Source organism: Neodiprion lecontei, chromosome 6, assembly GCF_021901455.1.
Source record: "Neodiprion lecontei isolate iyNeoLeco1 chromosome 6, iyNeoLeco1.1, whole genome shotgun sequence".
NCBI classification, from domain to species: domain Eukaryota; kingdom Metazoa; phylum Arthropoda; class Insecta; order Hymenoptera; family Diprionidae; genus Neodiprion; species Neodiprion lecontei.
In genome coordinates, this window is record NC_060265.1 from 15,216,487 (window position 1) to 15,288,575 (window position 72,089).

At 45.7% G+C, this 72,089-nt stretch overlaps 3 protein-coding genes across 3 annotated transcripts; 1 reads left to right on the forward strand and 2 right to left on the reverse strand.

The window, feature by feature from the left end:
* Nucleotides 1-20,881: 20,881 nt before the first annotated feature.
* LOC124295152 (uncharacterized protein K02A2.6-like) lies at nt 20,882-24,865 on the reverse strand. Its single transcript, XM_046744038.1, has one exon. It carries the CDS (start codon nt 24,863-24,865, stop codon nt 20,882-20,884), a length of 3,984 nt encoding a protein of 1,327 aa, XP_046599994.1.
* A 682-nt stretch (nt 24,866-25,547) lies between these two features.
* LOC107218635 lies at nt 25,548-26,048 on the reverse strand. The gene has a single exon (XM_015656562.2). The coding sequence runs from the start codon at nt 26,046-26,048 to the stop codon at nt 25,548-25,550; it is 501 nt and encodes a 166-aa protein (XP_015512048.2).
* Nucleotides 26,049-61,574: 35,526 nt separating this feature from the next.
* Nucleotides 61,575-66,851, forward strand: LOC124295153. The gene has a single exon (XM_046744039.1). The coding sequence runs from the start codon at nt 61,575-61,577 to the stop codon at nt 66,849-66,851; it is 5,277 nt and encodes a 1,758-aa protein (XP_046599995.1).
* Nucleotides 66,852-72,089: the final 5,238 nt, after the last annotated feature.

Consider the following 72,089-nt stretch of genomic DNA (forward strand, 5'->3'; position numbering starts at 1 on the left):
CTGGCGCTGCCGATCCACGCTCACACGAAGCCCGGATCCCGGCCGCCCGGCCTGAAGGGTACATTGCTGTTGGTAATTGCGATCGCCGCGCTCGCCATATCATCCTGTAGCCACTCTTTGGGGGCTCCAGCGCGGTTAAACTCATAGAGCAGAAGGATGTCCACACGCTTCTCCCTGGCCGTCTGGAGCATTACGTCCTGGGCGACCCGGCACTTGTTTACATCGAGTTGGAGAAAGTTAATCATCTCCTTGCTCGGTTTAGTTCCCTCAAAAAGGCCGCGCACTGGCGCAAGTCCAGGACGTGGCCGGCTGAGGCCGGACCACCAGCCGTCGCGCAGACGCTGCATCTCGGGTCTTTCGTGCAGGCTTTGAAGAGGTGACCGTCCTGTCTGTACCCCCTGCAGCTCGTCGACCTGTCGACCGGGTCCCTGCATTTGACGATGTAGTGGCTAAAGCCATGACACCAGAAGCACTAGACGACCTGTGTGCGCTCTCGGACTCGGTAATTGACCCATCCCACCTTGAGTCTTCTCTCCTGCGTACTCTTCTTTGCGTCCTCGGCGGGCAGGCGAACGATAGCCATCTGGGTGCCACGGAACGCTGGTCGGAGGGCCACAGCGTAGTCAGGGTAGGAGGTGAAGGTTACCAGGGTATTACTGATCTCCGCCTTGTCTGTGGCCTCGTCGAAGTCGCAAACCTCGATAGTAGTCTGTGGAAGCAGTGTGCGCACCGCCGCTGTGTTTGCGAGAGTTGAGGCGAGTGCCTCGTGGAGCTCCGATACACCGCCGATCCCCTACTCCAGCTCTAGGAGAAGGTCGCCACCCCTGGTGCGCCCCGCCGATGCGATCTTGGCCCCGACCTTACCCAGGTCGATCCTGCTCCGGACCTTCTCGAGCATGGCGGCATAGCTGGTTGTGCCGCCAGCCCCCTTCACGATAACGGCGTCGGCCGGCATGGGCCTGCGATGGCGTCGCTGTCGCGTTATCTTCGCTTGCTCTGTCTCTCTTGCCCCCGCAGTAGCAGGTTTGCCCTTGGTAGGCCTCCAGCGGCGCGTGATCTGCCAGGCGTTTTGCTCCGTGGCCGGAGTCTGCAGCGGCGGCAGCGCGCCAGCAGCCGGCGTACGCGGCATCGATTGTCCGGCTTTGGCGGCGAAGACGGCGTCTGAGTGGCCATGTTGTTCGCCTTCATGCCCTAGTCTGTCTTCCGGAGCCGCTTTCCATTTTCGCCTCGCAGGGCAAGGTCGGTTCCCTCTTTGAGGAGCCCATTATCGCCGGCTGCTCCTCCGCCTGGGCTGCTTTGATGATGCTTAACATGTCCGCCGCAGGCTCCGTCTGCGTTCCCGCGGTGTGGGCACTCGGTTTCCCTCCTCGCATTTGCACTGACACGTCTGCTGACTCCGCCGAGTCCGCCAGGGCGGCCACGTCACGTTTCACTTGTCTCGCGAGTATCACGGCCTCCACAACCGCTTCCTTAATGAACATGTGCACGTTCTTCGTGCTCCTGGCGAACTGGCTCATGCGGTCAATTAGGTCCTTGAGCTTCCTCGTCGCCTTTGACCGCTTCTGCCTATTGTCGGGCGTTTGTTTATCCATCAGGCGGCCATCGTTTCCTTTGCTGGCCTCACAGAGGCCGGGAGCCGGAGCCTGCGGCTTAGGGGCCCGGGCATACGAAGGGCCCTCCGCGGAATCGATGATCCCCGGAGTGCATATTGACTCTCCCGCCTTCCTGGTCTCCGTAGCTCGCAGCTGCGAGGGCGAAGATCTCGCCAGGCTCTCTTGCCTCTTGAAGAGGTCACCTTCCTCTCACTGCTAAATCTGTTCCAACGTTCAGTCCACCTCCGTCGGATGCCACCTGGGCTTTTTGCCCAAGTCGGTATCCTTGTCTTGTTTGAGGGCTGCGCCCCCGGCGTTGGGCCCCGGTCTGGGGACAGAGTGTCGCTGCCGGTTGCGGCGGGTCGAGTTCATTCGACTCCGTTTACGGACCGATGTCCATCCTCCTTCTCCTTGGTGTTAAATACGTTCTCGATGGTTTTAAATATATGATCCATGCAATTGATTAGTCTGTCCCTTATCGTGCGTAAGGGAGTGGGCCTCATAAGGCCGGGAAGGACATGCCCACAGCGGGGGACATTCTCGCGGATGATCCCTCCTGACCCCGTCTACTCACGGGCCAGTACCTGCGCTTAGTCGTCCCGGAAGGCTCGGACGGACGACGCTCGCTCGTTGCACCGCCACGTCCGACCGTGACGGCCAATGCGCACTACCCGACCAGGTCCCGAAGGGGGGGGGGGGGGGGGGGGGGGGGGGGCGAACCCGTGGTCCCCGTTGCCCATCGGCAGAACTAGCCACATCAGTCCACTTGCCGCCCCGGTGAGAAGTCCGGAGCGGGGTGGGCACTCCCAGTGCACCAGAGATCCAGGTGGTCGTTATGCAAAGACAGCAGTTTCCCGCCCTCTACCATTGCGTGTGGTCCGCGAGGGCTATTTTGTTTCGCCCCAGTCCAATGCAAGCAGGGAGGACCTCCTCTATCTGCCATCTGAGGACGCGCTCGGTAGGAATACGAACCTCCCCCGAAACCAGCCTGAGCCAACCTAACTCAACCCAAATGAACCTAACTCAACCAATGTAAACAACAAGATGACGGGAGCAAGATGGCTGACATGATATCGGAACAGGTTGCTAACCTGACTTAACCCAGCCCAGTCTAATGCATGTGAACAACAATATGGCGGACAGGATTGCAAAGCAGGATGACGATGAAGGATGACGGGGCGGTATTGCAAAATGACTGGAGGAATGTATCGTTTCAAAAATAATATTTTTGCTATACATCGAATATACTTTTTGTACTGATTGACCGGATGGCGACAACACAATTAGATAGGCTGGGAATGTTGATGATAATAATGACCCCCAAACTTTCGCGAGAATAGTTTACCAGCAGGTTAGTTTCCATTCCAAGAAAATGCTTCAAAAATAAATATTCATTGCCATGATTAGGGGAAATACGGGTAGAATAACTGCATGATATTTGAAGTACACATTTTCAATTACTAATGGCTACAGATTATTATTATTTACATTATACCATTTTTTTTACAGTACCATTAATCGGATTATATTCAACAATGCGATCATGCAAGATCATACAGTATGCTGAACTGTTTGGTGGAAATTCAATGCTCAATTCAAATTCCGATCGAATGTCCACAGATCCAGTTCTCAATATTTCGTTCTGCTTGGAGCAATCGATGACGATAAGGGGAGCTTGGTTTATGAATTCACGCTTTAATAGCAAAGACTCAGCTTCTCTGTTGTCGTAGGTCGTTTGAAACCGACCATACATATCATAAAGACTGGCGTATTGATTATTGGATATATCAAGATTCAAATTTCCTTATGGATAACACTGTGAGTTAAGGAAGAGTTTTACATTTCTGATCCGACGATGATCAAATTCGCTGGCATTTTTCCGCGGTTCGTTCCTCCTTGGAGTTTGAAATCCTAGAACGACATAAATCGGCCTTTCAAGCTGTGTCGATGTCTTGACTGCCCACACATGTCGCGTTGTTGACAGAAGCATCGGATACACGTACGTTTCCCAGGAACGAAAACTCATGGATATGACCGGATCCTTGGCGATGTAGTTGAGTAGCTGGATTTTCAGTTCATCAGACAGGTCGATGTAGGGTAACAACCACTTGATTTTATACAGGGTGCTTTTGAAATTTTCCGTGGGCGACGCCTGAATCACGGCATTCAAATCAGTGTTGGAACTTGTGAGAATTAACTCATGTTGGCCATTGACAACAACTCGACAATAATCCTCGGCGAAGCTTAGAAAATAATTTAACAGTGAAACAATATCGAAATTTCCAGCAGCATCAGTTGGTTCGTTATCCCCACTCAATCAACCGGTATTCTTCAAACTATATTGCTGGCATGGACTCAATCAATCTCCACACCGATCATCTCATAACGAACTTCCTCAAACAAATGGCAAACGGCCATATTGATCGATTTCGTAACCGTCACCGCAGCCACGCCATCATCCTTCGTAATTTTTCCATGAATGTGTAGAGAGCTTTTACTGGGCAGTAAACACAAGTTAAGAAGTTGAAAAACAATGTGGATCTCATCGTTTTTCTGAAAGGAAGATGATGCAAACAGCTGATGAGCATGAATCTCAGAGTGCGCGATGGAATCGTCGAATGTTATAGCTTTTTGTGTTCTTATCGCTTCCTACATGATAATATACACAGAATGCAGCGAATGCGAATTCTTATTTTACCAATTTTCCACGTAATCGAAGTTCTAAACTCCGAAAAAACCGTGTGTTTAGAGGTGTCAGCTTCGTAAGAGGTCTCGGTCTCGTTGCAGGTGGTTGGCAACTGACGACGTTTGGCCATGATGTCTTGCATTTATAGCTGCCACCAGAATTTCTTGTCTCAAACACAATCCCCATTATTTCAAAGATTTTACATGTAAGCGCACGCTTATGGTTTCACCGCGAAAATGAATTAATTCCCCGTCTTGATCAACTATTTTCAGCTGCAAGTTATGTATCGACTGTACAGTGATTGGGAGGTAAATGACATTGGTGAGCACTTCGATGATATTGTTACAAAGGATGAAATCATCCGTTCTGCCTCTTTTTAATGATCTAGTAGTCATCATAGATAAAAGACGTTTATAAACCTCTTATGCCTTTAAAAAGAATAAGGTTGCTGCGTCAACCAACATTATTGTAAAAACAGTCTTGTTTCAAACTTTCAACTCGAAACACGTTCCCAGCAATTAAAGCTTTTTCTCAGCATTTATTATTATCTTTGATCGCCTTTATCGCCTCATTAATAAAACTTACGAATCCTCAATTTATTTTCGTAATGTCTAAGAACGTTACACTGGTGTCAGAAGTGGGATACAGAGTTTTTATTGAATCAGTTCAGTGCGTGAAATAAACTATGAGCAACAGTCGTTTGACACGCTCTCGGCGACAGGAGAGTTGTGGAGATGATTCTGCTAATACAGAAAATCCGCGAGTCTCTGAAGCAATATCTGCGCATTCAGTGGACCCTCTTTCAGTACCTTCGGCGGTTTCTCAGATTGATCCGCTGAAAATCATGACCCAACAACAAGAAGCCGCTGAGCGTCACCAACAACAACTTCTCCAGCTGCTTCTAGATCAATAAGAGCAGTGAAAGCAAGAACTCGCCAATTAACAAGAACAGCGAGAAAGAGAACTTGCTTCTCAATTGCAACAGCAGAGATTGGATCGAGAGGCTCAAGCACGTTTGGAGGCCAGTCTGCATGAGTTGTTCCGGACGACTGTTGCGGCTCTTCAGGCTGTATATGAGACGAGAGGCTCTGGAGAACCGGCCGTTACTCCACGAGGTTCCGGAGCTGCTACTCCATTTCCTTCTCCTATTCCCTCTCCTGCTGTTTGAGAGGTCCACTATCCAGGACAATCCCAAGATGTTCACGACTCAAGGTCTGTTCCTTTTATTAGGCAAGTAAACGAATCCCCAACCCGTAGAACAAGAATGGATAACGAGGTTGGCTTTTCCGAGCCTCTCTCTCATGTTCAGCCTCGATATTCTCATTTTAGTCAATTGAATAATTCAAGATTACCAGGGGTTACTTCTCAAATTTACGAGAAACCTAATTGCTCTTTGAAACCGCCTATATTCAATGGAAAAATTCCATGGGTCGAGTACGAGAGACAATTTAATACAATTGCAAGGCATAATCAGTGGGACTCCGCCATGAAGGCCCACAGTCTTGCCTCTTGTTTGCGAAATCCCGCGTTAAACGTTTTGACAGCATTATCAGTGGAAGAAATTTCAGACTATGACAAACTTAGCTCTGCGATAAAATTGAGATATGGTAATGACCATTTAACAAAACTTCATACAGCATAATCACAAACGAGGTGACAAGGACGTAACGAGGACTTCGCGTTTCTTAGTCAAGACATAGAACGACTATCTTGAGTAGCGTTACCAGACCATGAACCGTCTAGAAATTTATTAGCAACACAGGCTTTTCTTAATGCTGTTACTGACCTGGAAATTAGAATGGACGTTGGGACATCGGGTTTCACTTCCCTGCGAGAGGCAACGGCCAAAGCTCTCGAGGTGGAGACTATGCGTAAACAATGTTTTGGGTCAAACAAACTTCGCCAAATTGAGGTGTCCAAAGACACCTCAGGAGGACGAGAACTTGAGCGCTCGGGAAAGGCAAAGCGTCAGAAATTGAGAAAAAGAAATAATAATGATAATTATAAACATGAAAATCGTGGTTCTTTTCACAATCAGAGCAACAGACGCGAACTTGAAAGCGCGCTTACAACAGATGAAGCTGTAATATCTTGCTTATTTTGTTAAAGGGTTGGCTATGATGCCAACCATTGCTTTTTGCTTGAAAAGATGGGTAGAGAAACGATACAGAACTCGGATTCGGATTCCTATAGTTGGCGAATACGGGAGATAGAGGTTGGGGAAGAAAATCCTCAATCCTCGGTCTAGCTCTTCGTCTGAGGCTGGTTCAAAGAACTAGTTTCAGATGATTTCATATCAAAATCATCATCGGAGTCAACCTCTTTCTAATAATATGGTTATGTTAGACAGGCATCTTCAGACAACTTCGTTACTTGTGAAGTTAATGGAAAAATCGATATTTAGTAGCAATTGTTATATAAGAAGCTCGTCGAAGTTTGGAAATTTTCGCGAATTTGAAGCTCATTTATTGATGAAAAATTTCTCTTTTCTCATTTGCTCATCTGAGTTCAGAGTAGATTTAATTGTTTATCTGCTAGTTTCCCCAGAAACTTGTTTCGCCCGGGTCTGTTTCCGTTCTCGTGAGGAAGAATCGAGCATTTCTTTAGAGTTACTCAGAACTGTTTATGAGGTTCACGAACATTGATTGATTAAACAAACATTTTCTTCATTGCCGGCTCCTCTTTTAGTTATCAATGCTGAATCCGCAGCCGACCAAGTTTATTCTAATTTCTGTTTCGCAATGTTACTCGGACAAGGTTACTTTTTGTGCCTTTGAATTTAATACTGAAAGAATTTTCTTTGAAGGTTTTTGGAGGAAAAATGTTTTTCCATGAATTTTGTTTCTTTCTAGAAACTTTTCCTCTTGAATCGAGTTTTGTGTTGGCTAGGCTTTAGTTTCTTTAATGATGTGAATAGGGCCACGATTATTTTTCGAGGTCGATAAGCGATTGCTTGATTTTCACATTTCATCAACCCCAAGTGTCAGTTTTTGTGAGCACTTTTTCAGGTTATTTGACACAGCCTTTTCCTTCCGACCTTTTCCGATTCCTGAGAATGACTGGTGACCTTCGTTTTAAAGAACCACATGGAAATGATTCAGATAAGATCGTTTCTTTTCTATCTCAAATGAATATTTAATTCAACTTATTCGTGCATTTTCCCAAATTCGCTTAGCGAATTTGGATTGATCTGCCATCACTTACATATGTCCCCCCAAGCTCTAGGGTGTGCTGTTTCTGGAAGAAGTCTTGGATCCAGTCACCCATTCTGTTTCCTGTTTTCTGATGCTTATTCTCAGAAGAAATCAGCCTTTTCCGTCTGGTTTGCCTTGCCTAGTCCCAGAGTTTTCCTAATCACGGTTTCCCGCCTCGTCACACTCGTCTGTGATTCGCCGGTCTATCTGCCCTGAAGAGGATTGGATTTCTTTTTCGGCGTCGATCCAGATGATATTGATTTCTGCAAATTCATGAAGATACATAACACTGAACAACACTTACCTTTATAAAACAAGGCACATACAATTTTGAAATTCAATTTAATGCTTAATTATCTGCTCAAGGACTTCTGTGGTTTACCTTGAGACTATGGGCAAATGCCAGATGGTAAAAAAAGGGAGTCTTCAAAATTTTTACAGCCACAGCTCCAACTCACCTTCGAGCACTGACTGCTAGATCACTTTTACAATTGTTTTATCTTTCCCGAGTCGGGACGACTCTTTTTCTCGGGGGGGAGTAGTGTTACAAAGGGTGAAATCACCCGTTTTGCCCCCTTCCAATGATCTAGTAGTCATCATAGATAAAAGACGTTTATAAACCTCTTCTGTCTTTAAAAAGAATAAGGTTGCTGCGTCAACCAACATTATTGTAAAAAACAGCCTTGTTTCAGACTTTAAACTACAGACACGTTCCCAGTAATTAAAGTTCTTTCTCAGCATTTCATCAACGCCTTCGATTTTGTCTCATTAATCAAACTCACGAATCCTTATTTTATTTCCGTAACGTCTACGAATGTTACAATATTATATCCTGATGGACCGGTTGGAAAAAGTTCATGAATCGTATAAATTATACTATCGTTCATGTATGCTCCTGTGGTTATATTGTGCTCGACGCGCAGAGACTTGACTTTCAGTACAGCCACCGGTAATTCAGATTCATGAATGATGTTACTTGGTAGCTGTATTGCTTTAAATCCCAATAACTGTACAATGCAATCCCTCGGTCCAAAGTCCACCGTTTGATTACATGTAACCTCAGTGCTCAATTCGTTGTTGTTAGTTCGCAGACTGAGGGCGATGTCTTAGGGCAGCGCCTTAGATAGAAAAGTTTCAATGTCTTTAATTTCATAGCTTCCTGTGGGTATTGTGACGACTTCCCGAACAGCATTTGACCGTGTTATGTGAAATTTATTGCAGCCCTCTCCAATATTTGGCATCGAATTGAATGTGAGCAATTCAACGAGTCCGAGAACATAGTTTTTCGTTGATGACAACTCGATAGAGGGGAAATATTGTTCCTTCAACACGGATGATACACACGACATGGTTAACATAAACGAATCAGGCATGACTAACGCTTTGCTCACGCCTAGTCACCCTGTTTATAGTCGCCCACTGAGGAATTTGAAGCATAAGTGACAGGAAATCACAGTATTATATTTCTGATATCTCTTATAATTATATTTTACGCTACCAACACCGAGATATTTCTTTAGATCTTAGGGCGGTTGTAAATCGTCAAAACTATCGAAATACATGACCTGATCGCCATTTTTCTTATATGCAACCCAATGTGTTCCTGGGCCAGTCTTATCATCAATAATAATAATTGCAGATTCATGCTTTTTCGGCCCCAATTTCGGTCGATCATTTCGCATAGAAACGCCGCGAAAATGTAAAATTTTCATGTCTTTGGCGTATTTGCGTAAATCAACATCACTGAGAGCTCAGTGTGGTAGCATTATTAGTTGTTTGTTGGTCATAACGACAGCCTCATACTTTCTTGGTAGGGTTTCAGATATAATCCTTCACCCAAAGCAATCGCCTCCATTGTAGCGTTATACCATTTGACCTCATACAACTGACGTATGTTTACATTGACATCATTATCGGCTTTAGCTACGCCTGCAGCATCGCCAGCTAGAGCCCCTGTGGCACTAAGACAAGCCACAATTGGAATAAGGAAAGGGACGTTACCTCCGATCTTATCAAGTCGCGGTATAATGCGAAGTACGCGTATTTTGTTTCGAGCAAGCTTTACCGTTGAACGAGCACCAGACAGCGCTGCGGCGACAGCCTTATGACCAGGCTGCATTGATTCTTTCGCAGCCTTGATGATGGATTTGAAGTCACTTGCCCTCTTTCTCCGTTTAGTCCTCAAACTCGTCAAACGGCGCTTGCCATCTGTTTGCACTTTTCCATTCGTAGTTTTGCCGCCAATGTCCGATCGCTTTCCCATTCAACCCATATCAAGTTTAGATTTGATCTTCGTTGTGTTGGTGACCCCCCAGGCTACGGCTTTATTACTCATACTAGCGTCTTTAGCTGAGACACAACTTCACGCCTTCTCAGCGAGCACTTTATCAGCTTGATTTCTCACAGCAATGTTATTCAGATGCTCAAAGTTCTGTGTTCTGTGTTCACTGCTCAAAGTGCAGTGGTTCGTTTCCGTATCAATAAAGTCGTCAACTTTTTGTCTGGGGGTGTTGTCTCTTGCACAACTATAGAACAATGCCCACTCCAAGAATCAATTAGAAGTAGACTCTTCGGTCCCACTTTTGGGATGAACACTTCTTCTAACCACACCTTGAAATGCTTTGTAATAAATCATTGTGATTAGGACCGTTTGAATACATGCAGCGCAAAACAAGAATTATTGTACCTGAAGTAAGTTTTCCTGATTTAGAAGCTGTGATGAAAAAATTTGGCGGTCTGAATGAATGTTGTTCAACTATAGGTCCGAACGTTCCGGATGGTTGTTTGAAAAAAATGAATAAAGGAGATAATAATTTTCCGTCCGCTGAAATTGTAGGCTGTATAGTATAACTGTGCGTTGTTGAAGTTACTGATTGTACTGTGCCCGACACTTGTTTAGTTCCTCCGTCCGTTAACGTTCGTCCAGAATGAATCTCTATTTGAAAACGACTCTGATCAGAATTATACATATTTTGTAACCCATATTCGAAAATATAAGCTTCAACTCTTTTCAAAAATTCTTCAGCACTTTTGTGTAAATATTCACTATTTTCCACTGATTTTCGCGTGACGACAGTAGTGTATATACGCCGGTTCTAAATCAAAGATGGCGGCGCTCTCCCCTAGCTCCCCCCTAGCCCCCCCCCTAGCTCCCCCCTAGCTCCCTTCTAGCCCCCCCCGCCACAGCGTCGTCGGTACCCCCCCCCGTAGCCCACCCCCGCCCAATCCGCGGCGCCCCCCTGCCCGCCCCCCTGCCAATCCGCGGCGTTACCCCCCCCCCCTGAATCCACTGTGCTATACCCCCCCCCCCCCCCCGTTGATCATTTTCGCGGTTTGACGCAAGATGGCTATTTTCATAGGATTTGACACACACATACACACACACACACACCCAAAATAATTCTTGTCGAGACTTGTTTTCCGCCAAACGTCATAAACGTAAGTATTCGGGGCCAGGGCTCTGGGCCCCGATTTTTTATACCTGCACCGCCCACTCCCTGCTTTTTGTTGACGGATTTCCATGACATGCTTGGGAAACTATACATTGCTACTCTACTCACAGCATTTGCGCGGATTTTTATGCTTCGGTGGGCATCCATCGTAGGCGGCGGTGGGTTCGCGGGGAGGAGGAGGGGGAGAGGATGAAAACCTGTTCCTGCAAAAAGCTGCGGAAGCGGGTCACTTCAAACGAGCAATAAAACCCAAAAATTTGGGGGATGAGAGATGGGTAAAGGCTGGGCCCAGTAGTCTCTGACGCCATTTTTCCGTCCGATATGCGCAGAACGCAGTGCGCACCGTTCCCAAATTCTTGCGATTCATCGGCCTATATATAAGCTCAACGCATCCGATGCAGACTCATCAGTCTTACACGATACGTGCAAGTCAAAAGCCTGTAATTTTCATTTCTCTGACATACAATTGTTACCTATAACCATTAAAGTCATGACTGTCGAAGCGTATATGGGACTTGCAGAGCAAATGGAGGGGACGTACAATTTGCTGAGAGAGCAACCACCCGGAGAAGATAATGACGCTGTCATCAATCATTAGGCTGATATTGGAATTGCAAATATCCAAGTTCTGCGCGATATTTCTATGCAGCGAGGAAAAACCGTTGGTGCGAAAATACAGATCCAATATACGATCGCACTCCTGCAATCTTGGGTGACGAAGATCAAGCAGTTGCAGCAGCGCACAGTGGTGACGGGTGGAAATATCGGTACTCCTGCGGGTGTTCAGTGGGACGACGTGGATAGCGCTTTTGCCAGCCAAATCAGAACGGGGGTTGTCACAAATCTCCGTCATGAAAATTTGGACGCCTTTCTGGACGATGTGCAGCGCGTCGTCACCGAGAAGTTGAAGCTGATACTGCGGAGGAGCGAAATGTGAAGGTTGACCTCATATTATCGTGTAAATTCGAAAATGTCAAGCACGAAGAGATCTCCACCGATGATAGGAGTTTCAACACCTCCAACGTGGCGATTTTTCTCCTATCGGGCGATATAATTGGTTGGTTTACACGTGCACGGGGTGATCTGCTATCAAAGGTGGAAGATTTCGAGCAACGTGATTCCGGCTGGAGTATGATTGAGATCCTCAACTTCGCTGTAGATATCAATCGCTACCAGCTTCTCGCCGCGGGGGCTTCAACATTCATCGAGCTGCCCCAAGACATTCAACGGAAGAGAGCGGTGGTGAACGTGAGGAACAAGAACGAAAGATGCCTTCTCTGGTCCGTCATAGCAGCCCTCCACCCGGTCAAGATCAACACCGATGGGACTCACAACTATCGTCGCTATATTTCCAAGTTGGACTGTACAGGTATCAAATTGCCTGCTACTCTACATGATGTGAAGAAGCTTGAGAGATTGAATAATTTGCGCATCAATGTATATGGTATAGAATCTCAAACTTCTTCGCATTATGCAAAATCAAATAAAAGCGTCATCGTGCCAATTTGTTTGAGTAAAAATTTGCATAGCGTGAACATTGACACGATCCATCTTCTAATGGTTGAGAGTAATCCGGAAGACGATATGACTGGTGAGTTTGCACCAAGATTCCACTTCGCTTGGATTAAAGATCTTTCCCAATTGGTGAGCAAACAATTGTCCGTTCATGAACACAAAACATTTTCATGTGACAGATGTTTGTGCCACTGTAGCGTGAAACATGCCTACGACAATCATCGACAAGATTATATTATGCTAAATGAAGTACGCATGGAATTTCCCAAGTGTGAAGATTTAGTATCTTCCAATTTTCAAAACAAAGGCACCGTTCCATTTGTCGTATACGCCGATCTCGAATGTATATTAATCCCAGAACCTGTAGATGAATTTAAAACTCGTAAGACTTGTTAAATTCAAGAGAATGTCCCGCACAGTGAAGCGTACTATGTACATTGCGCGTACGATGAGACATTATCAGAGTTCCACGGTAAACTCGGTGTCGATTGCATAGATTGGTTTGTGAAACAGCTTGAGAATTTATCAATTCAAGTAGAGTCACGCATCAAAAACATAATCCCGATGAAGTCTCTTACCCAAGTGCAACGCGATAATCTCATGCGTGCAAAGAATTGTTATGTTTGTGAAAAACCGTTCACCCCTGAGGAGAAAAAGTGTTACGATCACTGTCACTTCAAGGGTAAATATCGTGGTCCTGCTCATAATGGGTGTAATTTGAAGTTCAGAGAGTCGCACACAATTCCAACAGTTTTCCACAATTTGTCCGGTTACGATTTTCACTTTTTAATAAAATCCCTCGCTTTAACTTTCCCCGGTAGAATTACACTGCTACCCATGAGTGAGGAGAAATATATATCCTTCACGAAACGCGTCGGTGGAACAATGATGCACTTGAGATTCATCGATTCGTTTCGATTTATGGCTAGCAGCATCGATGAACTTTCCAAATATTTGAATGATGCAGACAAGCCCATAACACGTAAATTTTATAATAATCCGACTCAGTTCAGTTTGATGACCCGCAAAGGCGTTTTTCCCTATGAATACGTCGATTGTTGGGGGAAACTCGATGAACCGCGATTACCTGCAGAGAATTATTTCTACCCGCACCTCTGCGATGCACATATTTCAGACACCGATTACGAGCACGCGAAAACTGTTTGGAGGGAATTCCATTTAGAGTCATTGGGCGGCTATTCAGATTTATATTTAAAGACCGATGTTCTTTTGCTTGCCGATATTTTCGAAAATTTCCGCGCTAGCTGCTTCAAAACATGCGATTCAGATCCGTTGCACTACTACACTGCACCGGGACTTGCTTTTGACGCGATGCTCAAGCATACTAATGTGAATTTGGAACTTTTAGACAACCCTGGAATAGTGTTATTTATTAAAAAAGCCATTCGAGGCGGCGTAGCACAATGTTGTAATCGCTCGGGCCAATAATAGATTCACGGGAAAAGATCTTGATCCAAACAAAGCGGAATCGTATCTCACGTATTTTGATGTGAATAACCTGTACGGTGTAGCTATGAGCGTGCATTCACCAATTGGTTCGTTCGAGTGGGAGTATCAGCACATTGATATAACGGACCATCCGGACGATTCGCCGATCGGTTACTTTCTGAAGGTAGATTTGGACTACCCTGTAGAACTCCACGAGGATCACAAAGACTCACCTCTTTGTCCCGAACATTTTACTCCGCCAGGTAGTAAAAATGCCAAACTCGCGACCACCCTTCACCCCAAAACAAAGTATGTATTGCACTACAGAAATTTAAAACAGTGTTTGAGTTTATGATTAAAAGTATCAAAAGTGCACAGAATCTTGAAGTTTGCACAATCTCAATGGCTCGAGCCTTACATCACGCTCAATACAGACATGCGTAAGCGGTCCAGGAATGAATTTGAAAAAAACTTTCACAAACTCATGAATAACGCTGTGTTCGGCAAGACTATGGAGAATGTGCGAAATCTTAAAGATGTCAAATTGGTCACAAAATGAAAGGGAAGAGGTGGTGCGAGAACGCTTATTGCCCGAGCAAACTTTCACAGCTGCACCATATTTGGCACTGATATGGTTATCATTGAAATGAATTGTAACAAAGTTCACTTTGCCAAACCTATTGTCGGCGCATCATTTCTGGATCTGTCAAAAATCTTTCTCTACGATATCCACAATAATTATATTGGAACCAACTTTCGAATAAACAAGCTAGATTGATGTATACCGACACAGAGAGCCTCATTTATCAATTCAATGTGCCTAATATCTACGATATCATCAAACGTGATGTAGATACAATGTTTGTTACCTCTGATTATCCGCCCGACAATGTGTATGGTATTCCTCTTGGAAACAAAAAACAACTAGGGCTAATGAAGGATGAAAATAATGGTAAAATTATGACAGAGTTTGTGGGACTGCGAGCAAAGCTGTACACGTTTACTACGATGGGTGAAGATGGGGAGAAATATGACAGTGGCGTGAAAGTAAGTAAGCGCGCCAAGGGTGTAAAAAATTCATCGATAAATAGCAACACGTTTGATGATTATAAGCGCTGTCTGACGGCTTACCAAGAGTTGACTCTTCGACAGTGTTTATTACGCAGCAAAGAACACGAAGTAAGCACGATCGTGAAAAAAAAATTTGCTCCTAGTTGGCAGGATGACAAGCGGCAATTGATGCCTGGACAGACCGACACCGTACCTTGGGGGTTTGTCCCAGCCCCCCCAATAGCTATATGATGAAACTGTAGACGTAGAATTGATGGAAATATTTGATGTTTGACGCCTTGGACGACCCAACATCGGGCGGAAACGTTTCACGATCAATACTATATTTAATGGATTTAAAAATTCGAATTCATATACTTGACAATTATTTATTTATTATCATTAATATATCGAGCAATTATTCATATTTATTCGTTTACCACGAGAAAAGTTTTCGGAAAGTGACAAAAAGTTTTCAGAAAATGAAAAAAGTTTTCTGAAAACGTAAAAAAGTTTTCAGAAAATGAGAAAAAGTTTTCCAAAAAATAAAATGTGTAATAATCGTATTGCAAAATTGCATATTGTCATTATTATCATTATCATTATTTTTTTTTTTTTTTTTTTTTCTTTTCCGAGGAGTTGCGGAATCCAAGTTACGGATTCGCGCCAGTCATACGGGCTAGCGCGGATGTGGGACTCCAGGGTGGCCTACCCACTAAACCGCCACCTCCTGTGCAACGCTCCCAGCCAGGAACTATGGTGATATTACTTCTAGCTGGGAGCTCTGTCGGTGTGTTTTGTCAGTCTGTCCGTCCGTCCGTCCCGTGCAGGCAGTCCGTCAGTTACGTTACGTCAGGCAGCCGTCCGCGTTCTTACGTCGTAGAATTGTCTCTGTGTAGGTGGCAACAAGTTGCCGCCTTTCTGTACTATGAAGCATCACCCCGATAATGTTGTCGAGAGTGATGCCTCCCACGACCGTCTCCAGTCTCTGTCGCAGTTCTGTCCAGCGGTCACATTCGAAGAACATGTGTTCCGCGTCGTCTCGTTCGTGTCCGCAGTACGTACAGTTGGGCGTCCGTACTCGGTTTAGGTTGTGTAAGTATCGTCTGAAGTAGCCATGGCCCGTCAGAAGCTGGGTGACGTAAAAATTCACGTCCCCAAACCCCCTCTGGATCCGCGGTCTCAGGTCCTTAATGAGTCGTCTCGTCCAGTTTCCCGTTGTTTCTTCCGTCCACCGTTCCTGCCACGTCTGTATCGTCGCGTCTCTTTCCGTCGTTGCCGCGTCCCGTCGGGTCACGTCCGCGTCTCTTCCATAGACTCTCTTGCGCTCGAACGCGAGAAGGTCTATGGGAATCACGCCTGCCACCACCAGAACGGCCTGTGCTGAGACCGTCCGATAGGAACAAGCGATCCTCAACGCGCTTCGTCTCTGTACCGTCGTCATTGCGTGACAGTATTTCTTAGTCTTCAGGGAGTCTGCCCAGATCTCCGCACCGTAGAGGAGAATCGAGTTCACCGTCGACATCAAAAGTCTCCGTTTCCCTGGTCTCGGTCCGTTCGTGTTTGCCATCGGGCGGCTTAGGGATGCTATCCTTTCAGCCGCCTTCTGAGCCGTTCGTCGTATGTGAGGCCAGAAGGTCATCTTCGTATCCAGGGTCACCCCCAGGTACTTGACTTCCCCTCTGGTCTCGATCTCGTCCGTCCCGACCGTCATGCGTAATGTCGTCGGTATTCGTCTCCTGGTGAGAAGCACCAGTTCTGTCTTTTCCGTCGCGAGTTGCAGTCCGTGGTCAGTCATCCACCGTCCGACTCGTCTCATCGTCTGGTTCAGTGCGTATTGTGCCAGATCTGGAGTTCGCTCGACTGTCACTGCCGCCACGTCGTCAGCGCAAGCGACCAGGCGAACGCCGAGCGGGAGCTCCAGTCTGAGCAGGCCGTCGTACATCCCGTTCCAAAAGTCGGGTCCTAGTATGGAACCTTGAGCGACCCCCGCGGTAATCTGTCGCGTCACTTGGCCTTCGGTCGTTTCGTACGTCAGTCGTCTGTTCCAAAGGTAGTCTTCAACAACTCGGAGCAAATAAGGCGGGACCCCGAAGTCGCCTCTCAGCGACCCTAGGATATCCACCCACCTGGCCGAGTTGAAGGCGTTCTTAACGTCAAGTGTCACCAGCAGCGCGACGGGTCGCACAGCGTGGCAATGTCTGTCTGTCGACCGGAAGGAGTCAACCACCTCTTGGATCGCTCCAATCGTTGATCGACCCCTCCGGAAGCCGAACTGCTGGTCAGAGAGGCCTCCGCCGTCCCGTATCGCGTCCGTAAGTCGTGGTCGCAGAAGCTGTTCGTACAGTTTCCCTGTCGTGTCCAGTAAGCTCAGCGGCCGGTAGGCCGACGGCGTGCTGGGGTCACCCTTACCCTTTGGGATAAGGACCAACCTCGCCACCTTCCATTGGTCGCTGAATGTCCCTGTCGTAAGGCACGTATTGTAGAGGTCGAGAAGTATCTCCGGCCTCAGGCTCGCCATCAGCCGAAGAACCTCCGCTGCTACCCCGTCCGGTCCTGGGGCCTTACCCCTCTGCATCGCTTTGGTCGCTCCGACGAGCTCCTCGGCGGTGAAGACGGGGGGCGCCGCCGTCTCGTCGTCGTTCGTCGCGTCCGTACGCGTCGGGTGCGTCGGGAACAGTCCGTCGACGATCCATCGTGCGGTTTCAGCATCCTTGAGTTCTGGCGGGATCCGGGCCCCCAGCCTACCGGTCACAATCTTGTAACCGGCACCCCAGGGGTCGCAGTCCACCTCCTCGCAGAGCTTCTTCCAGCATCGCGTCTTGCTGTCTCTGATGGCGTACGTCAGTCGTTTCCGTTCAGTCTTGTACTCGGCCTGAAGGGTTTCCCTTTCGGGTCTCCCTCCAGCCCTCGTAACCCGTCGTCGTTTGGCCAGGCAACTCTTCCGCAGCTCGGCTATCTCGTCCGTCCACCAGTATTGTGGTGGTCTGTTACGTCCGTACCGTCGTTTTGGCATTGTGCTGTCGCACAGCCGCGTCGTCAGTTTGGCCGTCTCGTTCGCTAGTCTTTCCGCCCTTTGCCGGCCAGTCAGCTCTGGGGGGACGTCGGTAGTTGGGGCCGGCGCTGCCGCCAGCTCCGCCGAGAACTTAAGTATGTCGAGTTTGTCTACGTTCCACCGCGGGGGATGCCGGGTCCTCGTTCGTGTCGTCCTTGTCTCACCTGCCACTTCGAAGGCAATGTACTGATGATCGCTGGCCGTGTAGCCCTCGAGCACCCGCCACCGCCCTATCCGTGGCAGAGTTCTGTCCGTCGTCATCGTTACGTCCGGGATGGAGTTTCCAAATCCCGGCCGTCTGTACGTTGGTACGTCTCCCGTGTTCGCCACTACTAGGTCCAGCCTTGCGGCCATCTCCAGCAGCAGCCGTCCGCGTCTGTTCGTTGCCTTCATGCCCCACTCGACCGCCCTCGCGTTGAGGTCCCCCGCGACCACGAGGTCCCCGGGCAGGTCCCTGAGTCCGTCCTCGAGGAGCGCAACCTTCGCCCGGAACTCCGCCGCAGCGCAGTTTGGGGTCAGGTAGGCGCTGACGTAAGTGACAGCGCCCACCCTAGCCCAGACGTAGTCGTCCCCGACGCCACGAGCGGTTATCCGGGCTCGAGCAGCGCCCCTCACCCAGATAGCCGCTGTCTTGGTCTCGTTCGTAATCCAATCCTGTGTTTGTCGCACCCTGTACGGTTCGCACAGGATCAGAATGTCGGCGTCGTGTTCGTCTGCTATCTGTGGTAGTAGCATGTCTGCTGTCCTACTACGGTTCAGGTTGCCCTGAATTATCCTGTCCGTCTTCCAACCTGCTTCTTGCACTCCTCCAGCACAACCCGGTACACCGCGCACCTCCCGGAGCCCGCGAGATGCGCCGCATCGCCGTGTCCCGCCTCGGCGCACAGTGGGCAGGCTGGTCTGTTCTTACAGTCCGTGGCGTAATGTCCTGTCTCGCCACATTTCCTGCAGCACTTCGTCCGGTCTGTATTTTTACATTTTGCCTTAGTGTGCCCGTATCCCAGGCACTTGTGGTATTTCGTCACCGTCAGTCGTGGTCGGACGCGGCAAGCTACCCATCCAATCCCGATCCGTCCCCGGCCGAGCAGCGCTCTGGCTTCCTGCGACTTCAGGTCGCATACGGCCATAAACTGCTCCGCCCGGTTCGGGCCGAAGATGTGGACCCCAAAGTCCGCGTCTCGTCCCGTCTCTCGTCGCAGTGCCTGTATCACGTCGTGTCTGGTCGTGAAACAGTCAAGATCCATGATCTCCAGTTGAACCCTGGAGGTCCCGGTCCTGACGTTGCCTGCGTCGCCGACCGCGTCCTGCAGGACGCGTCGGAAGTCGTCTCGTCCGTTGGCGTCTGTCTTTATCTTCAGGAGACACAGACCATTCTTCGTCTTCCTGAGAGTCGTCACTTTAACGTGACTCTTCGCAGGGTCGACCGTGGTCCCCATCTTCCTGACGATGTCGGAGTACGTCGTGTCGTTCCCGGGTTTGACGAGCACCGCCGTCCCCCAGTGTTTGGGAGCCGCTCTGCGCCCCTCAGCCCCGGCCGTCGTGTCCGTTGTTGCGTTCGTCTCGTCCGTCCGCGTCTTCCGTTTCTTTTTTTCCTTGTTTTTCCTTGTGACTGTCTGCCAGTCAGCGACCGGTTCCACAACCGTTGCCCTCTTCTGAGAGGATTCCGGAGTGGTTCCAGTCGCCTCCCGTTTCCGTTTCGTCCGCGGAGTGTTTTGTGTCCGTTGGTCAGTCTCAACGTCCGTCTCCGTCGTCTCGTTGTCCGTCTTGTGGTCTTTCGGGGCTGCTTTAGCGCGCCTGTTAAGCGCAACGTCGGCAGCCTCGAGAATGGTCTTTATGCCCAGTTTGACGGACATACTCATGTTTTTTTGGATGGCCGCTGCCTCGGCCATCCTTGTCGCCGTACTGTGGATCAGTGACAATAGGTCCGTCAGGTCCATATCGTCCGTGATTCGTGTCTTCGTGCCGATCCCGGATACAGCGGAAGCGCAACTCGCTCCGCTGCCCGTGCTCGACACGCTGTCCGTCCTGTCTCGTCGTTGGTGTCCCAGTATCGTCCTGTCCGCTGTTCCAGTTTTCGTGTCCGCTGTCTTTGTTGCCGTCTTTGTCACCTGGTCCTTGCACAATTTGCGGCCCTCAGAATCCGTGCCGCTGCCATGGGCCACCGGGGCTTTCACCCGATCGGAACCCAGGGTGGATTTCCCCTGTGCTGGGGCTACCACCTGAGGTATGTCGTTGTTTACCTTGTGCATCTCCATAAAAGTTCCTAAGTGCTACGGGTCTCTCGGGGGCGCGACTCCCCGTACCGCGCCGTAACATAGCACGGCCCCTGAGGTCGCCTCGGGGGCCTTCCGTCGGACTTGTGCCGACTTCCGTCCCCTCCGACTTACTAGAAAACCCCGGGGTCGTCACTTCCCGAGCGGACCAGGTTTTTACGCCCAATCCGCCTCCTGAGGCCGCCTCGGGGGCCATCCGTTGGGCCTGTGCCAATTTCAGTCCCCCTTGACTTACTCGATGTACGCGGGGTCGTCACGTCCCGAACGAGGGATTTAACCCCCCCGCCACCTGCGGATATTATCATTATTATTATTATTCCTATTATTACTATTGTTATTATTATTATTATTATTATTATTATTATTATTATTATTATTATTATTGTAATGTCTTGTAATGGGGCTCTCAAATAAATAACACTCGGGATCAGGCTTAACACTATAGAATAATTTTATTAGGAAACAAGTAAATAAGGTGATTGCGTGTGTCACGCTCAGCGCTCGCTGACCAACTGCCTCGCGCTGTACCGTGACTACATACATTCTTACTTAGTATTTGTACATCGAGTAACGTCGTAAACACTACAATTCCTCCCTTTTGAAATACTGTTACACTTAGTTTTTCAATCGGTTTGAACGACGTAATACAATATCAGATTTGTTCGTTGTTACCTTTGGCACTGACTTATTTATATCATCAATCTCGGGCGTGTATCGGATAATTTGATCGACATGTCGTTTCCATGTTTTGTTGGGTGCGGTTTCTACTAGAAACGTTACCGGTGACAATTTCTTTGTTATTGTACCTGGTACCCGCGCTTTGCTTCCAACGCTAAAATCTTCAACCATCACCGTGTCACCTATCTGGAATTCAACAATTCGACTGCTTTTTCCTCCCGCTATCTGTGCAGATTGCTGTTTCTCTACGCTATCCAATACACTCGGTCGTAACAAATCAAATCTAGTTTCAATTTCCCGTTTGTACATCATAAACGATGGTGATCTGCCAGTTGTACAGTGTTCTATTGATCGATAGTCGAATAAGAAAAGATTAACTGCGTAGTCGAGAGGTTTACCGGTTTGAACAATTTTATCGACTTTGTCCTTAAACGTGCCTACAAAGTTCTCAGCTGCACCATTTGTTGCTGGATGGTACGGTGCTGTAAAACTCTGTCTAATACCATTTATTTTACAAAACTCTTGAAATTCTTTACTTGTAAATTGAGTACCGTTATCGGTAACTACGTGTCTTGGTAAACCAAATCGTGACAACACTTTTTTTACCTCCTCGAGTACTCGCGGTACTGTGGTACTTTTATTCATATCAATGACCTCTGGCCATTTCGAGTACGCATCAACAATTATCATAAACATATGTCTGCGGAATGGGCCGAGGAAATCGATATGAATCCTACTCCAACAATTATCTGGGTACGGCCATGGCGTTAACGGAACACTCGGTGGTTTCTTTCTTTCTTGCACGCACACTCTGCATGCTGCCAATACATTCTGGATATCGTTATCGATATTCGGCCACCACACGTGACTTCTCGCTAGCATTTTCATCTTTACCACACCGAAATGTGAGGCGTGTAATTCACTTAACACACTGTTTTTCATTGATTCTGGCGCTATTATGCGATACCCCCATAACAAGCATTCTTTTTCGACATACAGCTCGTCTCGTTTCGCATAGTATTTCTGTTCCCTTTCACTCAATTCACTCACACTTGGCCATGTACCGTTTACATATCGAACTATTTTATTTAATACTTTATCTTTTTTTGTCTCTTTGGCAATTTCTACTGCGCTTAATGTTTGTAACGACTCTGATATATAGCTTATTGATGATAATTCGTCATCGAACACTGGAGTCGCATCATTGATTGGAAGTCGTGAAAGTGCATCACAGTTACCATTTTGCTGTGATTTAATATATTCAATATTGTAATTGAATCGTGATAAGAAGTATGCCCATCTTTGCAGCCTACTTGCAATAGTTAAAGGGATCTCTTGCTTTGGACCAAAAATAAAAACTAAAGGCTTATGATCTGTTCTCAACGTAATCTCTTTGCCGAATACATAATTATAAAATTTCTTAAAGCCGAATACTATTGCACTCGCTTCCTTATCAATTATCACACGGCTCGCTTCTTTCTCCGGAATTATTTTAGACGCGAACGCTATCGGTCGCTCGGTACCGTCTTTGTATTTATGTGACAGGATCGCTCCTAACCCGTATGTGGATGCGTCGCAGGACAAGATCAAATCGGTGTTAGGATCGTAGTGTGCTAACACTCGTGGCGATACCAACTCCCCCTTGACCCACTCAAACGCTTTGTCACATTGTTTTGTCCAATTAAAATTATCTGCTTTCGTACACTCATAAAGACATTTTAGTTTTTCTGCTCTCTGTGGCAGAAATCTCGCGTAGTAAGTGATCAACCCAAGAAATGAGTCTAATTGTTTTTTGTTTACCGGCGTTGGTGCTTCTATCATTGCTTTGACTTTAGTTTTTGATTTGTGAAGCCCATTCTGGTCTATAACAAAACCCAAAATGTCCAGCTTTTCTTTGAAAAAATCACATTTGCTAATATTTACTTTGAAACCATAGTCTTCGAGTCTTTTAAATACAGCGTTCAGCGCTTCTAAATGCTCTTTATCGTCTTTGCCAGTACAAAATATGTTATCAATGTACGGAATTACCCCGTCAATTCCCGCTAAGCATTGCTCAATCTTCCTTTGAAAATCACCCGGGCCCGACGCAATACCTTCCGGCATTTTAGTATACCTGTAGAGGCCTTTGTGCGTTATTATTGTCAAGTAATCTCGACTGCTCTCCTCTACCGGGATCTGCATGTAAGCATGCTGGAGATCAATCTGCGAGAAAGTTTTACCGCTTCTTAGCGCTAAAAAAATCTCATCGATTAATGGAATTGGGTGTCTATCTTTAACTAAATTTGGGTTTAACGTCAACTTAAAATTTCCGCAAATTCTTACTGTGCCGTCTGTCTTTATTACCGGTACAATGGGTGTAGCCCACTCGCTGACGTCCACCTTCTCTAGATGGCCTAATGTTACCAGTCTATCAATCTCGTTTTCGACTTTACTCGCTAATGCAAATGGCAAGTGTCTAGCTTTCAATGTGACTGGCTGAGTATTTTCTTTTAACGTTAATTTTAACATTCCTTTATTATATAAACCTGGACCTTTACCAAACAATTTTGGAAACTTCGTTGGGAACCCCATCGTTTCATTTACTCCATAAATTTTGTTACACATATCTGCTCTCTTATTCAGTTTTAGCGGCCATAATCCAAAAACTTTTAGCCATTGCCTGCCAATTAACATTGGACCATCTCCTTTCATTACTCTCATTCCCAGTGAGGCTTTCTCATTGCCTATCTTTACCTGCAAATTATCCAGTGTTCCCACATGCTCTAAAGGTACCTTACCGTATGCGTTTAATGGACTACTAATCAACTTTACCTCGCAATTTGGAAAATATCTGTCTTTATCTCTCTTAGATATGATCGTTGCATACGAACCTGAGTCCATTTCCATTTTTAGAATCCTATTATTAATTAATACATCTAGATACATTGGTTCGGCTGTTATATTATCGCTACTGCAATTTGCGTTGCTGCTGGTCATCCTCGATGATTTTCTCTCGCGGCCATCATCCATCATGAAGAAATCGTTCTTGTCCCCTTGTTGATCCTCAGACTCCTGCTCAAGGTGTTGTACCGCCTTTTGTGCTGTACACACCGTCTCCAGGTGCCCTTTCCTTTTACACGAGTTGCACGTGCTGAACCGGTGATAACAATCACGAGCCCAGTGGTTGTTTCTTCCGCAGCAGAAACATGCTGACGAGCGCCTAGTATTTGCGCTCGCGTTTTCACTCGTCGAGCGGTTACCCCTATTCATCGGAGCTCTGTTCAGGTAACGCTGGTTGCCGCCCCTTCTACCTAGATCTGCACCTCTTCCTCTTGTGTGAAATTGTCTCTTGTACTCTGGCTTTGGAGCCGAGCTTATTTTGTTTACTATTGTCTTTGATGGTTCTCCAGCTGTTTGGTCTGTCGATGACGCATACTTCTCGGCTGTTTCCAGCGCTGTTGCCAGTTTGTAGGCTGAGTCGTATGTTAATTTATCCTCGCGAAATAATAACGTTTTTGTAGTGTGATCTTTCAGTCCGCACACTAACTGATCGCGTAATGCTATTTTCGCGTCACCGAAGTTACAATTAATCGATAAACTTTTTAATCTTGCCGCAAACTCCGACACTGACTCTGTTTGCGATTGTCTCGCTTGATAAAAAGTACATCTTTCCATAGTCTCTGACGGCTTCGGGTTAAGATGATTATTTATTAATTTCACTAATTCTTCAAATGTTTTGGTGCTGAGTTTTTCGGGCGCGCATAGATCACGAACAAGTTTATAGGTATCGGGACTAATTTTCGTTAGCAACACTGCCGCTTGTTTTTCTGCCCTGACGTCGTTAGCTACGAAATATAATTCGAGCCTTTCTGTGTACATCTCCCAATCGTCCTTACCCAGGTGAAATTCTAGGCGTGAAATATTACAGTTGGTTTCTGCCATTGTGTGGAATTTTATTGTTTCCTTATTATCTTCTTGTACGCTGCCCTGCGGTTCGGTCTTATCGACTTGTTTACTTTCTTTCTCTTCGTTCACCTTTCGTATCTGGCACCGTAAAATTTTTCGTAGTACGTCGATATTTGCCGCTTCGTCGAATTTTAATCCCAATTGCGTTAAAATTGCAATTAGTTTAGGTTTATTTAACTCTTGAATCCACGACGTTTTAGAGTAATCAATATCAATTCCACTAGTGCCCGACATTAATTTTGTCGTCCACTTCACAATTTTCCCGGTTTCCTTTGTATAGTGCTTTTACGCTTACGTGGCTATCGAATACAGCGTGTAACGCAAAAATGGCCACTAAATTTGCACTATTAAGCCAACCCTGCACTATAGTTCGAATGAACCTCGTCGCCAGTTGTAATGTTTTGTAATGGGGCTCTCAAATAAATAACACTCGGGATCAGGCTTAACACTATAGAATAATTTTATTAGGAAACAAGTAAATAAGGTGATTGCGTGTGTCACGCTCAGCGCTCGCTGACCAACTGCCTCGCGCTGTACCGTGACTACATACATTCTTACTTAGTATTTGTACATCGAGTAACGTCGTAAACACTACAATTATTATTATTATTATCATTATTATCTTTCTTTTTTTTCCCGAGGAGTTGCGGAATCCAAGTTACGGATTCGCGCCAGTCATACAGGCTAGCGCGGATGTGGGGCTCCAGGGTGGCCTACCCACTAAACCGCCACCTCCTGTACAACGCTCCCAGCCAGGGACTATGGTCCCTCGCTCGAACGCAAGAAGGTCTATGGGAATCACGCCTGCCACCACCAGAACGGCCTGTGCTGAGACCGTCTGGTAGAAACAAGCGATCCTCAACGCGCTTCGTCTCTGCACCGTCGTCATTGCGTGACAGTACTTTTCAGTCTTCACGGAGTACGCCCAGATCTCCGCACCGTAGAGGAGGATCGAATTCACCGTCGACATCGAAAGTCTTCGTTTCCCTGGTCTCGGTCCGTTCGTGTTTGCCATCAGGCGGCTTAGGGTTGCTATCCGTTCAGCCGCCTTCTTAGCCGTTAGTCTTATGCGAGGCCAGAAGGTCATCTTCGTATCCAGGGTCACCCATAGGTACTTGACTTCCCCTCTGTTCTCGATCTCGTCCGTCCCGACCGTCATGCGTAATGTGGTCGGTATTCGTCTACTGGTGAAAAGCACCAGTTCCGTCTTTTCCGTCGCAAGTTGCAGTCCGAGGTCGGTCATTCACTGTCCGACTCGTCTCATTGTCTGGTTCAGTGCGTATTGTGCCAGATCTGGAGTTCGCTCGACTATCACTGCCGCCACGTCGTCAGCGTAAGCGACCAGGCGAAGGCCGAGTGGGAGCTCCAGTCTGAGCAGACTGTCATACATCCCGTTCCAGAAGTCAGGTCCCAGTATGGAACCTTGAGCGACCCTGGCGGTGATCTGTCGCGTCACTTTGCCTTCAGTCGTTTCGTATGTCAGCCGTCTGTTCCAAAAGTAGTCTTCAACAACCCGCAGCAAGTAAGGCGAGACCCCGAAGTCGCCGCTCAGCAACCTTAGGATATCCACTCACCTGGCCGAATTGAAGGCGTTCTTAACGTCAAGTGTCACTAGCAGCGCGACGGGTCGCGCAGCGTGGCAATGTCTGTCTGTCGACCGAAAGGAGTCAACCACTTCTTGGATGGCCCCAATCGTTGATCGACCCCTCCGGAAGCCGAACTGCTGGTCCGAGAGGCCTCCGCCGTCCTGTGTCGCGTCCTTAAGTCGTGGTCGCAAATTTGTTTGTACAGTTTCCCTGTCGTGTCCAGTAAGGTCAGCGGCCCGTAGGCCAACGGCGTGCTGGGGTCACCCTTACCCTTTGGGACAAGGACCAACTTCGCCACCTTCCACCGGTCGCTGAATGTCCCCGTCGTGAGGCACGTTTTGTGAAGGTCGAGAAGTATCTCCGGCATCAGGCTTGCCATCAGCCGGAGAATCTCTGCCGGTACCCCGTCCGGTCCTGGCGCCTTACCTCTCTTCATTGCTTTGGTCACGTCCGTAATCCAATCCTTCGTTTGTCGCACCCTGTACGGCTCGCACAGAATCAGAATGTAGGCGTCTTGTTCGTCTGCCATCTGTGGTAGTAGCATGTCTGCTGTCTTACTGCGGTTCAGGTTACCCTGAACTATCCTGTTCGTCTTCCGGCCTAATTCTTGCACTCCTCCAGCGCCCCCCAGCACACTGCGCACCTCCCGGAGCCCGCGAGATGCGCTGCATCGCCGTGGCCCGCCTCGGCGCACAGTGGGCAGGCCGGTCTGTTCTTACAGTCCGTGGCATAATGTCCCGTCTCGCCACATTTTCTGCAGCACTTCGTCCGGTCTGTATTTTTACATTTTGCCTTCGTGTGCCCGTTTCGCAGACACTTGTGGCATTTCGTCACCGTAAGTCGTGGTCGGACGCGGCACCCCATCCATCCAATCCCGATCCGTCTCCGGCCGAGCAGCGCTCTGGCTTCCCGCGACTCTACGTCGCATACGGCCATAAACTGCTCCGCCCGGTTCGGACCGGAGATATGGACCCCAAAGTTCGCGTCTTGTCCCGTTTTCCGTCGCAGTGCCCGTATCACGTCGTTTCTGGTCGTGACACAGTCAAGATCCATGGTCTCCAGTTGCACCCTGGAGGTCCCGGTCCCGACGTTGCCTGCGTCGCCGACTGCGTCCTGCAGGACGCGTCGGAAGTCGTTTCATTCGTTGGCGTCTGTCTTTATCTTCAGGAGACACAGACCATTCTTCGTCTTCCTGAGAGTCGTCACTTCAACGTGACTCTTCGCAGGGTCGACCATGGTCCGTATCTTCCTCACGATGTCGGAGTGCGTCATGTCGTTCCCGGGTTCGACGAGCACCGCCGTTCCCCAATGTTTGGGAGCCGCTCTGCGTCCCTCAGCCCCGGCCGTCGTGTCCGTTGTCGCGTTCGTCCTGTCCGTCCGCGTCTTCCGTTGCTTTCTTTCCTTTCTCGTCCTTTTTACTGTCTGCCAGTCAGCGACCGGTTCCGCAACCGTTGCCCTTTTCTGAAAGGATTTCGGAGTGGTTCCAGTCGCCTTCCGTTTCCGTTTCGTCCGCCGAGTGTTTTGTGTCCGTTGGTCAGTCTCAACGTCCGTCTCCGTCGTCTCGTTGTCCGTCTTGTGGTCCTCCGTGGCTGCTTCAGCGCGCCTATCAAGCGTAACGTCGGCAGCCTAGAGGATGGTCTTTATGCCCAATTTAACGGACATATTCATGTTTTTTTGGATGGCTGCTGCCTCGGCCATCCTTGTCGCTGTACTGTGAATCAGTATCAATACGTCCGTCAGGTCCATATCGTCCGTGATTCGTGTCTTCGTGCCAATCATGGATACAGCGGAAGCGCAACTCGCTCCGCTGCCCGTGCTCGACACGCTGTCCGTCCTGTCTCGTCGTTGGTGTCCCAGTGTCATTCTGCCGCTGTTCCAGCTTTCGTGTCCGCTGTCTTTGTTGCCGTCTTTGTTACCTGGTCATCGCACAATTTGCGGCCCTCAGAATCCATGCCGCTCTCATCGGCCACCGGGGCTTTCACCCGATCGGAACCCAGGGTGGATTTCCCCTGTGCTGGGGCTACCACCTGAGGTATAACGTTGTCACCCTTGTGCATCTTCATAAACGTTCCTACGTGCTACGGGTCTCTCGGGGACGCGACTCTCCGTACCGCGCCGAAACACAGCACGGCCCCTGAGGTCGCCTTGGGGGCCTTCCGTCGGGCTTGTGCCGACGTCCGTCCCCTCCCACTTACTAGAAATCCCCAGGGTCGTCACTTCTCGAGCAAATCAGGTTTTTACGCCCAATTCGCCTCCTGAGGCCGCGTCGGGGGCCATTCGTTGGGCCTGTGCCAACTTCAGTCCCCTTTGACTTACTCGATGTACGCGGGGTCGTCACGTCCCGAACGAGGGATTGAACCCCCCCTTTACCTGCGTTACCTATCATTATAATCCACCACCACCACCACCACCGCCACCGCCACCGCCATCGCCACCACGACGACGACGACGACGACGACGATAATAATAACGATGATAATCTATGATTTTTCGAATTCATACTGCTCACCTTATTTCTAGGTGAACTTCTTTCCATTTCCGAAAATTTTTCTTCGTTTTCTGGATACTTTTTTCCATTTCCTAAAAGCTTTTTTTTCAGGAAACCTTTTTTACGTGTTAGTTAAATACGAAAGATGGATTCGAATAACTTTTTTTTGTTTTCTGAGGATTATTTTCATTTTCTGGAAACTTTTGTTACATGTTAATCAAACGGAAAAAAATTTTGGATTTCAAAAGTTCGGGCGGATTAGGCAAAGCAGTTTATGGCCGTATGCGGCCTAGAGTCGCAGGAAGCCAGAGCGCTGCTCGGCCGGGGACGGATCGAGATTGGATGGGTAGTTCGCCGCGTCCGACCACGACTGACGGTGACGAAATGTCACAAGTGTCTGCGATACGGGCACGCGAAGGCAAAATGTAAAAATACAGACCGGACGAAGTGCTGCAGGAAATGTGGCGAGACACGACATTACGCCACGGACTGTAAGAACAAACCGGCCTGCCCACTGTGCGCCTGGGCGAAACACGGCGATGCGGCGCATCTCGCGGGCTCCGGGAGGTGCGCGGTATACCGGGTTGCGCTGGAGGAGTGCAAGAAGCAGGCCGGAAGACGGACAGGATAGTTCAGGGCAACCTGAACCGTAGTAGGACAGCAGACATGCTACTACCACAGATAGCAGACATACACGACGCCGACATTCTGATCCTGTGCGAGCCGTACAGGGTGCGACAAGCGCAGGATTGGATTACGAACGAGACCAAGACAGCGGCCATCTGGGTAAGGGGCGCTGCCCGAGCCCGAATAACCGCTCGTGGCGTCGGGGACGACTACGTCTGGGCTAGGGTGGGCGCTGTCACTTACGTCAGCGTCTACCTGACCCCAATCTGCGCTGCGGCGGAGTTCCAAGCGAAGGTTGCGCTCCTTGAGGACGGACTCGGGGACCTGCCCGGGGACCTCGTGGTCGCGAGGGACCTCAACGCGAGGGCGGTCAAGTGGGGCATGACGGCAACAAACAGACGCGGACGGCTGCTGCTCGAGATGGCCGCAAGGCTGGACCTAAGAGTGGCAAACACAGGAGACGTACCAACGTACAGACGGCCGGGATTTGGAGACTCCATCCCGGACGTAACGATGACGACGGACAGAACTCTGCCACGAATAGGGCGGTGGCAGGTGCTTGAGGGCTACACGGCCAGCGATCATCAGTAGATCGCCTTCGAAGTGGCAGGAGAGACAAGGACGACACGGACGAGGACCCGGCACCCCCCGCGGTGGAACGTAGACAAACTCGACGGACTGAAGTTCTCGGCGGAGCTGGCGGCAGCGCCGGCCCCAATTACCGACGTACCCCCAGAGCTGACTGGCCGGCAAAGGGCGGGCAGACTAGCGGACAAGACGGCCAAACTGACGACGCGGCCGTGCGACAGCACAATGCCAAAATGACGGTACGGACGTAACAGACCACCACAATACTGGTGGACGGACGAGATAGCCGAGCTGCGGAAGAGTTGGCTGGCGAAACGACGACGGGTTACGAGGGCTGGAGGGAGACCCGAGAGGGAAACCCTTCAGGCCGAGTACAAGACTGAACGGAAACGACTGACGTACGCCATCAGAGACAGCAAGACGCGATGCTGGAAGAAGCTCTGCAAGGAGGTGGACCGCGACCCCTGGGGTGCCGGTTACAAGATTGTGACCGGTAGGCTGGGGGCCCGGATCCCGCCAGAACTCAAGGATGCTGAAACCGCACGACGGATCGTCGACGGACTGTTTCCGACGCACCCGACGCGTACGGACGCGACGAACGACGACGAGACGGCAGCGCCCCCCGTCTTCACCGCCAAGGAGCTCGTCGGAGCGACCAAAGCAATTAAGAGGGGTGAGGCGCCAGGACCGGACGGGGTACCGGCGGAGGTTCTTCGGCTGATGGAGAGCCTGAGGCCGGAGATACTTCTCGACCTTCACAACACGTGCCTCACGACAGGGACATTCAGCGACCGGTGGAAGGTGGCGAAGTTGGTCCTTATCCCAAAGGGTAAGGGTGACCTCAGCACGCCGTCGGCCTACCGGCCGCTGAGCTTACTGGACACGACAGGGAAACTTCACGAACAGCTTCTGCGACCACGACTTACGGACGCGATACAGGACGGTGGAGTCCTCTCTGACCAGCAGTTCGGCTTCCGGAGGGGTCGATCAACGATTGGAGCGATCCAAGAGGGGGTTGACTCCTTCCGGTCGACAGACAGACATTGCCACGCTGTGCGACCCGTCGCGCTGCTGCTGACACTAGACGTTAAGAACGCCTTCAACTCGGCCAGGTGGGTGGATATCCTAGGGTCGCTGAGAGGCGGCTTCAGGGTCCCGCCTTACTTGCTTCGAGTTGTTAAAGACTACCTTCGGAACAGACGACTGACGTACGAAACGACCGAAGGCCAAGTGACGTGACAGATCACCGCCAGGGTCGCTCAAGGTTCCATACTGGGACCAGACTTCTAAAACGGGATGTATAACAGTCTGCTCAGACTGGAGCTCCCACTCGGCGTTCGCCTGGTCGCTTACGCTGACGACGTGGCGGCAGTGATGGTCGAGCGAACTCCAGATCTGGCACAATACGCACTGAACCGGACAATAAGACGAGTCGGACGGTGAATGACCGACCTCGGACCGCAACTCGCGACGGAAAAGACACAACTGGTGCTCCTCACCAGTAGACGAATACCGACCACATTTCGCATGACGGTCGGGACGGACGAGATCGAGACCAGAGGGAAAGTCAAGTACCTATGGGTGACCCTGGATACGAAGATGACCTTCCGGCCTCACATAAGACGAACGGCTAAGGAGGCGGCTGAAAGGATAGCATCCCTAAGCCGCCTGATGGCAAACACGAACGGACCGAGACCAGGGAAACAAAGACTTTCGATGTCGACGGTGAACTCGATCCTCCTCTACGGTGCGGAGATCTGGGCGTACTGCGTGTAGACTGAGAAGCACTGTCACGCAATGACGACGGTGCAGATACGGAGCGCGTTGAGGATCGCTTGTTCCTATCAGACGGTCTCAGCACAGGCCGTTCTGGTGGTGGAAGGCGTGATTCCCATAGACCTTCTTGCGTTCGAGCGCAAGAGAGTCTACGGAAGAGACGCGGACGTGACCCGACGGGACGCGGCAACGACGGAAAGAGACGCGACGATACAGACGTGGCAGGAACGGTGGACGGAAGAAACAACGGGAAACTGGACGAGACGACTCATTAAGGACCTGAGACCGTGGATCCAGAGGGGGTTCGGGGATGTGAATTTTCACGTCACCCAGCTTCTGACGGGCCATGGCTACTTCAGACGATACTTACACAACCTAAACCGAGTACGGACGCCCAACTGTACGTACTGCGGACACGAACGAGACGACGCGGAACACACGTTCTTCGAATGTGACCGCTGGACAGAACTGCGACAGAGACTGGAGACGGTCGTGGAAGGCATCACTCCCGACAACATTGTTGGGGTGATGCTCCATAGTACAGAAAGGTGGCAACTTGTTGCCACCTACACAGAGACAATTCTACGACGTAAGAACGCGGACGGCTGCCTGACGTAACGTAACTGACGGACTGCCTGCACGGGACGGACGGACGGACAGACTGACAAAACACACCGACAGAGCTCCCAGCTAGAAGTAATATCACCATAGTTCCTGGCTGGGAGCGTTGCACAGGAGGTGGCGGTTTAGTGGGTAGGCCACCCTGGAGTCCCACATCCGCGCTAGCCTGTATGACTGGCGCGAATCCGTAACTTGGATTCCGCAACTCCTCGGAAAAAAAAAAAATAAATAAATAAATAATAATAATAATAATCATAACAATAACAATATAATAATAATAATAATAATAATAGGAATAATAATAATAATGATAATAATAATAATGACAATATGCAATTTTGCCATACGATTATTACACATTTTATTTTTTGGAAAACTTTTTCTCATTTTCTGAAAACTTTTTTCCGTTTTCAGAAAACTTTTCTCATTTTCTGAAAACTTTTTGTCACATTCCGAAAACTTTCCTCGTGGTAAACGAATAAATATGAATAATTGTTCGATATATTAATGATAATAAATAAATAATTGTCAAGTATATGAATTCGAATTTTTAAATCCATTAAATATAGTATTGATCGTGAAACGTTTCCGCCCGATGGTGGGTCGTCCGAGGCGTCAAACATCAAATATTTCCATCAATTCTACGTCTACAGTTTCATCATATAGCTATTGGGGGGGCTGGGACAAACCCCCAAGGTACGGTGTCGGTCTGTCCAGGCATCAATTGCCGCTTGTCATCCTGCCAACTCAGAGCCAATTTTTTTTTCACGATCGTGCTTACTTCGTGTTTTTTGCTGCGTAATGAACACTGTCGAAGAGTCAACTCTTGGTAAGCCATCAGACAGCGCTTATGATCATCAAACGTGTTGCTATTTATTGATGAATTTTTTACACCCTTGGCGCGCTTACTCACTTTTACGCCACTGACATATTTCTCCCCATCCTCACCCATCGTAGTAAACGTGTACAGCTTTGCTCGCAGTCCCACAAACTCTGTCATAATTTTACCATTATTTTCATCCTTCATTAGCCCTAGTTGTTTTTTGTTTTCAAGAGGAATACCATACACATTGTCGGGCGGATAATCAGAGGTATCAAACATTGTATCTACATCACGTTTGATGATATCGTAGATATTAGGCACATTGAATTGATAAATAAGGCTCTCTGTGTCGGTATACATCAATTTAGCTTGTTTATTCGAAAAGTTGGTTTTAATATAATTATTGTGGATATCGTAGAGAAAGATTTTTGACAGATCCAGAATTGATGCGCCGACAATAGGTTTGGCAAAGTGAACTTTGTTACAATTCATTTCAATGATAACCATATCAGTGCCAAATATGGTGCAGCTGTAAAAGTTTGCTCGGGCAATAAGCGTTCTCGCACCACCTCTTCCCTCCCATTTTGTGACCAATTTGACATCTTCAAGATTTCGCACATTCTCCATAGTCTTGCCGAACACAGCGTTATTCATGAGTTTGTGAAAGTTTTTCTCAAATTCATTCCTGGACCGCTTACGCATGTCTGTATTGAGCGTGATGTAAGGCTCGAGCCATTGAGATTGTGCAAACTTCAAGATTCTGTGCACATTTGTTACTTTTAATCCTAAACACAAACATTGTTTCAAATTTCTGTAGTGCAATACATCCTTTGTTTTGGGGTGAAGGGTGGTCGCGAGTTTGGCATTTTTACTACCTGGCGGAGTAAAATGTTGTAAAAATGTAAAAACCACTGTGCGCTGCTGCAACTGCTTGATCTTCGTCACCTAAGATTGCAGGAGTGCGATCGTATATTGGATCCGTATTTTCGCACCAACGGTTGTTCCTCGCTGCATAGAAATATCGCGCAGAACTTGGATATTTGCAATTTCAATATCAGCCTAATGATTGATGACAGCGTCATTGTCTTCTCCGGGTGGTTGCTCTCTCAGCAAATTGTACGTCCCCCCCATTTGCTCTGCAAGTCCCATATACGCTTCGACAGTCATGACTTTAATGGTTATAGGTAACAATTGTATGTCAGAGAAATGAAAATTACAGGCTTTTGACTTGCACGTATCGTGTAAGACTGATGAGTCTGCATCGGATGCGTTGAGCTTATATATAGGCCGATGAATCGCAAGAATTTGGGAACGGTGCGCACTGCGTTCTGCGCACATCGGACGGAAAAATGGCGTCAGAGACTACTGGGCTCAGCCTTTACCCATCCCCCATCCCCAAAATTTTTGGGTTTTATTGCTCGTTTGAAGTGACCCGCTTCCGCAGCTTTTTGCAGGAACAGGTTTTCATCCTCTTCCCCTCCTCCTCCCCGCGAACCCACCGCCGCCTACGATAGATGCCCACCGAAGTATAAAAATCTGCGCAAATGCTGTGAGTAGAGTAGCAATGTATAGTTTCCCAAGCATGTCATGGAAATCCGTCAACAAAAAGCAGGGAGTGGGCGGTGCAGGTATAAAAAATCGGGGCCCAGAGCCCTGGCCCCGAATACTTACGTTTATGACGTTTGGCGGAAAACAAGTCTCGACAGGAATTATTGTGTGTGTGTGTGTGTGTGTGTGTATGTGTGTGTCAAATCCTATGAAAATAGCCATCTTGCGTCAAACCGCGAAAATGATCAACGGGCGGGGGGGGGGGGGGGGTATAGCGCTGTGGATTCAGGGGGGGGGGAAGCGCCGCGGATTGGGCGGGGGGGCTAGGGGGGCAGCTAGGGGAAACTGGGGAAGGTACCGACGACGTTGAGGTGGGGGGGCTAGAACGGAGCTGAGGGGGGGGCTAGAAGGGAGCTAAGGGGGGGCTAGGGGGGAGCGCCGCCATCTTTGATTCAGAAACGGCGTATATACACTACTGTCGTCACGCGAAAATCAGTGGAAAATAGTGAATATTTACACAAAAGTGCTGAAGAATTTTTGAAAAGAGTTGAAGCTTATATTTTTGAATATGGATTACAAAATATGTATAATTCTGATCAGAGTCGTTTTCAAATAGAGATTCATTCTGGACGAACGTTAATGGAAGGAGGAACTAAACAAGTGTCGGGCACAGTACAATCAGTAACTTCAACAACGCAGAGTTATACTATACAGCCTACAATTTCAGCGGACCGAAAATTATTATCTCCTTTATTTATTGTTTTCAAACAACCATCCGCAACGTTCGGACCTATATTTGAACAACCTTTAATCAGACCGCCAAATTTTTTCATCACAGCTTCTGTTTCGGATCGGAACTATCAATTCAACTTATATTCAATTTAAACAGCGAAACATTTGGCTCGGTAGAAACACCGTCATTTCGGCGGTTATTCTTTTCGGCTTCCCCCTCTTAGTCCAGTATGACCGGCTCCTTAACGACTCGGCAATACTAGAACAGTCCTTACGAGAAAACCAAACAAGGCTGTCACGCACTTCGGTTTTTTTTTTCAAACGGTTATTAGCGGCTTTCCTCAGGATACATCCTCGTAATAATTCACGGTTTTTTTATACATGATTAATTTGTTCGGGTACTTCCGTTCTGTGTTTTCTTCTTGTACTAATCTATTCTCTGTGCGGAAAAAGAGGGAAACGATCAGGGAAATCTCAATCATCGGTTCGGTACTCGTGCCATTTTCTCTCCCGATTGTGAGAAACACCCGACAGACCAAGTCCCTTCGAAAAGAAACCTACGTTTGCTCATACTCCTCATGGCTATTCGCAACATTCGGTCCTTCGAGCCGGATTTTTTGTGTGAGAAAACGTGAGAAAACTTGGAGAATTGTGGTGTGCCTCGTGGCGAGAATTCGGGCTTCTCTCGGGTAATATAACGGACAGTGAGAATCGACAGAAAAAGGTGCGTCCTCGAACATTGAACATTATTTATCGGGTTTAGACTCTCGGTCTTTGTGTCGCTCGGAGACGACACTTGATAAGATCAACCGTGTTTACGAAGAGTGCGCGCACGCTGAACGAGCTATACAAACTCGCCGGCACACGTGCTGTCAGCATTCCTCAAGCGAATCGGACTCTCTCTCTCTTACTCTTGAGGATCACGGTCGATAACGCGGTCAGTCTCTCCATCGGTCGGTATCCAGGGAGTCGGTCGGTAAGTCGCAAGAGCCATTATCATCGGAACGGGTTCAAACCTTTTCACCTTCGAGTCAGTGAGTGCCGCGAACGATCAAAACAAAACGTTGTTGTGACAGATGAATTTTGCGATCGGTTTCGAGTGAGTTTACTGTACCACGAGTTACCTTTCTCTCTCGTATTCGTTCAATCCATACTCGGCAAGGGATCGGACATTCCTCGAGCTTCGAATTTCGAATTTTTCGAAGAAACGCGGATTTCCACGCGTTTGAACGGACAATCCTCTCGCGAGTGCACTGACTATCGGTTTTTCGTACAATCGGAAGTGTAGAGTTCGGTCTCTCATTCCAATCCTTGGTTCGGTTTAATTTTGGTTGAAATTCGGTTTAATTTAATCGGAAAATGGCGGACGGTACGAAACCCAAGGCGGGCGGAGAGTCCTCGGGGGCGGACTGTGAGGACGATCCCGCAGCCCTTACTCCGGCCATAACACTGAGTGAATGCCCGACTGCCCATCCGGAGGGGACGGAAAAAACAGTCCCGCCGACTATGGACAAGGACAAACTCAGGGTTCCTTCGGTTAAGAAAACGGTAGAGCGCTTGGGCTCCCCTCCTCGGTCGGCTTTCCCGAAGGAAGATCCACGGTCGATATCGAGTATGTTGCAGTTTCGGGTCATCACGCAAAACGGACGGGTTCAAGCGATGGAACGTGTGCTCAACGACGCGAAAGCATATTCCGAGCAACCAATCGACTCGATTACTCTCAGCAACGTTGAGACGAGCCTCAGCCTTATCGAGGATCAGTGGAAATCCTTTCGTGTTACCCACGAAAAGATAACGGAGAACTGTACGCTGGAATTTCTCTCTTCGCCTTACGTCGTGTACGACACCTACGACTCGGCGTCGGACATCTGCTCAAATACGAAGAAACTCCTTTCGGAATTGAAGGCCAGGGTGAACCGGAACTCGGTACCTGATAACCTCACATCTCAAGGCTCCCTTCCTCGAATTCCTCTTCCAACCTTCTCCGGAAAATATTCGGAATGGAAATCATATTCTGATCTTTTCCTCAGTTTGGTTGGCAACCGCGAGGACATCAGCAAGGTAGAGAATCTTGTCCGTCTCAAGAGCGCGCTCAAGGATGAGGCTGCGAGTCTTCTGTCCAACGTATCGGTGGCTGAGGACAATTACGCTCCAGCCTGGCGGACATTGATCGAGCGGTATGAGAATCGCAGACTTCTGGCGAGTTCTCATCTAAATAAACTACTCGGGCTCACATCTCTGCCTCGGCAATCGGCTCAAGGACTCCTTGCGCTCGTATCGATGACCAAGGAAGTGCTCGATGCGCTCAAGGCGCTAGGACTCCCAGTTGAGCACTGGGATTGTATCGTCGTCCACGTACTCACGCGAATTCTCGACTCTAATACAAGAGAAGCGTGGAAAGTACGACTCGGATCAAGGCTCGAGGTTGCTTCACTTACGGAATTTCTCATAGATGAACTTGGAACTTGTTTTTGTTTGAAGGGTGTGGCCACGGTGAAGGAAGTAGAATCATCTGCATATCCAACAATTTTGTATTATATGAAAACGTAATTTATTTACAAAACTATTTACAGGTATATTTACTGTATGATTCAAAGAAACAAGAAAAAATTTCTTTATTCATTTTTTCAATGCAAAATGGCTAATAATCACTACTTGTTTTTTGTTTATCTTTTTCCCAGCCCTTACCCCTCAAATATATGTGCCATAGAATTAATTCAAGTAGAGATATGACTTGTTTACATATGACACACATCGAATTTTCGAGTAGTCGATAGTCTGCTTGAAATGAAAAATATTCACGTTTCTTGAAAACAAATGATAAAACAGTAAAATGATAAAAGAGCGATGCCAGAATGAATGCAAGCCTCAAACAATGTTATTCAATGATTCATGCCTAAATACTAGACATAATCCGCAATATTGGGAAAAAAGTTGATAAGAATTCAATTTTTGGGAAAAATTCGAAAGCACGTATTCTGTATTCTTGCATGCTCTTCACAGTGCTGTTGGATTCATTGAGCTCTGATGAACATCTTGTTTCTAATGTAAAAAATGAACTTTGTATATACAAGTAAACCCCTAAAATTGTAGAGTTCTTGAGAATATTCGAAGTGTGTTTTTCATCACTTTTGACAAGGTATTTATTACTGTCATTATTAGTTATCGAAATCCCCTCCTTGCATGAAAACAGAAAAATCATCTTGGGAGGTGGTCAACTTTGGAGGGGTGTTTCACCCCTTTCAAATGAGTTTGGGCCGATAAAAAAAACACGTATGTCATCGATTTTGACCCTCTATAACATACCAGAGTTTCATCAAAATCGGAGGGGGACACCTGAAAACGTTTTCTTGTTAGCTTCAACCACAATACGATATATATTATGAGAAATAATATAAACAAAATAATATGAATAATGTGAATCACATCAAATTACAATATGGTACGATGTAGCTTATTTGATCAACATCATAGACATAAAATATGAAAAACCATTGGTTAGTCAACTTTTTTCTGAAATATCTATCTTGATTATGAGAATTTATAAATGATTTCCGAAACATGACACCTTTCAAGCTTATTTAAAAAATAAACTCACACAGGTGTCACATTATAATCAATGTTTCACCTGAAGACGTAATTACATAGCAAATGACTATACTGCTATGTAAGTGTGATACGATATGTATTGGAGATGTTATTTCTCAAGATCTTGATCGATTTATCCTTAACCAAAGTATGATATGTAATACGTATATTATAAGAGATAATAGGAGTCAAAAAATATGGATAAAGTGAATTACATAAAATTATAACAGGGTAATACCTTGCTTGGTCAACATTATAGAGTCAAATATCAAACACCAATCCTTAGTTAATGTTTTCTTGAAATATTTGTCTCAATTAAGGAATCTTTTTTGAGATTGTATATACTTCTTCCCTATCACAAAGTTAGCATCAACTTGAGATACTTTTTTCATATAGCTATAACAATAATATTGCATCATAGTATCAACTATAATTACGAATAATTATCTGACAAGTATCGTTTCTGCTTATCAAAGCTAATAAAAATTGAGAAATAATAAGGGGGATCGCATGGACCGATATCAGGACGGTGGTAACTTCAGATTCAGTAGCATCTTGTGATACACGATTCTTTCTCACAACCACTGGAATAATTAAAAAAATGAAAAAATCGAAGGAATTACCAAGTAGTGCAAACAAGGTATTTGCAATAAAATATCTTATTTGCTCACAAACTATTAGCTTATGAATGTAGGTCATATTTGAAAAGTTCAGTTTGTTATGTTGTCCTGACCAATTGCAAGTTGAAGCGAGATGATGTGAAAGAAATCTTGACATTACTATCCTAGTGGTATCGGCATAGTCCTTCCCACCAACATACTGTAGAGTGAAAACCTGAGAGCAAAAAATGTTTGTTTGAATAAAACATGTTGAAATTAATATAAAAATAACCTGTAACGCAGCAGAATAATTCTTATTGAAGTTTTTCCTCAAACGTATGGTATAGATGCTTGTTTGCAATGACACTTTGCTAAGGGTAAGCTGCGCATAATATACACACCGCGTTAGCTAGTTTTGCCTCATCCCCTAAGAGTTGGTTCATCGTATTTACATCTTCTATAGTCCTTGCTGCTTGCCACGAAGTGCCAGGAAGATAATTATTATAGCCTTCTTGATTACTGATCAGACCAAAAGATCTCACATCACAAGACAATTTTTTGATCGATTTCAATATCTTTTCTAACAGAGCTGCAGAAAGAAAAAATACAAATGCTTTATGGATATGATATAAAGATTACAATGTTTTTAATACTGAGGTATCATATCGACCTCTATTTTTGACACATCCAGTGCATTCTATCGTTGCTAGTGGGGTCAATAGATCATCAAGACCTTCCAATCCCAAATCTCCACTTTGGTTGAATGCAGGTGTGAGAAAGAGTGTAAGTGCAAAGGCGAGAATTTAGCAGGATAGCAAAGGTGAGGAGGAAAGGAAATAGGACAAAGAAGGAGCGGGGAAGACCAGGACGTGCGAACGGGTGAAGGGAATAGGGAGGCAGGAGTAGAAAGAAAGGACAGGTGAAAAAAGGGGGAGAGTTTTGAGGTTGGTCAGAGAGAGCCGGCGGACAGCAACGGGAAGGATAACACAAAAATAGGCGGTGACAGCTAGGAAGTAGGACGGGGGATGGAGCAGAGACAGATAGGCGGCAGGTGGATAAGGTAGGGAGCGGTGGCGGAGAGAAAGAGTATAAGCAACGCGGGTGGCCAAAAAGAAGGGGCGAACAGAGTAGAGGAGGAGAAAAAGAAAGGTAGGCCGGATGCAGTAGCATCGTTAGGGAGGGATAGGAGTCATATCCTGGGATCGGCGACGACGATGCTAGATTTATGGAAGAGAAAGCGGGAGAAAGATGCAGATGAGATACAGGAAAGAGAAAGAGTATTTGGGAAAAGCAGGTAAGTTCACCGGTCGCCGGATGGCAAGACAGGTGAGGAAGGGAAGGCAGAGGGAGGAAGTATACAGGATATACTAAGGCTGATTAGGGAAGAGTTGAAGATAGGTCTAGAGGAGGTCAAAGGGCAGGTAAGGGGGATCAGGAAAAAAATGGAAAAGATAAAAGGGGAAATGACTAGAAGGGAAGAGCAGTGGGAAGTAGAGAGGGGGGAGATGAAGGAAACGATAAGGGACCTAAGTAAAAGATTAGAAGAGGTAAAAGAGCGGAGAGGAGGGGAGATGGAAAGGGTGAAGGGGAGGCTGGCAGAATTAGAAAAAAAGAGTGCAGAAGACGCGGGGAGAGGCAGGGACAAGGGAATGCGGAAGTGGCGCAGGTAACAATAGATAGCTTAAAACAGATAGAGTGGGCCATAGAGAGGAAAGAAAGGGAAAAAAAAGGGGAAATATAGTATTGAGAGGAGCGCGAATAGAGAAAAGAAGGGAAAAGGAAGGGTTGAAAAAGATTATGCAAGTGTTAAGGGTGGAAGTCGAGGTGAAGGATATGTGGGAGGTAAGCGCAAAAAAGGGGGGAGAAAAGAGGATATGGATAGCAAGGCTAGGGAATAGGGAGCAAAAGAGGTAGGTAATGGGAAGAAAAAGCCTTTTCAACGGGAGGGAGGGAAGAATAGAGGAGGTTCTCACCTGGGCAGAGAGCAGAATGAAATGTAAGTTGAGGGAGATAGCAACTATCGAGGAGGGAAGGGGAAACAGAGTAAGAGTGGGGTATGCAAAGATTTGGATGGAAGGGAAAATGTGGAAGCGGGATGAGATAGGAGAGGTGCGCAGGGACGGTGCAGGGAGAGAGAGGGAAGGGGAAAAGTAGGGGAAGGCGGTAGGGAAAGGACAGCAAGCGAGAAAAGACAAGAGGGAGGTATAGAAGCACAGGCTGGGGTACGTAAGGAAAGGCAGTCGGGGAATGGGCAGTGAGGAGGGACAGAGGCAGGGGGGTGGGAAAGAAAGAGGAGAGAGAGGGGAGTAGGCGGGACCGAAAGGGAGGGGTGGAAAGTAGTTTTCTGGAATGTGGCGGGGCTTGCGAGAAAGGATAAAGATTTCGGGAGGGGTCTAAGGGAGTGGGATGTAATATTTTTAATGGAGACATGGATAGAAAAGAAGGGGTGGAAAAGAATTAGGAACAAGTTGCCAGCAGGGTATAAATGGGAAGTGCAGTATGCGGTGAGAAGAAATAGGAAGGGAAGAGCAATAGGCGGAACGCTGTCAGGGGTAGGAAAGGAGATAGTAAGTGGGGAGGAAGGGAGGGAAGAGGTAAAAGAGGGGATCATAATATGGAAAATAAGTGTAGGGGGGAAAAAATGGATAGTAATAGGAATATACGTAAATGGGGATCTGAAAGAAAAGATAGGGGAATTGAAGGAGCGGGCAGAAGAGGTAGAGCGAGGAACAAGAGTGCTAGTGAGGGGTGATTTTAATGCCAGGACAGGGCAGGGGGGGGAGGATGTTGGGGGGAAGGCGAAGAGGAGAATAGGAGTAGGAAATCAAAGGACAGGAAAATAAACTCGGAAGGTAAGCAGCTGGTGCAATTTTTGGAAGAGACAGGATGGGCAATAATGAATGGGAACATAGAGGGTAATGAGAAGGGAGAATTTACGTATGTAGGAGGGGCGGGGGTGACGGTGATAGACTACGCTATAGGTGACAGCAAGGTAAGGGATAGGGTCAAAAGGATAGAGATTGGGGATAGGGTTGACTCGGACCATCACCCGGTAATAGTGTGGATGAGGGGGGCAGTGACTAGGACGAGAAAGAGAAAAAGAGTAGGGGGAGCTTGTAAAGGAGACTGGACAGAGGAGGGTAGGAGGAGGTTTAGAACAGAGGTCAAATGGTAGGGGGTGGGAGAAGCGGATGTAGGCAAAAAGATGGAGAAAAGAATAAGGGAGTTTAGACGAGCTTTAGATATAGGAGGGAGGGGGAATGGAGTGAAAAAGGGTTGGTTGGATGAGGAATGTAGGCGAAAAAAAGCAGAAGTTAGGCAGAGTTTAAGGAACTGGAGAAAGGGGGAGAGGGAAGGGAAAGCGTATAGAAAGGAAAGAAGGGAATAATAGGGAAAGGGATAATAGGCTATGCGAGGAGAGGAAAAAGAAAGAAAATGCGGGATTCAAAGAAGAATCAGCGGAAGCAAGGACAAAAAGCAGAGTATGGGAGATAGTTGACAGGGAAAGAAAGAAGTGGAAGAGGGTGAATGAGGTAATAGGCGATCAGGAGTGGAGGGAGTATTTCATGGGATTATTAGGCGGAGTGGAAAGCAAGGTAACAGAAGGCCGCGGGACGGCAAATAGGAAGGGGGACGGGGAAGGGGAGCTGCAGAGAAAAGACATTAAAAAGGTGATAGGAAAGCTGAAGGATGGAAAGGCACCAGGGGGGGATAGAATAGTTAGCGAGGTATGGAGGTATGGGAGGGAAGAGATCGAGTAGTGGATATGGAAAACATGTCACAGAGTTTAGGTGGGGGAGAGCTGGCCGGAGGATTGGAGAGAGGGATTGATAGCATCGGTAGTAAAGAAGGGGGAGGGGAAAAGGGCAGAAGAGTATAGGGGGGTGACGCTGATGCCAACTCTGTATAAGGTGTATGCGATGGCATTAGCGGAAAGGTTAGAAAGAGAGGTAGAGGAGCAGGGCATGATACCGCAAAATCAAACTCGCTTCACGAAAGGAATGTGTACAATTGACAACGTTTATGTGCTTAACTATTTAATCCATACACAGGTGGGAAGGAATAAGGGAGAGATGGTGGCGTTCTTTGCGGACTTAAAAGCGGCGTTCTATTCGGTGGACAGGAAGGTGCTGTGGGAGACTATGGAAAGGTGAGGGGTGAGGGAAGGGCTAAGGGTAAGGATAGAGGAAATTGACAAGGAAACAAAGAGTCGGGTGAGGAGCGAGGGAAAGGTAGGAGAGGCGTTCTGGACGGCGAGGGGGGTTAGGCAGGGATGTCCGCTCAGTCCGCATGTATTCAACCTGCTGCTGGCGGATTAAGAAGAGGAAATGGGGAGAGGGAGAAGGGTTAGGGGGTCGAGTTGGCCGGCGGCAGGATATGTACGTCTGCGTATGCTGATGACATAGTGCTACTAGCGGAACGTAAAGAGGAGATAGAGGTAATGATTAGGAAGTTAGAAAGGTATATGGACAGGAAAAGGCTGACGGTAAATGTGGGGAAATCAAGGATTATGAGATTTAGGAAAGGAGGTGGCAGAAGGAAAAAAATGGATTGGAGATGGAAAGGGAAAAAGATAGAGGAGGTTAAAGAGTTCAGCTATCTAGGGTATAGAGTAAAGTGCAATGGGGGACAGAAAGCACACGTTAAGGAGAGAGTACGGAAGGCAGGGGTAGTAATGAGGTAGGTATGGGGAATAGGAAAAAGAAGGTTTGGGTGGGATTGGGAAAAAAGGATTTGGTTATTTGACAGGCTAGTATGGACGGTAATAGAGTATGCATCGGAGATATGGGGGTGGAGGGAGTGGAGGGCGGTCGAGGCGGTACAGGACAGATTTTTGAGATGCACATTAGGAGTGGATGGGCGAACACCGGAATATTCAGTAAGGGAGGAACTACAGAGGGAGAAGCTAAGGATTAGGGCAGGGAGAAGGGCATGAAATTTTGAAAGAAAGCTGGAAAGAGGGGAGGGTAGCGAGCTAGCTAGGAAATGCTGGGAAGATATAAGGGAAAAGGTAGAAGTTTGGAGGCAGGGATCGAGATGGGAAAGAGAAAGGGAAAGTTTCTTTGCGGAAAGGAGAGCAGAGAGTAGAGAGGTAGTCGCGAAAAGGGAGAGGGGAGAGGTGGATCTTAGGGAAATAGAGGAGCGAGAGAGGGAAGAACAGAGAAAAGAGAGGCGGGAGAAAATAAGGGAATCGAGGTACAACAGATGGTGCAGGCTAGTGAAAGGAGAAGGGATACCAGGGTATCTGGGAAAGGGATGGGGGGAAAGCAGGTGGACAAGGGTAGCAAGATTCAGATTAGGAAGCGAGATGAAGGAGGCAAGGTAGTGGGAAGAAGAGGAAAAGAGAAGGTGTCGGGTGTGCGGGGGGGAGGAGGAAACATGGAAGCACGTATGGGAAAGGTGCGTGGGCTGGAATAGAAGGGGGGAAAGCTGGCAGGAGGGGGTGAGGGAGATCTTAGGTGAGGAGGGGGTGGGAGAAGTCTGGATGAGAGAACTGGAAAGGATCAGGGATGTACAAGAGAATAAAAGAATGAGAGATGAATGGGAAATGGAAGTCGATTAGGATAAGGACGAATAGGGAATAGAATAAGGTAAAATAGGACAAATTTAAGTAAAGATAAAGATGAAGAATAAGAAAAGGATAAGAGGGAAAGTAAGGGAATGGCACGGCAACGGCACAGGGCATAGGCAATTAGAAAATAAGGAAGGATAAGGTAGGAAGTAAGAATAGGATAAGAATAGGTTAAGAAAACATGTGAAAATATGGTAACGGGAGAGGAAAATGGAAGTCTTTGTAACCCCAAGGGAAACAATAAATATTACATACATACACTTTGGTTGAATGAATTTTTCGAAGCTGATGAGGGCAGATTGAATAGCATGTTGCTCTGTATAGTTGGTTTTGAAACAGACAAGGGCTTTGGAGGTATAGGATTTTGTGGAGTCGACTTTGGCATGGCCGAGGTAGTAGCAGGCAAAGCATGTTTCTGTAGACGTGGTTTTGGAATAGATGAAGATTTATCAGGCGCTGCACTGTTCTGTGACTTCGATGTTTGTGGTAGAATAGCCTTAATCTTAGATTGTCGATAGAGATTTTTCAAAACTGGCGGGAGACTTGGTACTGAATTCAACTTTGGGGTTATAGGTATACCGTAATAGCCCTCATTGTCAGAATACTCAAGATCATGGGTATTGACACGGTTAGAAGCATGCACCGGGTGACGCCTTCTTGATCTATCCTGTGAGAAATCTGGTTCACTGTTTAAAGATAAGCTGGTACAGTCCTGTAGTTCATTATATTTTTCGGCAGCAGTTTTGTAATCATCTGCATGAAAAATATCATGTGTAAAGAATAGTATGTTTGATAAAATCTCAGAGGAAACAACATTAATCCTAGTAAAAATGAAAGCTTCGAGTACATACCAAATTTTATTTTATATTTATATTATATTATATTTTATTTAAATAAAAAAACACACTAAAAAGTAATCTTTATTACCTGTGGAATATTTAATGTTGATGGAGCATCTCAAGCACTGTTCAATTCTCAGATTGACATGTTTTTGGACAGCCTTCCAAGATCCGTTTTGAAGTAAGAGAGCCATAAGCATTCCACAACGCCGCTTTCATCAACAATCCACTTGTAAGACACGATCGATAGAGTTGTTGTCTCAGTGTCGCAGTCTTTTTTATCAGGAAACTCTACGATAACAAATGATTTCCTAGAATTAGAAATATAAGTACATTTCGTTGGTGAAAACAAAACTTTGAAGACCACGTAACATTGGGAACCTTGCGACTTACTTAGTATGGACGAAATAGTTCAAGAATCTGTATATTTCACATTTTTGGGTTGGGTTCATTATTTTTTCTTTCGAATCGCATTTGTTATAATTGTTCGATTAACATGATTCTTGCTATATTAGTGTTGACGGATCTATTTCAAAGGAAGTGTAATAATGGAGAACATACGTAATGATCTCCAAAGGGTGCACATACTGTTTGGCAAGATATATCATCTATCGAAAAATAAGCACTAGTAGCGTTGATTTTAACCTTAATTAGTGAAAGAAATAAGCTGTCTTCAGGATATTTAAGAAATGGTTCTAAGATGTTGAGCTTGAAACCATGAATTATAGTTCTGCCAAAATCCTCGATTATATTCGGTATTGAACAAAGATCCCCATTTTTGAGAAAGACATAATTATTTCCTGTTTGAGAAGTCAATTCGCAATTCCTTAAAGATATTGAAAACTTGCCATTTGAATTTTGTACTCTACGAGATTCACTAGGCTTGTCTATTTCTCTGTTGCCTGATTTTTCAATTATTCGGTGCACAACTTGTTGCAAGCATTGATTTGATTTCCGGAGCATACGTTTCAGCGAACCTAAATAGTTTTCAAAGAGGAAACAGATTATCGTTTCGAGACTCCCAAAAGCCCTTGCATCGTTAGCATAGTGAAGTAATGATGAACATTGTGTACACAAAATTGTTCGCCATGTATATGCAGAGCATGTTTCACAAATAATCTCAATAACTCATTGGCGTAGGAATTGTAGAGCTAGTTCAAATTTGGATTTAGTAGAATTTTCATTGCGAAAATGAGCAACAAGAAATTGCAATACACATCCTTAGGTAGCATGTCAAGTAAAAAAACAGGTCCTAGATATAACATAAACTGTTTGTATTCCGTAGCTTTCCAGTGTTCTAAGTCTCTCAAAGATCTTGGTTTTCGGTTGAATTCTTTCAGCCACCACTTTTTAAAAACCTCTATTTTCTCATCGATACATCTAATCTCCTCTGGACTCAAACGATATCGACGATCGCCACGATCTCTCCACGAAAGCAAAAGTTTTTTCGTAACGCCGAAGCAAGTACCATGTGCATAATCGGAAGGAAATACCGACACTAGACCTATAACCGGGTTAATCAATGGGCAATCACCAGCTTTGTGTTGGATTTCATCAAGTTGTCTGGCAAAGGAATCATCTGTTCTGAGGGCAGCATCCAAGTCACAAAATGTCATTCTTTTATTTTTGTATTCTCCCTTAACATGGCATCTATCGCATTCATAATAGCCATTGTGACCTTCTATATTTTTCACATAAGCTCTGGCAGGAGTGTCACAGCAAAACGACCTGCAGACTACTTCAATTTTTTTTATTTTTAAATGAAATCGCATTTTGCAACAGATCGGCTAGCTCAGTAACAAACTGAGCAAGATATTCTGTTAGTGGAGGCTTTTTTGGACCAGAATATATTGCCACCGGAAAAGGGGGATCCAATATGTGAATGTTTACTTTGCATAAGATTGGCCAGAAAGATTCACGTGTACTTATGGAGTGGCAAGCCATCGATATTGAAGTCGAGCTCATATATCATATCAGTATCCCTATCTTTACTAGTTATGTTTATCAATTTATTTTCGAGACCAAAATAATAAGAAAAGCCATCTCCCATCGGTTCTAGTTCAATATTTCGGGGAGTGCTTAGCAGTGTACGAGCATCTTTCGGTAAACGTGAGATCTCTGGATTAGTCTGCAGCCAGCTTAACAATTCAGAAAGTGCCGAGTGGCAAATATTGTTACGTAGAGCCCAGTCAGTTGAGAAATACTGAGTTTCGTCAGAATCCTGCTGCAACAACTGAGAATCATCATTTCTGTCACTATCGCTGCATTTTGAATCATGATCTGTGATATCATCTTCAAATTGTTCATTTTGGAATGAACCAAACTCCACGGCTGTATTACCTATTTCTTTTGCCACTGGAGCATAGACTCTTTCTAGAGATTCATCACTTTGTGCTAACACTGATTGTGAGGCTTCATTTTTTTGTTCATCGTAGAATGACTTAAAATTAATAGGTATGAAATCATTTTCTAAATGCATTGCTACATTCTTTGTTCTTTTAAGATAAGCTTCTCGCTGCCCACGTGATTTATGAAAAGTTAATTTTTCCTAATTTTTCAATCCAACATCAACCCTTGTCAACTAAATAGTTGCCTGGACAGCTTTTTTAATATCACTGTATTCTTGCAGCCTTGATTTTTTTTTAAAGGGATACTTATTATTCGCGGCCATCTCAGCCAATTGTAGGCAAAAACAATCAAGCCTGTGTACCGCCCAGACAATTCACCTGAAAGTCGAATTATAACCTCAGATTTCTCTTGTCCTCTATCTCTACAGCAAGTTCATTATTGAAGGTTAAATTTAGAGAAAAAGAGATTTAACCGAATACTTACAGTTCAGATTTACCCGCGGACGGCATATTTGGGACCATTGAAGCTTCTTGAATGCACTGCACTAATTATTTACACGTGGGAAGAAGACGCGTGCGAACTGCGAACAGCGTTCTATGTATATAATATATAATATACTGTTACAAAGGGTGAAATCACCCGTTTGCCCCCTTTTAAATAATCTAGTAGTCATCGTAGATAAAATACGTTTATAAACCTCTTATGTCTTTCAAAAGAATAAGGTTGCTGCGTCAACCAACATTATTGTAAAAACAGTCTTGTTTCAGACTTTAAACGAGAAACACATATTTCGCAATTAAAGCTTTTTCACAACATTTCATTCACGCTTTTGATTTTGACTTGATAAACAAACTCGCGGATCCATATTTATTTCCGTAACGTCAAAGAACGTTACAATACCATTTAATAACTATATATAACTATATATAATAACCATAACCTCATGCCGTAGAATCCGTGGGAAAAAAACCTTTGGTGTAACGGAATCGGTGCGGAAACCAATCACTAGCGGCTTGCCGACACGCGTCTTGGGAACTGCGCATGCGCACTAATGTGTTTTGACTATGTGTCTCCTCTGATTTCTATTAAATTATTATTCATCTGTGATTTATCTTGTATTCGATCGGGTTGTGTCCAATCGGAATTTTCTAAAGTATAAGTCAACCTTGTGTCCAATGTGGATGTAACCGAAGAAGAATTGTGTCCTGCAATTGAATAATTATTAATTATTATGTCTGCCGGCAAATCAACGATCTGATGCCGGTAAAAAGGTGCCGGAGTTGCCAATATCGAGCCATCAAAATACAGGTGCAATTGTGTTTGACAACGGTCAATTGAAGGCAACTCGGCTGTGGCAAAATGCAAAATGCCCTGTAGAAAATCAGTACTTGGTGACCGACATCGTTCCATCGATGGATGGATGCCGGTAAAACTTCACCGAAATACCGGTACCTTACATGTAATGGAGTAGCAAAGGCTTGCCTATACCATCACATTACCAGCACTGGCAGTGCTGGCCTGTTATGATTTCGGCAATTCTGTGATTGCTGGGGAGCATGTTTATATATATTATGTTGGAGCGCGCTCGGAATCTTAACGGTCGACTGATAGTGCAGGAAAATAACCTTTCACAATCTAGTCGCACGGCTTGATGAACGAAAATTGAGCCGGCCTAAAAAAGTTCGAAAAGAATCAGAACTGCCGGTTTGATCGCAAACCAGAAAGCAAGTGCAGGTATTAAAGCATGTAGAAGACGATAACTAATGTACTTTACAAACCCACTCGACGACATTATCCGCAGCGGTTTGTGGATGTACGCGAACTGGACGAGACTTGGCAAGCTGATCTAGTTGATATGATTGCATACAGCTTACATAATAAGGGATACAAATACGTGCTCACAATCATCGATATATTCTCCAAGTACGCTTGGACGGTGCCGATAAAGTCCAGGAGTGGAAATTATGTAACTATCGCCATGAATACAAGAGCGCGTACCCAGACATCTACATGTTGATCGGGGTAAAGAATTTTCTAATAGCGAATTCAAAGCTCTCATGAAACAGTACAATTTTAAAATGTATTCTACATTCAGCAATTTAAAGGCCTCGATATGCGAGCGCTTTAATCGAACTTTCAAAAATGAAATGTGGAAAATTTTGCAGTCTTGTGTCGCGATAGTTGACTGCTAAGTAATCGCGAAAGATTTCGAATCCAAGCATAATAGAATATTGCATGAGAGTCGATTTCGTTGTCACTGTCCACGCTGATTTTGTTTTTGATAGCGAGCAAATGAAGCGATGGTCTATACGAATGAAACTTTTTGCTTAAATATAGGGGCACTATCCCATTCGAGTGAAGCCCATGAACGTCAATTGCTAAATTATTTTGCAACTCAAACCTGGAGATATAGGAGAAAGGTGTGGGGAAACTCTTTCTCTCATATCGTAGTCTTGTGCTGAAGTGTGAATAGCTAGTTGGTCGGCATTTGTTTTTCAGTTCCGGTCCTGTGTACAGCGCTGCGTTGATTGACCACAAAAAGCGATCCCCGTCTGTGTTTACTATATTCACCACTGCGTGCCTTGGCTGAATCTCCCTTGGCGATGATTTGAATGTTAATGCACCTCCACGCAGCGGATCATATTTGTTAATGTTGACGACAAGGTTGATAATTTCAATCATGGTCCATCCGGAATCTCGATATTGGAATTCTTCCAGATTTACTATGAAACGGCCGGTAATGTTATCGTCAAACCATTGATTAAAATTGGTGGTCGGTAAAATAATCACGTTTCTGGTGGTTAAGTGTCTTATTTCTATCATTTTTACACCATTCTTAACGTTTTCAAATTTGCATGATAAAATGCCATTCACCTTGATACTACCATCCGTTTCCACGGCTGCCGCCAAACGCATAATTGTCAGGTGCTTAGCATCAGCGAAAAAATCGTGCAAATCGAGGTGCTGTTGGTTTGTGATAACACCCGTCCGAATTCGGTTGGCGAAAGCGCTGTCCGCATCGTTCCATTGTGCGCGATTATCGCCCGCTGAAGTGCTGGCGCTGCCTCTGGTAATGAGGAGCCTCCGGAATTTCTCCACCCAAAATCGCAGGAGTGTAATAACATGTTGAATACGGTGTTCTCGCCCATGTTTGTCCTCGGCCTCATTGAGACATCACGGAAAAATTGCATATCTGCAATTTCAATGGCGATCCCATAAATTTTTTATTTCCCTTTATGGCCAGCCTGCTGAAAACAGATGAAGAACGTGAGTGGTGCCGAGTCGGCGGTGACCGAGTTAACTTTCAAGATATTCTCTCAGTATATTTATTTTAGATTTATTTACACAAATTATATCAATGGATTACATTTGATAGTTTATATTATTTAAAACAAGGTGTAATCGTAATTGAAAGTATGTATATATATATATATATATATATTTGCAAACTGACGTTTTTCTATTGGCAAACATTTTTGAAAACTTTCGACAGAATTGTTGGCCAACGTACAATTTGGACCCTTTACATTATTACACAGCGCCCGGCCTTTTATTTGACGCGATACTGAAATATACTGGTGTTGAACTCGAGCTCCTCACCGATGTTAATATGGTTATGTTTATTGAAAAAGGTTTTCGAAGTGGCGTGCCCCAATGCTCTAATCGATATGCAACGGCTAATAATAGATACATGGGAGATGCTCTCAATCCATAACTAGAACAGTCGTATCTCATGGACTTCGATGTCAACAATTTATATGGTGCTGCTATGAGCTTTGCTCTATCATGCAGTTCCTTTGAATGGATGCCAGATTTCGAACAATTTAATGTTTTGTCCAACTTGGACGAAGCGGAGTTTGGCTATGTATTAGAGGTGGATTTGGAATATACTAAGGAATTGCATGAAATGCACAAGGATTTGCCACTTTGCCCAGAGCAGTACATACTGCCGATCTCAAGTGGCAAGCATCCGAAATCGCCGACCACGCTACTATCGAAGCTAAACTATGTTATTCGTTATCGCATTTTAAAATAATGTTTAGAGTCAGGTTTAAAATTAGTTAAAATTCATCAAGTTCTCAAGTTCAGACAAACACCGTGGCTCAGAAAATACAAAGATTCAAATACAGATTTGAGAGAAAAATCAAACAATGAATTCGAGAAACATTTTTATAAATTAATCAATAACGCCGTTTTCGGTAAGACAATGGAGAACGTTCGGAAAGTTACGGTGTGAAACAGAATTGTACGTATATATGTATGTACATATAGGGTGTGAAATAACGACAGATGCTTGAAAAAATTTTGTTTCATTATTCAATGTTACATATCAGATTCATTTAACCAACTGTTATGTGTATTGTCAAAACCTAACCACTTAACGTACAATTTTTTTCCACGCTTCTTGAGCACCTTCTCCACGATGTAGATTCCCGGATGTTCAACCTTGAGGAGCTCCTGTCCGTAGAAACCACCAGCGATGGATTGATCTCGGTAGTCTTTGAGCTTGTACGTCACAGGATGAGTATTTTCCACCCGGCTTATTGTGAATATCTCCGTCGTCTAATTGAGAGTGAAACCTTTCTCAAAGACGTGTTTGAATTTGCTGATTCGAACTTTGTCACCAGTTTTAAACTTTGCCAGTTTGGTAGATTTCGCTCGGAGCTCTCCGTACGCCTGACGTAATACCAACTTTTCGTTCTCAACGGTGACATCAGTTGGTTTCATTCTTATGGTTCGGGGTTTGGCGTTGTTGTAAGCCGGAACCAAATAAGATAAGATATCGAACCTAACTAACTAAAAATACGTTTACTTAATTGACCGATCACCAAGATTCTATAATAGATTATATACGAGGTCGAGAATTCCTACTCATCAATAAGATATCGAACCACTTGTAGCTTCCTTGCATGCAGCAACAGTTTCCACATTTGACTTTTTAGCGTGTGATTGAAACGTTCGCAGGTCAAAGCCTTCAAATGACTGTACGTGGAGTTAAGTTTGATTCCATAGCGTGACATAAGAGATTCCAATTTCGAGTTGTCAAATTCCGTTTCTCTGTCGACGTGTAATTTTTTCCGTACCGGTCCTTGGAGAAGCACAGATTCCATTGCCTTCGTAACATTATCTCCAAACTTGCTCTTTATCGGTATAGCTCACGCGTACTTTGAAAAGATATGAATAACTGTGAGCATGTACTTGGAGCCCTTGTATTGTCCAGCGTATGACATCATATCAACAAGATCCGCTTGCCAGGTCTCGTCGATGCCGCGGACGTCTACCAGTGCTTGCCTTTTCTCGTTCATATTCCAACGCTCTGGGTCTGTTGTCCGATTTAGAAATGATTTCAGCGTTTCCAATCGACAGGACTCTGCCTGTTTCAAAATCTGTGTAAAAAGTATTCAAGGCTTCTCGGTGGTGATCTCCAAAGCTTTGATCATTTGATCGAGGATGTCGATTTGTTTTTGCAGCACGTTGAATTTCGGTCTCAAGATTTTCAAAATTACAGCATTGTTTGGCTCTGCAGGATCTGCGACATTGCACAGTCTCTTGTTCTGTTTATCGTAATGTCCGTTCTCTGTCATTTGAAATCTGACACGCGGAGGACCGCAAGTGCTCGCAGCCGTGTTTTTATCCAGATGCCGTCCAAACACGTCGACGCACATCTCGGTAATGAATGCAAAAGCGATGGAAGCTGCTTCATGAATGATTCCTGCTTCGCGTAGTTCTTCGATAATGGAGATTATTTCGTTATTGTGACTCGGATTTCCCGCTGCCTGAGATGCCAGGAGTAAACAAAGACGCTCCACTAACTCGTTTGGATCATCCCAGAAAACGTATTCCGTTTCAACACCTTGTCGAGTGATCATAGATTGCGGAAGAAGACCTTCACCCTTTCGGCGAGGTGATGGGGAACAATCCATCAATTCGGCAATGACATGTTTGAATTTGTAACTGTTATTATTTCTAACAGCCCCATCAAATGACCAATAATTTTTATGCGCGTTCGTTGTGAGGATTATGTTTTTCAAATTTTCTCTATCTTCGGCGCTGACATGAGATCCGTCAGGTTTCTTTTTAAATAACAGTTCCAGCAAACCTTTCGTTTTCGGGTAAAGGGTACCGCCAATACGGATGTAGTCACTCTCAAAGAATTTCAACGAATCACCAATAATTAGTCCGTTTCAGAGGCTGCTTACACCGTACACGTTGTCCAATTTACTTTTCCTTTTCGCATCTCTCATCAGTGCAAAATACTCGTCCCCGATTTTTCCGACAGATATTTCTTTGATTGTTTCATCTCCTGCCGAAGCAAAGGAATCGTCCATTCCCGAGAAAGTTTCATTTTTCGTTTCATTTTTCATCTGCTTTATTTCTTCTTTAATTTCTTCCACCTCTTGCTTTACAGGTTAAGTATATTCTGTAACATGCACTAGTTCTTGCAACGGTGTTTGAGTAACCTTAGAATTACATGTTTTCTTTTGTTACGAATAAACTAATAATGTTCTGTATGATTAAATGTACGCTATCGAATTCACTTTCGCCTACAATGATTGAATGAGCACCTAAGAGTATGATCCAGCAAGAGAACAGATCATCTGTCTGTCGTTACAGAATTGTGACGTCACCGAACGACTGCTGAATGCTCCATGATACGACCAACCACCCCACATATAAGCGCCACCGCGAAGCGGCGGCCAGTTCTAGTCTGACCACAGCCGAGCTTGTTCAGCGTTGAGATTTACAAACACCCATAGCTTGGTTGAATCACAGGTTGATACTGAATATGCTTTTACTTTACCGCACCGAGTTCGTGCATTCGTTTGTTTGTTTGCACACCCAGTTCGAGCACCTAGTTCGTGCACTCATCCAAAGCATCTAGTTCCTGCAACCTTCTTGAGATCCTTTCAGGCACCTCGTTCGTGCAACCTTCTTGAGAGCCTTTAATCACTGTATTGCGTACAGATTTACTACACTGTACAAGATTGCACCATTCGTGCAATCTTGTCCGCAGCGCCTAGTTCGCGCTCTTTTCTCTAGTCGAATCGTTCGATTACATTGATGAAACGCATTATGTGTACTGTTTCCTTACAGCCTGGATATTGTCTACTAACAATGGAAAATAACCAACTTGTGTCTACATCCCTAGACGAACCTCCTCAACCAACAAAGAACTAATACTATTTCTTCACTTCACAGATTCTTCCAATACTGACCTACTTACGCTGCGTGATAACACCACTCTTACTCTTCCAATTGCATTAGTTGTCTTATCTTATGTCAGTTGTTATACTTCTCGTTACAATATATCCTTTATTCTCACAGACACAGTTTGGTTCGTTAACCGAGCCATCCGAACCAATCTCCTATTTCAAACAAACGGAGTCACTACTGATTTAAAAACGTCACTCAACATCTGAGCCGTAGATTCCTTGTCCAACTTGAGCAATCTGTGTTATCAATGGATCGCAGCACTTGCTTGAGCGATCTGGTGTAGGACATCTTTTTGGTTGGAATTTTCAGAGCTCTTCATGTTGACGCAACTAAGTCCGTAACGCCACTGCGTCTCTTGCTTGGAAACGTTAGATTTCATTCGTTTTCCAGGCTAACGAAAGAATCAAATCCCTTCCTGTATCCTCCTTTGTTGAGCTCACTGTCGTTGTCGATCACCAGAAACCCGTACTTCTTACCGTTCCAGCATGTGGAGCACACATCTTCAAACTTTGTGTAAGACATATCGGTGTTTACATAGGTGTTGTATATATGTTTCAGGTTCGTATCGTATTGTTTGAATAACACGAGTAGGTTGACGTTGTCGCACACGAGATATTTGTGAACACGCGCGTACGTCTGACAGAGATAGAAACAGTCAACGTTGTCAAGTCTACCCATGCAAAAGTAGGCTCTAATATTGTCCTGCTTCTCGCACGCTACATCGTCAAATACGATTATTGAGTTAGGTCGTCCTTTTTCCGGTGTAATCACTTGTTCACGCTCGGTAAACGCAGAATACTCAATATACTCGACATTGTCAAACATTTGCTTCAACAATTGGTATTTCGGTCGTATTGACGTATTTTGAGTAGATATATATTGTAACGTGGAAATTTCAATGCCCGTTACAAGGGGCTCCTCGAACCCTGGGCGGAACCAAAATTTAGGAATTTCCGAAATTGAGTCGCTAAGTCTTTGCAAAAGAGCGCCAGGACTAGAGTCACGCATCCGAAACTATGAGAGGGGACACATTAGCGAAAAGCGTGAGGTATTTCAGGTTTTTTTTTATTTTTCGAGCTACAACGGCATCAGGCAGAAGTCGGCACCGAATTGGAGGGAATCGCGTAATAGCGGACTAGTGACAATTGCGGAGGAAGGATGTCGAGGCTGCAGAGGGGGAGCCAACGCAGATCCCCGCATCGCGGGAATCCAAGGTGGGCGCGAGTCCCGCTGGCGGCCAGCGCGCCGCAGCCTCTCCCACTTCACCCCGCCAACAATTGACTAGCAAACTTGCGACGGACCCACTACCGACGAGGGAGCACCACGCTTACCACCAAGACGTCATGGAGCTGCGCGGCCGACGAGATTGCGATTGAGCTTTAAGTTCTGCGCCGCGATGCTATTAAAGCTGCGCGTCGAGTAGCTCAATCGACGAAATCAATAACGGATCAATTATTGCGTATTCTTGTGGGTGTGACGTCACGTATAGGATGGAGTATCGAGATCCGTATTGCGCCAGGTCGTAGGTTTTTGAAACCTCTCAAATTCTGGCGGTCGTGATAAGTAGTCACGTTTTGGGGAGTTTCGCGAAGTAATGGAGTCGCCCAAAAATCGCGAAGGGGATGGAAAGGGGATTGCAGGGATGTTAAAGGTGAGCGCTGCTTCTATCCCCGCGATTGAATTTCGAGCATAATTACGAAAAGGCTTACCGAGTAACGGATAGCCGTTTTGGATTTGCGTTGTAAGAAAGTACTCGAAATTCTTTCGCCGATTCTTTCGCTTGATGACCGTAACCTGAGTACGCGTGTTAGAGTAGAGTAAATTTTGAGTTCTTGAGAAAGTTGAGTAGACTCACGGGTTTTAGTTGAGTCCCTCTCGTTTTTAAAATTAAGTACAGCCGAATTCCGCTGTACCGGGTCGAGCCGCGTTATTGGGCTTTTCAGTGTCACATCTCGAGTAGGTCGGCAAGTGCTGAATTGGAGTGCTCGGATTAGCGAATAACGTTTTGGAGGATTTTGAGAAGGTTTGATTTCGGATGAGTTGCGATAGCGTATAGTTGATGTTACGTTCAGTTGCGCTTGCGTTTAGTTCCGTACCCGTTTAGTTAAGATAATGTTAATTGAGTCGTGTTACCTTGAGATTGTGTTTGATTGAAGTTACATTTAGTCGTGCTTGCGCTTAGTGAAGTTATCGTTTATTTGAGATAGTGTTTAGTTGAGTTGAGGTGATGTATAGTCGAAATTGCCGCCACGTTGAGCAGCGGTTGAGACAAGAAGTTCGAGTATTGAGTTTTGGTTGCGTCTGAAATATAGTGGCATTGTTTAGTTGAAATAAGCTTTAGGTTGAGTTATGTTGTCTCGTTTAGATTCAAGGCAGCTCGCGGTAGCGTCGATGCTTCAAGTCGGGTGAGATCTCGGGTGAGATTGAGGACGCCGTCTGTTCAGTAGTCCGACGGCGTACCGTCGAGAAAATAGTTTTGGTTTCGGTTTCGAGCAATTATCGCTGTGGAGAAGAAATGGCGAATTTGCAAATTGAAAATAGCGTATGGAGATTTTGTGATTGTTGGGTGACATTTTGGTTAGGAAGCCGCGAGCTCAGTAGAGTAAGGAATAGTATAGGTTACGTGTAATTTTCGGTTCATTTTTAGAATCGCGACAAGCGACTTTTGGATTATTTTTTTCGTTTTTGTATCACCGCTATTGTGAAATATAAGATTCTATTTTACTTCTTTTGTCAAGTAGCGTGTGGTTATCGAGTGTCTCTCTGTCTCTCCAAAAATTACCCCTCTCCTCTTCGCGGTACTGAGCTACCGAGCATATTCCCGAGGTATAGCGCATGAACGATTTCGAGGCGTGTTGATCACGCCAGGCGCCCAACAAAACTTTGCAATACTGTTTCGGATCCAGGGTACATCGTGGACGCCAAGTTATTGCGCACGCGGTAAGTTCAGTGACCAAAGAGCGGGAAAAATCCACTTCACAATATATATATGTTTTCAAATCTACGTCCGTTGGAATGGGTTAGGAGTGTGAGCAACGCATTCGTTATACCACAATTCTATGGTCCACAGAATATTGCACATCCACTGTTCGGGAGTAATTGATCGTGCCGTTTGTGAATTTTGACATTTTGCTGTGAAAGTTTGTCAAAATTCATAACGGGAAGCTTGGTAGATTGTTTCTCAAACCGCATCTCGGACATGACTGATCGGATTTGCTATGAATATCCCGTTTCAAAGCACTTCTCTACAGTCAACGCATGAACATAATCGTGAACAGAGGTAAACGAAGCAGCAGGCGGCAACATCGTGGCAAGGGTCTGGTGAATGAAATCATCAACAGCCTTCCAGTCGAATTGCATGTACCTGGTTATCAGTACTGTAGGCCTGGTACAAAGTTGATGGGGAGACTCGCGCGGGGTGATCCGGGAATCAATCTTCTCGATGCAGCTTGCAAGGACCACGACATTGATTACTCGCAAAATCGTGAAAAACATGAAGTTAGAAACAAGGCTGTTAGGGTCTTGGTTTAGAAAGCTTGGAGACGGCTTCCCGCGCCGGACGCCAATTTAGGTGAGAAAACAGCGGCTTGGGCAATAGCTGATATGATGAAAGTAAAATTAAAACTTGGAATGGGAATTCGAAAATCAAAAAATGTGACCTTGAGAAAAACTAGATTCCAGGCAACGATACAAAAGTTGCTATTCAATCTGCGCTTAAGGGAGCTGAAAACGCCGTTACAAAAGCGGGTGGTGAATGTAAAGTGCGATCACCTCGCGACCTACTAGTACGTTTAAAAGTCAGTGGGTTTCTACCGTTTATGATTCCTATTTTCGTTGGATTTGAAGCTACAGGCGCGTTAGCCGGTGGTGCGGCAGGTATAGCAAAAGCTGTGAACAATGCAAGTGCTGCTAAATGAGAACTTTAAGAGAGCAAACGCCACAACGAAGCTATGGAAGCTATCGCGTTGGGCGAAGGGCTTCATATAAAACCGTACAAAACATGTCTTGGTCTCCATCCTTCAAAAATTTAGATGCAATGCTATCACGTCGAGTGTTGACTGATTCGGACTTGTTGGAATATGCAAAAATCTTCAACGTTTCGCATTTTTGCGGTGTTTCAATGCGAAATGAAATGCCTAAAAACGGTCCACGAAAAAATGAGTCAGCTATAATCAGCCTTGACCACAAAGACGGTCCGGGAACCCACTGGGTTGCATAACAGAAACGTGACAATAATATCGATTACTTTGACAGTTTCGGCAAGCGTTAACTACACTCAGACCTCTCAAAATACCTCGGCGTTGGTAGTGTTGAACAAAATCATTAAAAGTACCAGGGTTATGACACGTTTGAATGCGGACACTTGTGTCTGAAATTTCTGAGTGGTGAGCTATATAAACATAGTGCGTGATTCACCAAAGTCAGCCTATCACTCGCAGTCATGCATGATTCGTTAAAGTTAACGATTTCGGGAACCTCTTCGATTTTCGAGGCACAATATTTCCCACCGATCGAACTTGCTCGTGATGAAGGTTATGCTCGAGGCTTGGTAGAATTGTTAACCTTCAATTCGATATCCAACGTTGATGTTGGTCACAATAAAATACAAGTAACTGATGGAGTGATCACCATACCTACTGGCAGGTATGAGATCGAGAACATAGAGGAGTATCTTCAAAACGTGCTAAGAAATACTGATATTAGGCTCAGCATCAAACCCAACGATAATACATTACGCAGCATAATCACATGCAACCACACGATTAACTTTCAGCAGGATGATTCCATTGCTCAACTTTTGGGATCTACGCCACGTGTATCGGAGGTTCATAAAACTCACGAATCAGACGTGCCTGTAACTATACTCAAAGTCAATGCGTTGCAAGTTGAGTGCAGTATTACAACGAGCGCCCATGTCAATGGACATGAAGTACACATGTTTCGGCAAGGTATCGAATAGTTAAATGTGTGTCTCGCGACACTCAAAATCGTCCTCGTACATTTACGCACACTCGCGTGCAATGTTTACTTGCCGTCTCTGCGTCAAATCTCGCCGCTTGCCCGTGTCGCGACTCAAAACCCATCAGCTGTATCTCATGTATTGTCTACTATCTCGAAATCATGTATGTGTATAATCTATGTGTTCTCTCGCTCTGTAAAATCTCCACTCTCTGTAACGTTCTCTTGCGATACGGTTTGTATCGCCTCATCAAAACCAACAAAAATCTAGTTTATCGGCATTCATTATCTCTCTCCATCTCAACATCACTTTCGTTTCATTCACACTTGTTCTCATCACGAATTCGCGGATCCCACGTCGATGATCCATATCTTTTTGCCATCTCTCTAAACATTTTTTGGTCCTTCGAGCCGGATCAGTCGCGAACCGAATCGGATCATTCGCAAATCGAGTCGAATCTTTCGAATCGTTGCGACTTACGGGAAAACGAATTAGCTAGTGAGTGAAACGGAACTATCGCGTGTGCATCAAGTTGCGAAAGTTCACGTTATCAAAGTGAACAATCTCGTTATCGGTGAAAACCATCAACAAAATCAGTCGCGTCCGTTAAATTCAAACGTGCGGTGTCCTCTGTAGTGACCGTGACTAAGATCTGAGCGTCAACAACACCGATCTCTCGAAGTGTGAATCGCGTCGCGCTACTATCAGTGTGTTTGTGTCTCGTTCGTGAACACTCAGTTCGTCGCGTGAGTTTAAATCCTCTCGTACATCAACATGTCGATCGAAGAACATATCGAACGTCAAAACGACTACATTTGGCGCATCTCTCGTGCCGTCGACAACCTGCGCAAGCTCGGCGAGGCAAAAATCACTTACGGGCAGGTGAAGTCGCGGCTTAATGCTTTAAATTCAAGTTGGAATAAGTTCCAAGAGAATCACGAAAAGATCAGCGAGATCAAGTTCGCAGCAAAAGGTGATCAACTCGAAGCGATAAAAAAGCTTTCGTACTTCGCGAAAGATTATTACGGGCTGTGTGAAGAGCACTTCTTGAGTGGCGAAGGAGTGATGCTTGATCTTCTCGAATCGCTAAAACCTGCGCCTGCAGCAACCGTGCAAGCCGCTGCAGCTCCTCAAGACGCACCAGCAGGAGGATCATCAAAACGGTTACCGCGTATCGAACTGCCCACTTTCGCGGGCAGCTACTCAGAATGGAAGCCGTTTCACGACCTTTTCTCGTCGATGGTTCGCGAAAATTCGCAACTTTCGGAAGTGGAAAAGCTGCACTACCTCAAAACCAGTGTGACCGATGAACCGTTACAACTTATCAAAAACATTTCTCTCACCGCAGAAAACTTCCCTCGAGCCTGGGAAACTCTCGTCTCACGGTACGAAAACAAGAGACTTTTGACGGATTCTCATCTCGCGACACTTTTCGCGATTCCTCGTGTCACGAAAAAGTCGTCATCAGAACTGAAGAGCTTGCACAGCAACACTTGCGAAGCTCTTGGCGCGCTCGAACTTCTCGATAGTCCCGAGAAATTAGGGGATCACATCATCGTGCACATGACGATTCGCAAGCTCGACCCAGCATCTCTCGAAGAATGGGAGAAAAGTGTTAGCGAGAAACTCGAGCCCCCCACGTTTGCGGAGCTCAAGGCGTTTCTCATCGGTCGCATCCACACCCTCGAAGCCGTGGAGCAAGCTCATGCTCATAATCATATCGCGACGTCGAAACCACACTCATCGCGAGGAAGGTCAAATCTTCAGACGACAAGGTCACATACAGCGCAATCAAAGGAACAGTCGTGTGCTTGTTGCAAAGGCAACCACTACATCGCGTTCTGTTCGACCTTTCGCGACAAATCTCTGGATCAAAGAAGGGAAGTGGTTTCTGCGAAAAAGCTTTGCTTCAATTGTCTCGGTCCACATCAGCAGAAGGACTGTCGATCCAACAAAACGTGTCGCGTGTGCAACGGTCGACATCATTCCTTGCTGCATCGAAACTCTTCCTCAATCTCGACAATTGCTAACAGCGGCACATCTCAAGTTCAGGCTGCAGTAGCGCAACCTGCAGTGCAGAACGCACCGATCTCGAATAGCGCCTCTCAGGTGAGCAACCACTCAGCTCAGCCTACAATGATCAAGCGCTCTCCAGTTCTTCTCGCCACAGTGCAATTGATCGCCTCGAATCCGGAGACTGGAGAAAGAATCATCGCTCGCGCTCTACTCGATCAAGGATCCGAAAGTTCATTCGTCACGGAGTCGCTAGCGCAACAATTGCGACTACGTCGGCATCAAGCAACGATACCGATCATTGGCGTCGGAGCTCATCAATCGGCAGTGACTCGCGGCATCGCGACATTGAAACTCCAATCTCGTGCTCACACCTCGTTCTCGTGTCAGGTGGAGGCACTCGTGCTTCCACGACTCACATCGTATCTACCCTCATTTCGACTTCTCGTCGAAGACTGGCCTCATCTACGAGGACTCAACCTCGCGGATCCAAGCTTTGCACATCCCAGTCAAATCGACGTAATTCTCGGAGCTGACATCTACAGCAACATCATTGGTCAAGGAGTTCGAAGAGGAGCACCAGGAACACCAATCGCGCAAGAAACTCAGTTCGGTTGGGTCCTCTCCGGCTGCGTTTCAGCGGAAGCAGCAAGCCCCTCGTATGGCGCAGTCCAAGGCTTCCAATGCTCCCTCGATCACGAACTGCTCGATCTCGTGCAGCAGTTTTGGAAGCAGGAAGAAGTGTCGAAACCTTTGGCACTAACTTCCGAAGAAGAGCGTTGTGAGCAACACTTTCGCGAAACGGTTTCTCGAACTATGTCCGGTCGTTACGTAGTTCGGCTGCCGCTCAAGAACAATTCGGTAGAGCTCGGCAACTCGCGGAATCCCGCGCATCAAATGCTCCTTCGTTTGGAGAAACGGTTCGGTAGCGACGCGAAACTCAAGGAGGCTTACTCGAGCTTCCTTCGTGAATATCGTGAACTCGGGCACATGCGTCGCGCTATCAATACACCTGAAGACAATTCCCGCGTGTTTTATTTTCCCCATCACGGTGTAGTTCGCGACAGCAGTTCAACAACAAAGTTGCGTGTCGTGTTTAACGGGTCTCAAAGAACCAACCTCGGACTCTCTCTCAATGACAATCTTCTCGTCGGTCCAAAAGTGCAAACCGACCTCGCGGACGTTCTCTTACGATGGCGACAATATCCAGTCGCGTTCTCATCAGACATCGTCAAGATGTACCGACAAATTTTGGTCCACAATGATGACCAAGATTTTCAGCGAATCCTCTGGAGGGAAGAACCAGAGCTACCGATTGAAGAATATCAACTGACTACGGTAACGTATGGTCTTGCAAGCGCTCCGTATCTCGCGATCCGTGTTCTTCATCAACTCGTTCAGGACGAAGGTAAGCAGTATCCCTTTGCGAGCCACGTCATTCTCGAGAACACGTACGTCGACGACATCCTCTCAGGAGCAGAGAACGTTGATCAAGGTCGCGAGAAAATCAACGAACTCAATCAATTGCTCAAGGCGGGCGGCTTTGAACTTCAAAAGTGGACTTCAAGCCACTCAGAAACTCTCGTTGACATTTCTCGAAACCATCAAGAGATCGCGATGCATCTGAATCTCGATCAAAGTCCATTCTTTCGGGCTCTCGGTCTTGCGTGGAGACCAGACATCGACGCGTTCGCGTTCTCTCCGCAAATTCATCAAACTCGGGACAATTTCACGAAACGAAAAGTTCTTTCACAAACCGCGCAGCTCTTTGATCCTCTCGGATGGCTCTCGCCGATCACGATCAGAGCCAAAATCTTTATGCAGGAATTGTGGGCACTCGGTTTCGACTGGGATGAGCCGCTCTCAGCTTCATTGTCCTCGCGATGGATCGAGTTTCTACAAGATCTTCAAGGCATCTCAGCTATCACCATTCCACGATGGATCGGGTTAAGTTCAGCATCTCTCGGGATAGAGATCCACGGTTTTGCGGACGCCTCTCAAAGTGCATTAGGCGCAGTGATCTACGCGCGAACGTATATCAACACTCACGAAGTGCGCGTTTCACTAGTGTGCGCGAAAACTAAAGTAGCGCCGCTAAAGAAGGTGACAATTCCTCGTCTCGAACTCTGTGCTGCGAATCTTCTCGTCCGGTTGATGTGTCATGTGGAAAAGACTCTTAATTTCGAAAACACCCCGGTTTATCTGTGGACGGATTCCACAGTCGCGCTCGCGTGGATCAAAAGCCACCCATCGCGGTGGAAGGAATTCGTTCGTAATCGCGTAACGGAAATCCAAGAGTTCGCGCGCGCTCGTTGGTATCACATCTCGGGTCTTGAAAACCCCGCTGATCTTGCGTCTCGTGGTGCATCTCCGGAGCAACTCCAAAAATCAGAACTTTGGACCTTTGGACCATCCTGGCTCTCGAAGCCTTCTGTCAATTGGCCATCCTCATCTCCGCGACCGGAAGAAAACATTCATCTCGAGGAAAGAAAAGGGCTGTCGACGCACATCGCAACTGCTAAGCCGCTACAAATCTGGGATCTCGTCGATCGCTACTCAAAACTATCGACTCTCCTCAAAGTCACATCATTGTGTAAACGCGCAGCAAATCGGTTCCTCGCGAAGACGACATCGAATCGCGTAAACACATCTATCACTGTCGGACCGATCTCTACTCTCGAATTGAGCGACGCCCAACTGTTTTGGACCAAGGTGACCCAGCAGGCGTACTTTGCAGAAGAAATTCGCCAAATCGAGACAAGCTCAAGTCTCACTCGAAGTCATCCACTATCGCGACTCACGCCGTTCATCGATTCGAACGGATTCCTCAGAGTCGGTGGTCGACTGAATCACTCATTGCTTTCGTATGACGAAAAGCACCCGTTCATCTTGCCTCGCGAATCATCGTTCTCCACATTGATCATCGATCATCATCATCGGTTGACGCTCCACGGAGGTCCGCAACTCACTCTCGCTACAATCCGACAGCGGTACTGGATCCTGGGAGGAAGAGTACCGATCCGCATGTTCATACATCGTTGCGTTCCTTGTGCGCGTCATCGCGCCACCCTCAGCAGCCAACAGATGGGCCAACTCCCTCAGTCTCGAGTCACGCAATCAAGGCCGTTTCTTCACTCTGGCGTTGACTACGCTGGTCCATTCTCGATTCGAGCCTCTCGCGGAAGAGGAGCGAAATCATGCAAGGGATATATCGTTATCTTCATCTGCTTCACGACCTCGGCTGTGCATCTCGAGCTAGCTTCGGACTACACGACGGAGGCATTCATCGCGGCGTACAAACGCTTCACATCTCGACGAGGAATTTGTGCCTCAATCGCAAGCGATTGTGGAACGAATCTCGTCGGCGCAGACTCAGAACTTCGCCGTCTTCTCGCTGCATCGTCAAAGGAGTTCGCAGAAATCGCAAACACCCTCGCATCACACGGAACCCAGTGGCGGTTCAATCCTCCCTCCGCGCCTCATTTCGGTGGAAAATGGGAAGCCGGAGTGAAATCAGTCAAATTTCACCTCAAACGAGTCATCGGAGAAGCTACTCAAACGTTCGAGCAATTCGCGACGTTCCTCACGCAAGTAGAAGCCACGCTTAATTCTCGACCTCTTTGCGCTATCTCGGACGATCCACGGGATCCAAGTGCCTTGACTCCAGGACACTTTCTCGTCGGCTCAGCATTGAACACAATTCCTGAGCCGACACTCATCGAGGTGCCAGCTCAACGGCTATCGCATTGGCAACACTCGCGTCAAATGCTGGAGCATTTTTGGAAACGGTGGAGTACGGAGTATCTTCAGTCCTTCCAAAACCTCTCGAAATGGCAGACTCATCACGGGAACATCAAAATCGGATCCATCGTTCTCGTAAAAAACGAAAATCTACCTCCATCTGTGTGGCCCCTCGCGAGAGTGATCGAAGTGCATCCGGGAACCGACGGTCTCGTTCGCGTTGTGACCGTTAAAACGAAATCCTCTGTGTTAAAACGTCCTATCGTGAAATTGTGTGTGCTTCCAGTGTCCTCTTAAGACAATTATTGACTCTAAGAATAAATAACGCACGGCGGGCGGCATAATCTAATTTCGCGATCGTTACCGATAGCGAAGCGGGCGGTATGTTTCGGCAAGGTATCGAATAGTTAAATGTGTGTCTCGCGACACTCAAAATCGTCCTCGTACATTTACGCACACTCGCGTGCAATGTTTACTTGCCGTCTCTGCGTCAAATCTCGCCGCTTGCCCGTGTCGCGACTCAAAACCCATCAGCTGTATCTCATGTATTGTCTACTATCTCGAAATCATGTATGTGTATAATCTATGTGTTCTCTCGCTCTGTAAAATCTCCACTCTCTGTAACGTTCTCTTGCGATACGGTTTGTATCGCCTCATCAAAACCAACAAAAATCTAGTTTATCGGCATTCATTATCTCTCTCCATCTCAACATCACTTTCGTTTCATTCACACTTGTTCTCATCACGAATTCGCGGATCCCACGTCGATGATCCATATCTTTTTGCCATCTCTCTAAACAACACACTATTTACGAGTTTTTCCCGAACGTCCCACCAGGATATATGGTCGTGGAAGTACCATCGCACGTTATTTATTTTCCGAACACCGCCAGGACCGTAGATCACGTTCAGCTCCGGTTAGTGGATCAAGACGAAAACCTGGTTGATTTTCGTGAAGAAATTGTTACTGTGAGACTGTATATAAAATCGCAATAAACGTTGGAAATTGTATATAACAGACTATCAAAGAGTAGGTATATCAGTAAGTCGGTACGCCACGATCTCGTCAGTCATCGACTGATTCTTGAACCGTTTACACCTCGAAACGTGGAGTTCCTGATAGCGCCGGGTCTGAAACTGACACCTTTTGGAAGAGGAATTTCCGACAACTAAAACCAGATCTTGTTGTTTTATCATCTGCTACGTACCATAGCGGAAGAAATCTTAAACATTCAAACAACAGTCGTCTTTGACAAATCCGTTGCGTATTACGGGATTCACGCTCACAAATATTACGCCTCGTCAACTTTCAATAACAGCGATGAAATTCGAGTTACCGTTCAGCATCAGGTTTTATGCATATTATCCAGCAAAAGTTCGGTACATATCCACGGACGACTCCTCAAACCTGATGGTACAGCTACTGTGAACACACAGCTCGTAAACAACGCGATCTGTCATCTGTTTGAAGAAATTCGCTACGAAATTAACGCAGTTGAGGTTGATAGAAGCAAGAACGTTGGCTTGACAAGTCTCATGAAGGGTTACGCTTACCTGCATCCTGTTAAGATTTGGCTGATGGAGAACGCCGGATGGCTTAATGTAGAAAGGAAGAAAAAATTAACCGATGCCGAGGGTAATTTTGACATATTTATACCGCTCAGCATGATATTGGGTTTCGCTGAAGACTACCGCAAGATCAATGTCAACGCTAAAGATGAGTCAATTTTGACGAGATCGAAAACTGACGTCAACGCAATGATGCAGACTCAAGAGGAGGAATTCAAAATCACGATCAATGCAGTGGAATGGCTAATACCATATTTGAAACTCGCGGATCAGAAAAAAGTTGACCCACTAAATTACATTCAGAAATATCCGCCTATTTCGATGAGCTTCTGCAGTTGGGAATCGTACGAACATCCCTTACTTCCCACATCATCGAAACACGTTCGGACTGCGAAAACTTCCACTCAGCTTGAGAAACCTCGATACGTTATTTTGGGTTTTCAAACAAGTCGAAAGAACAAGACCGGCAAGAACTCAATTCATTTCGATCATTGCAATATTTCTGACGTCAAGCTATTTCAACTCTTAATCTTATCCGTACGGTAACCTGAACCTCAACATTAGAGTGTCCCAAAAAAACCGACTATTTTTTTTTTTCAAAGAACATTGAAAAATCGTCAGAGTATCTCTAGAAAATGACCCTGTGAAAATATAAGCTCTTAATATTAATATTTAGAGGTGGCGATTTGTAATTTTCTATTTCCCATTTAAATAACATGTGAAAATTTTTTTTTGAACTTTGGAATTTTGTGATGGGATAACGAGCTACTTCATAAGTATGACAAAATCAGGTCTTATAGGAAATTTGATGCTCTACAAAAAAGATCTGATAGACATTTTGCGTAAATCCAGCCGTTTCAAAAATATCGAGCCTCAAACTTCGGACTGTTTGAAATTATGCTTTTTTTTTCGTAAATACAACTACTATATTATATTAATAATTTCGGATCTGCATTCCGTCAAATATATGCATATATTTATTGTTCAGTTGATAATTCTGGGTTTATAATACATATAAATTAATTTTTGTTGTATTTACGAAAAAAAAGCATAATTTTAAACAGTCCGAAGTTTGAGGCTCGATATTTTTGAAACGGCTGGATTTACGCAAAATGTCAATCAGATCTTTTTTGTAGAGCATCAAATTTCCTATAAGACCTGATTTTGTCATACTTATGAAGTAGCTCGTTATCCCATCACAAAATTCCAAAGTTCAAAAAAAAATTTTCCCATGTTATTTAAATGGGAAATAGAAAATTACAAATCGCCACCTGTAAATATTAATATTAAGAGCTTATATTTTCACAGGAACATTTTCTAGAGATACTCTGACGATTTTTCAATGTTCTTTGAAAAAAAAAAAATAGTCGGTTTTTTTGGGACACTCTACTCAACATGGGTCACAATCTGTATGCGCTCCTGTACGAGATGTACGCATACTCCCAAGCTACCTACTACGACAAGAACCCCGAGCCGTTGTAGACAAAGATTGAGTTCCTTCGAGACGTCCCCTTATCCGTTATCAACTGTTCAAAACAAAACGAATCTCTGAAGTACGGACCTGTCGACATTTGTTCCGAATTTGAAGCTAAAGCCAACTTTCCCGCTGAAACATCGGCGTATTGCTTGAGTGTATACGATCTTATTGTCGAATACAACCCTCTCAGTGGTGAAATGAAAAAGTTGTTATAAAAGCTGACCCGTTCCCACCGTCACGCACAATTCAAAGATGGAGCTTACAATGACATACAAGGCCATCGCAGACCTTACAACAATACCTTCACATTGAAAGAATTGGCTATAATTTCAATCTACTACAAAGAATCCGAGGTGGTTGATGTTACACATCAACGACATCCAAGTGGGTAAAAAAACAATTCTCAGAACCATCAATTTTGGAATGTCACGTGGTTGATAAAGTGGGAAAAGAATGTGAGGTGGTTGATGTTACATAATAGCAGTCCTACTGTGGGAAAAGAATTTGAGATAGCTGATGTTACACATCAGCAGTTTTATCGTGGGAAAAGTATGCGGGACGGTCACCGACATCCAGGTCGGTGAAAAAGTCCACGCCTCCCGCTGCACCCTCTACCGTTGGCAGGCGAGCACAACATAGACACTTTGACCTCCGGTCAGTAAGATTGTCGGTAAAGCAATAGGATTTTTACTGTCGAACGATACAATTATCGGTAAGGTTGCATGTTTTAGACTTCCAGTCGGTACGGCAGACTGTGACGTCATCGCGGAGATGGTTTTGAGTCTGGGGAGCATGTCACTGAGTGTCGGTAACAGGAATCTGTAAATAGAACTCTCCTTGTATTACTACTTTCATTCGAGTTTCAATTGTAGAATTAAGGTTTTTCAGACAGTACCCCGTAAGTCATAATATAATTTAGATTTTTTTGAATCAAAATAAAAAATGTAAACACGTAAATTGATGATTCAGATCTATATGTCACCTAACATAATAATGTGTTGCAGGTCGAATTTTGAAACTTTCAATTTCAATATTCAAGGAATGGAGAGCAAAATTATGTCAATTTTTTTCATAATAGCGGAAAAATTTATACACGACAAGTTACTTTTTTAAAAGAAAGATCGATGATGAAAAGTAGAGTTGACCATTAAAAAATTGGAATAAATTCATTTCATCCATGAATTTTGAGATGTTTCCGCTTTTTCAGAATTCTGTCAGATTTTTCGGGTCACCTCCTGGTATTTAAAAACTGCGAAAATCGACATAAAACAGATTTTTTCAGCACAAATATGCCTCTTAGTTGAAGTTGAAATCTGTAATTATGCACAAATTTTCTTCAAGGTAGAATCATTTGAAAACCCCTGCACCACAAAATTTGTTGGTCGCAGGTTCATCATTCTCATCCGGCTAGACCCCTTGAATAAAGATTTATTTCCACAGTACCTGAGTAGAAAAAAAAAATTTGATCGAAATTTGGAAAAGTACCTTTGTGCAGTCCGAGATAACTATTGAAAAATGTATTTTCATGTGCCCTTCAATTGCATTTGTAACAATTCTTGATTAAACAATTCAATTTTGAACATTAACAAAATTTTCCTGATTCTGAAACTTTTTACTCGGGATATGTACAAGTATAGAGAAAATTATGCGGTCAATTTTTTTTTCTTCCAACATTCTCCAAGCAATTTGTTAATCAATAACAATATCAACGCCCTGCTGAAAAAACTTGTAAAAATCATCTGGTGTTTCTTTGGTGATGTTGTTTGACAACATATTTTTCTTTTATGTTAAAAAATTGTTAGTTTTGCTGTAAATCGACGTTTATGGTAAAAAGGTTGGTTTATGTAAATATGACGGAAAAACGGTAGCACTTACGATGCTGTATCAACAAACTATGTTTTCAGAGGCTGAATGGGCCTTCAAATAAGCCCAATCTGATATTTTTGGATGGATCGTTTGAAAGTTATGCTACGTCAAAGCTAAAACAGGGCGTTTAAAAATGATATTCTTCGCTAAGCCGTAAAATTTCAATTTTTCATGAACATATTTTTTTCTCATAATTATTCTATAGTGCCTGAATGCGGCATGAATTTGGTCGAAATTTTTTTACCCAATATCAAAGTATTCATAATCCATTCATTACGGCCCGGGAACGCGTTTTCCGAGGAGCCAGAAGCATGAAAAAGACAACCTTTCAGAGCGTAAGTTCGAGCTCCTCTCACACCGACACTTTCAACAATGGACATATGCTGTTTCAGACTTTTGTCTGCGATATTTTGTGATCTACAAAATTGGTCATGTACATTTTTGCTCTATCTTTGACGATTCTCGCAGCGTCCGCTGCGGAAACACACCGTGAACGATCATCGCTTATACCACAAGCTCTGGTGATGCTGCAGCCGGTGGCCGCCCCCAGCTTCCCCGCCAACTATCCATAGGAGGCGGTCACGGGTTCAACAGCCTACCGGTCAGGGTGTCAAGCGTTTTGT

Excerpts from the sequence above, each read along its gene's own strand:
- LOC124295152 (XM_046744038.1), bottom strand. The coding sequence starts at position 24,865 with ATGGCAGAAACCAACTGTAATATTTCACGCCTAGAATTTCACCTGGGT.
- LOC107218635 (XM_015656562.2), bottom strand. The coding sequence starts at position 26,048 with ATGACGGTCGGGACGGACGAGATCGAGAACAGAGGGGAAGTCAAGTAC.
- LOC124295153 (XM_046744039.1), top strand. The coding sequence starts at position 61,575 with ATGTCGATCGAAGAACATATCGAACGTCAAAACGACTACATTTGGCGC.